The 52773-nt window shown below is 34.8% G+C and overlaps 6 protein-coding genes across 9 annotated transcripts; 3 read left to right on the forward strand and 3 right to left on the reverse strand.

The window, feature by feature from the left end:
* Positions 4479 to 10917, forward strand: LOC18590800 (kinesin-like protein KIN-5D). The gene is made up of 23 exons (XM_007016535.2): positions 4479 to 4635; positions 4995 to 5244; positions 5334 to 5463; positions 5667 to 5822; positions 5924 to 6403; positions 6589 to 6686; positions 6770 to 6926; positions 7088 to 7157; positions 7262 to 7338; positions 7443 to 7496; positions 7583 to 7663; positions 7762 to 7873; positions 8145 to 8231; positions 8316 to 8491; positions 8573 to 8734; positions 8818 to 8925; positions 9022 to 9180; positions 9265 to 9348; positions 9454 to 9659; positions 9779 to 9880; positions 9957 to 10066; positions 10154 to 10305; positions 10385 to 10917. Exons 2-23 carry the CDS (start codon positions 5072 to 5074, stop codon positions 10607 to 10609), a joined length of 3159 nt encoding a protein of 1052 aa, XP_007016597.2. The 5' UTR covers positions 4479 to 4635; positions 4995 to 5071; the 3' UTR covers positions 10610 to 10917.
* LOC18590801 lies at positions 9959 to 16519 on the reverse strand. Of its 4 annotated transcripts, none has more exons than XR_001929430.1 (4): positions 16236 to 16519; positions 11855 to 16114; positions 11310 to 11360; positions 9959 to 10050 (listed from the first exon to the last, which is right to left on the reverse strand). XR_001929430.1 is itself a non-coding variant. In XM_018127282.1 (4 exons), the coding sequence occupies exons 2-3, from the start codon at positions 16005 to 16007 to the stop codon at positions 11868 to 11870; spliced, it is 4053 nt and encodes a 1350-aa protein (XP_017982771.1). In that variant the 5' UTR covers positions 16008 to 16114; positions 16236 to 16519; the 3' UTR covers positions 11033 to 11360; positions 11855 to 11867. The 4 variants fall into 4 exon arrangements, 2 of the variants coding, with proteins under 2 accessions (XP_017982771.1, XP_017982770.1); XR_001929429.1 differs by having other exon boundaries at positions 9982 to 10074; XM_018127282.1 differs by lacking the exon at positions 9959 to 10050 and having other exon boundaries at positions 11033 to 11360; positions 11855 to 15028; positions 15116 to 16114.
* LOC18590802 (putative respiratory burst oxidase homolog protein H) lies at positions 18609 to 22858 on the forward strand. The gene is made up of 14 exons (XM_007016542.2): positions 18609 to 19230; positions 19331 to 19493; positions 19565 to 19613; positions 19705 to 19818; positions 19915 to 20721; positions 20822 to 20917; positions 21016 to 21131; positions 21237 to 21339; positions 21511 to 21620; positions 21713 to 21860; positions 21951 to 22091; positions 22175 to 22303; positions 22394 to 22472; positions 22565 to 22858. Exons 1-14 carry the CDS (start codon positions 18660 to 18662, stop codon positions 22672 to 22674), a joined length of 2736 nt encoding a protein of 911 aa, XP_007016604.2. The 5' UTR covers positions 18609 to 18659; the 3' UTR covers positions 22675 to 22858.
* Positions 28374 to 30001, reverse strand: LOC18590803 (WUSCHEL-related homeobox 3). The gene is made up of 2 exons (XM_007016543.2): positions 29459 to 30001; positions 28374 to 28911 (listed from the first exon to the last, which is right to left on the reverse strand). Exons 1-2 carry the CDS (start codon positions 29834 to 29836, stop codon positions 28537 to 28539), a joined length of 753 nt encoding a protein of 250 aa, XP_007016605.2. The 5' UTR covers positions 29837 to 30001; the 3' UTR covers positions 28374 to 28536.
* Positions 38696 to 39600, reverse strand: LOC18590804. Its single transcript, XM_007016544.2, has 2 exons — positions 39473 to 39600; positions 38696 to 39245 (listed from the first exon to the last, which is right to left on the reverse strand). Exons 1-2 carry the CDS (start codon positions 39566 to 39568, stop codon positions 38763 to 38765), a joined length of 579 nt encoding a protein of 192 aa, XP_007016606.2. The 5' UTR covers positions 39569 to 39600; the 3' UTR covers positions 38696 to 38762.
* On the forward strand, positions 42184 to 44782 carry LOC18590805 (laccase-17). The gene is made up of 6 exons (XM_007016545.2): positions 42184 to 42396; positions 42520 to 42671; positions 42758 to 43002; positions 43107 to 43235; positions 43331 to 44302; positions 44410 to 44782. Exons 1-6 carry the CDS (start codon positions 42280 to 42282, stop codon positions 44538 to 44540), a joined length of 1746 nt encoding a protein of 581 aa, XP_007016607.2. The 5' UTR covers positions 42184 to 42279; the 3' UTR covers positions 44541 to 44782.

Genomic DNA, 52773 nt, shown 5'->3' on the forward strand with positions numbered 1-52773 from the left:
CCAGCAGTACTTAGGAGTGTGATTGGTTTTCTTACAATGAGTACATAAAGAGAACTTCTCCTACTTCTTCCATTGCTTTCCTTCACCAGAATTGCTTCCTTTGCCCTTAATCTTCTTTGCACTCTCCTCTTTCACCTTCAAGCCTTTAGTCTTTGCAACCAAAGCATTTTCAAGGCTTTCATTCTTCCAGAGTGCTCTTCTCTACTCTAAAGCAAGCAAAGCACTCAACAGCTCATTAATAGTGATCTTGGTTAAATCCTTGGAGTCTTCCAGAGATGATATTTTTACTTCAAATCTCTTTGGAATACTCACCAGGATCTTATTCACGATTCGTTTATCACTGACCTCTTCTCCTAACTACCTAAGCTGATTCACAAGATTAATCAGCTTATCAGTATACTCCTAAATAGTCTCATCCTCTTTCATCTTCATTAACTCAAATTGTCTAGAAACATTCAATACTCTCATTGCTCTGGTTCTGTCACTGCCTTGATACTCCTCCTTTAAACTATCCCATACTAACTTTGGATCTTCATAATTCATGATCTTCGCAAAAATTACCTCTGAAACTGTCGATTGAAGGTAAATAAGAGCCTTATATCTCTTAGCCACCTCCTCACTGTGCTGTTTAATCTGAGCCAGTGTAGAATTGGCATGCCTTTATACTAGAACCTCTCCAGTCTCAACCACGTCCCAGAGATCAAATGCTTTAAGATACGATCTCATTTTAACCACCCCAAAAGGATAATTGACTCCAGAGAAAATTGGTGGAGCTGTGGCACCGAAGCCTACAGTAGCCATCTTCGATGTTGACAAAGCAGCAACAAGCAAAATCACAGGTCCCTCAAGAATTCAGCACTGATACCATGTAGAGAAACAGAGGATTGACTGAATAAGAAATACCAGAGAAACAGAGGACAGAGAGAATAAAGAAAAAGAAGAATTTTTTTTAATATTAAACTGTATTTAAGACATTTTATTTTCAACTCAACATTTATACAAAAATATTTGAATTCAAATCAAACTACCCTCAGCTAAGATGTAGCCTCAGGAATCACACAAAACAAACTTTCAGTTGACTCTTAACAAACTCAGCCGACCAACACAACGATCAAAACAAACATTTAAAAAAGATGAACAAAACAACAAGCTTACAAGTCGTTTAGAACCAAGAAACTAAAACGACATGAGAGCAAGTCGTACAGAAACATTAAAAACAAAACGATGCGTTTCACAATTCTTGGTTAATAATTGTGAAACGATGACACTTTGACTTTCTGTTTAAACTCTGCCAACTAGCCGTTGCTTCCTTCTCAGCTTCCAGCTGCTCCCTGCTACTCAACTTGCTTCAGCTTATTTCTTCAACCAGTTTCAGATCATTTTTCAACATAGTTTTGTCATTGCAATCAAGCTTTTGAAACAATGGTTATTTGGAAAATTAGGTGAGTTAGAAGTGATCTTCAGTGTTCTTGCACATGGAGGGGATCTGATATGAGAAGTCAAAGTATTGTATTCTACTCAGGCTCACTGGAGCAAAGCTTAGCTTAGCATTAGATTAGTGTTCTGTTCCAATTTTTTATTTTGAGCCATGGGTGTGTTGTAAAAAGGTTGAAATTCTAAACAAGATCCAGGGATCAATCAAATTCAACATCATTAATGGTAGTTCCCTCTCTTAGGAGATACTCTCTTAAATGTCAAGATTTTTGTTTGCAAACAACACTTGGGTATGCAAGTGGCACCTTCTCGTGACCTCTTTTAGGAAACAATGACATGAAATCGACACAAACTTCACAATCCAGACCTTGTTTCCTTTACAAGCTTTAAAAGGTGTAGGTGACATTATTGAGTTCAAGAAAAATGATAAAATAAGTGCTTATTCCTCCACTTGATTTATATTTTAATATCCCTATCTATCATATAAAATGTTCAAGTTTATGACTTTGATACTTAATTAGAATCAAGGTTTTAATAAAAATTATGAGCAATAAATATAAACGATTCATGCACTATTGATTTAATTATTTTTTGCATTTAAATGGCATGTCTTTTAAAAATTTAAATTTAAAAAATTACATTTCATCGGATGTGGAATGAAGTATTACAACCTCATCTATTCACATTTTCGACATCCTCGTCCAAAGCCGTACATCACAATCACAATAAAAATTCACTTTGAATGACTAAAATCTCACTAATATGATATGAAAACTTATATCTAGTTAACACATGCTCTGATATCAATTGTAACAACTTAAATTCAATTACCACTTATCCAATAACTTTTTAACGCTAAATCACAATCTTGAAAAACTTTAATATCATATCTATATTGAATTGACACATACTCTGATACCAATTATAACAACTGAAATTTAAGTACTACTGATTTAATAACATTTCGACTCTAAATCACATAACACTTATAATCCGTAATAGACTTAGACCTTTATATATCCCAAGAGAGATGAGATATCAAATAATCAAGATAATTTGTTTTCATTGCTTAGATATTAAATTATACTTCATTTTTCACTTATTTATCTCGAAATTTGGTTTAAATTCTCAAGTCTTTATTCAGTATTAATTTTGAATTTAACAATCTAAACTACTAATTATAATCTTAATTATATGACTTGATTAAGTGAGATCTTGAGGGTAATTTTAATTTTCTTTTCTTTTTTTTTTTATAAGAAGGGATTAGAAGGAACTTTGAAATGAAGAGCAGGAAAAGGCATAGAAGGCAGCAACGAGCATGTGCCTCCTCGCATCACTCTTTATCACGTGGGGCGTCTTTGCCACCACATATAAACCCCACTTTGTCTTCCCCTTTTCTTTCTTTACCTTTTGGTTGGTTTAATTTTCCTCTTTCTATCCCAATCCTTCTGACATTTTACCTAAATTACCACCTCCTCCTTTCATTCCCATAATTTAATTTTGTTGGTTAAGACTGAAAAAATTAATTAGAATTAATTAATTATTGTAGTTAAATGCTTGTTTGAGATCAAAGAGTTTGCTAGTGACACTTAACTTGCATTCTAACCATTGACCTTTTATCAGTAATTGTCCTAGTCTTCTTTTAATGGTGTTTGGTACATTATCCTTTCAATTTGTAGATTTTTCTTTTGCTTTCCTTTTCAAATATATTAAGTTGTCTATTTCAATTTCAGGTAGGTATATGTACATGTACATATACATCCACGTTTTTGTCTAAATTCAAGTATCCATTTCTTTTTTAAATAGATGATGAAAATATACCTTTTAATGGGATGCAAATTTTTTTTAAAATGTAATTATTACTGGACTCACGTTAAGTCGGGTAATTATGCATTGAATAAAATAAGTTAAACTATACAACATTGGAACATCCATAGATAAAACTAAAAAAAATAATATATTTGAAAAAAATACATTCATTTTTTAAATATTTATTGAAAAAATTAGTTAATTTTGGTGAATTTAGTTTTCAAATCCCTTTTTCAAAAAAGAGACAAAAGAAAGAATAGTGGGTTAAAATTGGGAGTCTTTATCATGTAAAATCAAGCCAACAAAATCATTAATTTATAGACCAAACAGACTCTAATAAATGCCAACTCCTCCATTAGCATTGATTGCTTGGTGCTTTCATGCATGGGAAAAAGGCATAACGGGTGAAATTTTGGTAGCAATTTTCATTCCTAAATTAGTTATCCAATATTCCAATTACGTAAAAAAAATAAAATAAAAAATCTTTTTAAAAATAATATTCATATACAATAAAATCCAACTCATTCTTTATTATTTTTCTATAAAATCACACCTATCTTTATTCAACTTTTCTTTATACATTTACAAGTATTAATGAGCCGTAACAAATACTATGCAATAAATAATTCTTATCTCTTTTTAAAATGTTGAGATTTAAAATTTAAATTTTGTTTCGTTTAATATGAAACAAAATTAGTTATTGAAATTTTAAAAAAAATTCATTATAAAAAAACAAAATAATTATTTCCCCACAACAAATAAATTTTATCATCATTAAGAAATTGGCAAAAATCTTGGATTGGGGCCCATTGGTTTCATTAGAGTGGCTCCCACCTCTCCTCATTAACAGGAAACTAGAACTAAATTGTCCCGTTTCGCACAAAATAGCTTTAAGTAATGACTACTTAACTTCCTTTCAAAATTTAAAAGCACTCCAGATTTAAGGAGGGGGTAATCTCGTAATATCTGGGAAAGTGAGAGGCGATTTACTAAGCTCAAATACCGTTTCTTTTTCAAATTTTTTCGAAATTGCCTTTTTATTCACACCCTTTTAGCCTTTCGTGCTTCCCATTATAACGGTCGGATGTTACGATGTACGGAGGTCTATTAACGCCGTTAACCTAACATCAATCCGAACCTCGTTGCCGTCCATACTTTTAAACGGCGTCAAATCTGAACGAAAAGCTTGAGGCTCCCTCTCATCTTTCTCACGCTCTCTCTCTCTCTTGTTTATTTTAAAATGAGGAATAGATAATCGTCGCGATTTGGATTTCATTAACTCTCTCTCTACACTCTAAAAAAGCTCAGGTGCTTCTTCTTCTTCTGCTTCTTCTCTCTCTAGAATCGTCGCCATTTGAATTTCCTTTCGACTCGCCGGCTTTGTTATTCACTGTAAGTTTTCACTGACGAATTTTCGTCGCCGATTCTCTTTGTCTAAAGTCTAAATCGGTTAATTCCGATCCGAATCTATACATAAATTTCAATCACATTTTTCTTCTTGATTTCTTATTTATTTCTTTTTTTAGTAAAATTTGTTCTTCTTCCAAATCTGTGTATAAAATTAACATTTTTGTTTTTCTTTCCATTCAAATTTTCTTTCTATTTTTAAAAATGATGATCTTGTGTAACTGAATAGCTGATTCATCAATGTCGAGTTAACTCACAGAGTTTTCAGCTTTTCCTCAGTCACCGAGTGTACAGAAACGTTTTTAGATTCATTAAACAAACGTACATGTATTTGAATCTTGCAGAATACTACTTCATTTTCACTGAATCCGAGTTGGCTCGGCGTGCTTTTGAATCGCAGAATCCTTAGAGGTTGTCTGCAATGGAATCTTCGCAGCAGCAAAGAAGAGGAGGAGGATTGGTATCGCTATCTCCAGCGCAAACGCCACGTTCAAGCGATAAATCGATGCGAGATCTGCGATCAGGCGATTCCAATTCAAGTTCCAAACATGATAAAGATAAAGGCGTCAACGTTCAGGTTATTTTACGTTGCAGGTCAGTCTTATCTTCTTCTTTTTATTTAGTTATTGAATTAAATGAATAAGATTAAAAATTATAACAAATTTGATTTTTTTTTTTTGTAGGCCGTTGAGCGAAGATGAAATGAGAATACATACGCCGGTGGTCATATCGTGTAATGAAAGCAGAAGAGAAGTTTGTGCTGTACAGAATATTGCTAACAAGCAAATTGATAGGACCTTTCTTTTTGACAAGGTTTCACCTTTTTTTTTCAATTATTAGTATTATTTCGTTTTGGTGGGTGGAGGTTTTTTTTTTATTATTATTAAAAAGGATTTGTTTGGTTCTTGATGTGGGGGGAGTCAAAAGCTGAAATTTTATTTGTTGGGTTCTAAAAGGTAAAGAAGGATTTGATAATATAAGTGACGATTTATAATGTTGGATGATTGATGTTTTAGGTCTTTGGTCAATCGTCTCAGCAAAAGGAGTTATTTGATCTAGCTGTGTCTCCAATTGTGAATGAAGTTCTTGAGGGTTATAATTGCACTATCTTTGCATATGGTCAGACGGGAACAGGAAAGACATACACAATGGAAGGAGGGGCAAGGAAAAAGGTTCACTTTTTCCTTCTGTTTTATACAATTTTAAAATTCATGTATGAATTTCTTTGTCTTTTGCTTGCTTTCAATTCTAAGTGAACTTTTGGTTTATGCAGAATGGGGAATTTCCAACCGATGCTGGTGTTATCCCAAGAGCTGTTAAACAGATTTTTGATATATTAGAAGCTCAGAATGCTGAATATAGTATGAAAGTTACATTTCTAGAGCTTTACAATGAGGAAATAACAGATCTTTTGGCACCGGAGGAAACTTCAAAATTCGTTGTTGATGATAAAACTAAGAAACCCATTGCTCTTATGGAAGATGGAAAAGGAGGTGTTTTTGTCAGGGGCTTGGAAGAAGAGATAGTAACAACTGCAAATGAAATTTACAAAATCTTGGAAAAAGGTTCTGCTAAAAGGCGTACTGCTGAGACTCTACTTAACAAACAAAGTAGTCGTTCTCATTCTATATTTTCTATTACAATCCACATTAAGGAGTGTACTCCAGAAGGGGAAGAGATGATTAAATGTGGAAAGCTAAATCTTGTTGACCTTGCTGGTTCTGAAAATATTTCACGTTCTGGTGCAAGAGAGGTATTGCATCACCACCCTGAGTGTATAATTTTCTTTAGCAAATGTTTGGGAAGACTGAGGAGTGGATGTCCTTGCTATGAGTCTTATGCAACAGTCAAATGAAAAAATTCTCTATGTTGATGCTGTCTATGTTAGGATATATGAAAGTTTTAAGGGTTGATCCCCATGTAAATGGACTCTTACAGGGCAGAGCGAGGGAAGCTGGAGAGATTAACAAAAGCTTGCTTACTCTTGGTCGTGTTATCAATGCACTTGTTGAGCACTCTGGTCATGTTCCATATAGGTATGAATTATCAGTAGCTGAAAATTTCTCATTAGCATCTTGTTTGTTTGGGATAAGATTGTATAATACATTTACAATTGCAGAGATAGCAAACTAACAAGGCTGTTGAGGGATTCCTTGGGGGGGAAAACAAAGACATGTATAATTGCCACAATATCTCCTTCCATCCATTGTCTGGAAGAAACACTCAGCACCCTAGATTATGCACATCGTGCCAAGAACATCAAGAACAAACCAGAGGTCAGTGGTTTAGTCATCACCATCACATTTTTTTAGCTTTTTGTTGCTAAATTCTTTCACATCATAAAGCTGAATTATTTCTCATTTCTCTTATATGTGAAGTTAAATTGTTTTTTCTTTTTGCAACATGCTGAAATAATTGAAATTTGTTAATATTTCAGATTAACCAGAAGATGATGAAATCTGCTTTAATAAAAGATTTATATTCTGAAATTGATCGGCTGAAGCAAGGTAGTTGACTACTTCCTAAATTTTTTGCCAAGAAAACTTAATTACCTCATCAATCAGTTCTTATATGTGATCCTTGTGAATTATCCTTTTTTATGTTTAATCAGAGGTGTATGCTGCAAGAGAAAAAAATGGAATTTATATTCCACGAGATCGCTATCTCAATGAAGAAGCTGAGAAGAAGGTTTGATGCTAACCATATAATTCAATGGTAGAATTTTTTATCCCAAGTTTCATGGTAGAATGAATATTATTAATATTTCTAATAAATATTAACTTTTACATCAGGCTATGACTGAAAAAATAGAGCGCATGGAACTTGAATCGGAATCTAAGGACAAGGTACATTTAATTGAAAACTACCGTTTTGTTCTTTGAGATGTAGGATTTAGGGGTCAAGTTAATTATTGTCTCTTACTTCTATGCAGCAAATTACTGAGCTTCAGGAACTGTACAATTCACAGCGGCTGTTGACTTCAGATTTAAGTGAGAAACTTGAAAAGACAGAGGTATTACAGTTTTTGGATGGTCAACTAACAAATGTCATATTAGCTCTTTTCTCGTCTAATGTTGTGACAGAATTGAACCCTCTCTTTCTTTTTTTCAGAAGAAGCTGGAGGAAACTGAACATGCATTGTTTGATCTCGAAGATAATCATAGACAAGCAAATGCAACAATTAAAGAGAAGGAATTTTTAATATCTAATCTCCTCAAATCTGGTAAGTTGAAAAATGCTTGGGCACACTTCTCTGGTCTGGGCTTTGTCTCCCCTTTCTTTTCCTTTTCCTTTTCCATTTTCTTCCTTTAGTGGTTGTTTTTTCACTTTTTCATCAGTTACAAGGTAAGGTCCTCATGACATACAATATATATATTTCTGATAATAAAAAATAAATGTAATAGCTTTCTGGCTTTACCTTTCTCTAGTTTGAACTGATGCCTGTTTATATATTATGTTTCTGACGATAAATATGCTCATTGCTATTTTTTCAGAGAAAGTACTTGTTGAGCGTGCTTTTGAACTCCGAGCAGAGCTTGAGAATGCTGCATCGGATGTCTCAGATTTGTTTGCCAAGATCGGTTAGTTTTCTTCAGAGTGCACTTTGTTTTAGCATGGTTTGTTCTCTACAAGTATGTTTCTTTTTAATGCTGTTTGGTTTTCAGAAAGGAAGGATAAAATTGAGGATGGAAATATAGCACTTATCCAGAAGTTCCAGTCCCAGTTGACGCAGCAGCTTGAAATTTTGCATAAGACTGTGGCAGCTTCTGTGACTCAACAAGAGCAGCAACTGAAAGACATGGAGGAAGATATGCAGTCCTTTGTATCAACAAAGTCAGAGGTATGGTTTCAATCATATTTAAACATATTCTGGGACTTGATTTGTATAGTCTCTAATATCTTGCCCTTTTTATAACTGAAGGCTACGGAAGAACTTCGTGGAAGGTTAGGGAAGTTGAAGAACACATATGGTTCGGGTATCAAAGCATTGGACAATATAGCCATAGAGCTTGATGGAAATTCCAAGTCAACTTTTGGTGATCTAAATTCTGAAGTTTCTAAGCACTCACATGACCTGGAAGAGGTAAGCAGTATTCAGATAGCTAGTTTTTAAGTGGACCTTCCTTATCTACTTCTTCTGCTTATGAAGTTATTTATATGGTTCAGCTTTTCAAAGGAATTGCTTCCGAGGCTGATGCATTACTTAATGACCTTCAAAGTAGTCTTTACAAGCAAGAGGAGAAGCTGACTACATTTGCACAGCAGCAGCGTGAGGTTTGTAATCTATTGCTTTATGTCTTGGCTAATCTGTAACTGTGAGGTGTTCAGGATTAGACTCACTTGTTACATAAATTTTTCTGTCATATACAGGCACATTTCAGGGCAGTGGACACTGCAAGGTCGATTTCTAAAATAACAGTGAATTTCTTTGAGACTTTAGACATGCATGCATCCAAGCTGACCAAAATAGTGGAAGAAGCACAAACAGTCAATGATAAGAACCTGTCTGAATTTGAAAAGAAGTTTGAGGTAGTTACTGTATTTAATTCAGATAGACTTGCTTTTATTAAAGCCTTTTACTGTTAAATTTAATGCATTCTATTACACATGTAGGAATGTGCTGCTAATGAAGAGAAGCAATTGTTACAAAAGGTGGCAGAGCTGCTTGCAGGTTCAAGTGCTAGGAAGAAAAAACTGGTACCAATTGCTTCTTATCTTGACATTCTTATGGGCTGTGTGTTCTTGATCTGTGCTTGATAACTGCTTTTGAGGAATAAATTCCTGTATTTCTTTTCCTTTTAGGTTCAGATGGCAGTCCATGATCTCCGGGAGAACACATCCAGCAAAACCAGTGAACTACAGAAAGAGATGTCTACCATGCAAGAGTCGACTTCCCTTGTTAAAACGGAATGGACAGTTCACATGGAGAACACAGAATCCCACTATTTTGAGGATACTTCTGCTGTAGAAAGTGGAAAGAAAGACATGGAAGAGGTTCTTCAGAACTGGTATGGGCTGTTTTCGTGATGATGATGCATAGAGGACATTTTTCCCAGGCATTAATTTTCTGCTTTCATTGGTGTTTTTTTAGTATGCACTGAACATTCTACAAAAATTATATGCACAGTTTGAAGAAAGCAAGAGTGAGTTCTCAGCAGTGGAGGAATGCTCAAGAATCCCTTCTAAGCCTAGAAAAGAGAAATGTTGATTCCGTGGATTCCATTGTTAGGTCAGCCGCTTCCTCAAAAGTATTTTAGAAATTTACAGCTCTATATTCACTGATATTCTTCTCTTTCTTCGATTAGGGGAGGGATGGAAGCCAACCAGATCCTCCGCGATCAATTTTCTTCCGCTGTGTCCACTGCTCTTGAAGATGTAGACACTGCAAACAACAGTTGCCTGACATCCATCGATCGTAAGTATCTAGATTAGAAAAATAAATTAATACCAGATATGCAGCATGAATTTCAAATAAACTGATCAACCAACCAAATGCTGGCAGACTCATTACAACTTGACCATGATGCATGTGGGAACATGAACTCGATGATTGTTCCCTGTTGTGAAGATTTGAGGGAATTGAAGGGTGGTCACTACCACAAGATTGTAGAAATTACAGAGAATGCAGGGAAATGTCTCGAGGAAGAATACATGGTAAGAACTTGTGATTATTATTATTATTATTATTATCTCATACATTTTGCATATTATAACCCTCTTTTAACTCTGGCAGGTGGACAAGCCGTCCTGTTCGACTCCAAGGAGGAGGCCATTCAACCTTCCCAGTGAGTCATCCATTGAGGAACTCAAAACTCCTCCATTCGAGGAATTATTGAAGTTGTTTTGGGAAGCAAAATCCGCAAAACTAGCGAATGGAGATGTAAAACATATTTTGGCAGCGTATGAAGCAGCCCAGTCCCTGAGAGACCCCCGAGTTCCTCTCACTGCTATTAACTAAAAGGCTGAACTGGAAGACGGAAGAAACAGATGACAAAAAGAAATGAGTATAGTTGGTAAGAAGAAAAGGTGTGTACAGAATCAGAAATACGTAAATGGGGCTGAACATGAACCTCTCTCGCCGCCTCCTGTCTTATATTCATTGATTGTTTGTTGAAAGAATTCCACTGCATGCATGCAGGAAGTCTCAAATTTATACTAGAAATAGATTTTCTTTTGTTATCCTTAAAATGATATTCTGTTGATATCTTGATTACTAGGATAAACCCAGAGGTAAATAATTTGCATACAAAATGCATTTCTCTCCTATTTCAGTTATCCAAGAATGTGTTGAAGTAAAATGAATCAAAATACCTAGTATTTCCGAAACCCTTGTACATAACAGATCTGCTCAAGTCAATCAAACATAAATAGAACGAAAACATCTAAAATCTTATGCACAGAAGGGCATAGGCATTTTATGGGGGCACGTGTTACAAAGACGAATGCTCGTGTTTTTATAAGCTCAGTGAACATATGGGAACTATACTTGGAAATTATAAAAATATGAAATCAAAAAATATTTATGGGATGCAGAATCATCAAGTTATCCACCTGTTCTAAAACACATTCTTGGGGGACCATTAGAAGATCACATTCTAACCTAACATTTTGTGCTAGACTCACTATACAAATGTAACCGTCCAACCTATAACACACACCTTGGATAGGGAAATGAGAACCCTGCCTTCCTACCCTAGGTGGACTTTAACCTGCAAAATAAATCAGTGCTTCACTTGGTCAGAAAACCACTCAGGTCAGTGGCAAAGTACACAAATACAAACATCTTCATCTCCTTTCTTTGAAGTTGCAATTTTAAAAAAAAGTATTAAAAAATTTTAAAATAAAAGAGTTTCAGGCTGAGTTAAATAATCCTTCCTTATATCTATAATTATGGTCATCTGCAAGCTTCATAGATTTTAAACAAAATGTCCTACTTCGATTTTGCCAACAAAAACAAGGCAGTATGTGTGACAGACACAACTTACCAAAACAAGATGCTAATAGCTTTCTAAGTGTCAACTAAATTCGTAATTACACATGTTCATAAAAAATTTACCAGAATCACAGAGGTGAAAATGGTGAGAACAATTAAAGTTATTGCTGTCTAAAGGATCATCAGGTTAAAGAGATTTATAAACTTGGCAACAGCTAACAAACAACAATCTGTACACCATAAATATTTCATAAAAATCTTGAAAACTACCTGAAATGTTTGATCATAATATGCTTGCCCTCAGGAGTCCAACTGCTCTTTCTCTCCCAAAAGTTTCATCATCAAAATCTTCATTAGTGGAATTTTCTTGACATAGCAATTTGCTCTCTTGCACAGGATTTAGGTCAAGAGGCTCCCACGTCATTGGATGACCCTGCTGAGTGTTACCTTGCTCAGACCCATGACTGGTGTCAGCATTATCCTCCCCATTTTGTCTATCATGACAGTCTGTCTCCATTTTTTTATCATCATCAACACATGACGGTTCAACATTGAGATCAGAGCCCAAATCAAATCCTGACTGATCCCCAGTCCCATGGAAAGCCACAGTTACAGCTCCTTGATCAGATTGCTCTGTGGGATCTTTTTTCTGCCTCTTCCACTTCTTAGTGGATGAAGTACCATCATCCTCAAAATCTTCTTCTTCTCTTTCTCTATGTAAATAAACCCACAATTTCCTCTCTCCATCGAATTGTACACAAGGATCACGTTCATAATGCAAACGGTCTAAGGCCCCGCTAACAACCTGGTTAACTTGTGCATCAGAAACATCTTCAACAATGTATTGAGAGTCTCTTATCAAAGTACAAACATCTGCACGGGTGCCAATACTTCCAGGCAATCTGGCAGCAGCATCTCTCACAAGACAAAGAATCGTAACATGTGGTGGCCGATCACGTTTCAGCATAAAATGGTCTCGAGCCTTTGAAGTTGGCTTACCTCCACACCTTCTCAAGGGAGCAACTATTGATTTTTTACCATCAGCAGCTGTGTAAGAGAAGGCCCTGTCAGGAATAGAATACCTAAGAAGCTCCTCCCTACGGAAATAAGCTCTCACTTCTTCAGAACTTGAGCTAATGGTGTTAAGGCTCTTCTGAGCTCTTAGGTCTCTGAACCTTTCTTTCTCATCTAAATTGACCTGCATCAGTTCCAGTGGTGGTGCAGGAAGACTCCCTATTTGTTGGAGAGTCTCTTGACCATTTTTTAGCCAATTAGCAAATGAATCAACCAATTTGACAAGCATTTTATGAGGGAGACCCCAGGCTTCAGGGGACGTCACCTCCTCAATAGTCTCATGATCATTTGAGCTATGTGTAACAGGACCAACCCAAGACCAACTTTTTGTGGACTTTTCATAGGCAACAAGTGCTTTCCAACCTTTTGCTCCCAAAGGTGCTGTTTTTGATGAGAAAATTTTCAGAACTCCCCTAACTAAATCTTGAAGTGGTTCTTGTGTCTCAAGGATACATGGATCTCCAGGATTCACTGTTACACGGTTAACAATCTCATGAACAGTAAGAGAAGGCACACTTGTTTGCACAGGATGGTCCAAATTATTAGTAACTGCATTGTCACGAGAGAGAACCCCATTCATACTACCTTCTTGCTTTCCACTCTGCTCCTCTCTAGGTTTACCAACCTCTAAGGAATCTTCTGGAAGTGGAGTAATCATTGCCATGCGAACAGCAGAAAGAAGATGTATAATTGAGAATGAGAAACCAGTATGAACTGTCGGGGTAATCAAAGTAAATGGCTTTTTCTGTGGTTTGGTTTCCATCTCAACATCTGTGGCTCCCATTTCTGCAGCATGCAGCTCAGAAACTTCCATATCTGAAGTACCAGCATCAACCTCCACTTTCCGTTTTCCCTTTTTCTTCAAGAAAGGAGAATCATCAGTTTGCTGCTGAAGGTTAGACTGCAGGTTACCATCTTCATCTGTTCTATCAACATCTGCCACATACTCCTTCCCTTTCCTCTTCTTTGTCACAGTGTTGCACCCTAGCAATGAAGCTTCAGAGTTTTCACGACGATCATAAGCTTCAATGCTCTGGCCTTTCTTCCTAGTTCTACCCAAGTTAATCTCTTCTACATGTGATAGTGTCACTGGTGAAGCATCCTCCTCATCAACAAGATAATTATTCAGATAATTTGACTGAGACATAGAATGATCATAGGCAACTTCACCTTTCTGCCTTTTCTCAGCAGGATAGGCCCTCGATGAGGACATGTGTAACCTATCACCAGGTTCCCCTCGTAACTGGCCGTTCTTGCGCAACTTGTAAACTTGTTTCCTATCAACCTCGTCCAAAACTCTTGAAGAAGAGTTATGCAAGGGACTACGTTCATGCATCTTACCCTTCTGTTTTCCTTTCAAATAGTAGCTTTCTACTCCTGGCACATGCACATTTTCCCCAATGCTCTTTCTGGAGAAGCGTGCGTTTCCATCAACAGCCCATGCATCCTCCATAGTATCTTTCTTCAAAGATTTGGTCTTTCTAGAATCTAGGCCAGACTTCAATGAGGACAACCTAGATCCTTCTATGACACCACTAGGGTATGCGAACTTGCTTCTCATTAAAGGATTGCTATCCTCGTCATCATCGAATTGCTCAGATGAATCAGATTCTGTTTCATCATTTTTAATGAACGCTCTACTACCTTTCGAAGCAGCCATAAGTGGTCCCCCATTTTGCACATAGTTCCCTCTGATCTTCTCCTGTGATTGTTTCATTCTACCATCTGAATGCAAGTATCGGTCATTCATCTGTGGTAAGGATGCTTTATATGATTTAAAACTGAGATCAGGAGACTCTCGGCCTGTTTTCCACTTCTTGCTCCTAATATTCCAATCATCAGATCTAACAGACAAATCCACAGAGATATCTTCTCCTTGGTTCTTATTTTGCCAAAACAGTTCAGCACGTTCTGATAAGTCAACTCGACTCCCTTTCGATGGCAGTGGTGGAGTTCGGCCTTTCATAGACTTTATCTGATCTCCAACTGCAAATTGCTGATGGTTTTCAGCATATTTGGACTTTTTGGCAAAATCATAGGATGCTCTCATGTTAGGCGGCTTTGTAGAATATACTTTTGCCTCTGACAACTGATTTACATTCCTTTTCCTACCATAGGCCTGCAAATCATTCTTTGAAGACAGAGGCAAAGCCATGAAACTATCACCAGCTAATTCTTCCCCTCTTAAAAGGTCATACTTCTTCCCTGCTCTCAATGAACCTGATTTATTAATGATGCTATCACGCACAGCATTTCGGTCTCGTTGAAAACCCATTCCAAACATTGGGTCTTCAGCATCATCATCTAACCTCATCCGATCCCTTGCCCTGAGTGCTGCCCCTGACTCATATTTTTGTCGAGGAAGAGTTCCTGCCAAACCATATAGCTCAGAATTCATATCTAAACCAGGGTAAAAGTGGCTGCCAAACTCTTTTGCAGAAGGTAATTTTGACCCACCTGTTTTCAGTATACCTTTCGGATTCTGCTTCCTGTACTTTGCTGGTTCCAAAGCCATCGGCTGTGCTCGTGAAATGAATTCTAAACTTGGATCAACCCCATAGCCAGAGTGACGACCCATTTTCTGCAAAGCTTTCCGCTCCTTAACCCTTTTTCTCCACGACCCATCATCCAAATCATCTCTTTCGGAAGATTCAGAATCCTCATCTTCCATTTTCTCATGCATCAAACTCTTTTGACTTCTCATAATATTCAAAACACGAAGCCGCTCCTCAATACTGTATCCCCTACAATTAAGCCAAGCATCCCTTATTTGACAAAGATTAACCACCATACCATTCTGATGCTTCCTCAAATGATGGTAATGCTGCCGCTTCTGAAAGAAATTCAAACCATCCCGATAAAGTGCAACCCTCGGCTCACAAAGCCCTCCTTTCAACATATCAAACAACATCTTAATGGGACTCCCAAAATGAAAATTATTACCCTTAAGAAGGTCATACAAAGTTCGCATAAATGTGTCCTGATCCATATCAGGCAAAAACTTAGAAAGGCTAAACCTTTCTTCATCACTTAAACACTCATTCCACACATCAAGAGATAAAATATCTTCCAATCCAGGAAGATCATATAACTCGAAAGGAACAGAGCAAGTCAAGTTCCCAACTTTGCAAAATTCAGCCCTGGTTTCACCTAATTCCAACAAATCAAAGTCATCTGAACCTGCCCCAGAATCAGCATCATCAAATTCATCATCATCATCAGAATCAACGGCGGGGCTTCTACGTTGAAGTTCATCCTCGTCACTCGACATAGTCGTCTCTCGACTACCCGGCGAAAACTCCGAATCAAATCGTGAAACTTTAAAGTTATTCTTCTCAATCGCCATCATAACATAAAACACCGAAAACAAACAAAATAAAATCTAATTCCTCAATTCTATCAAATTTTCAAAACACTATTTTCACCGTTTCCGAATAAAGCCAATTCATCAAAACCCTAACAGAAACAAACAAACGAAAAGAAATTGTCAAATTTTGAAATTACAAACGGCAGAATAACAACTACAATAAAATAAATCAGAACGAAATAAAATTGAAATTGAGAAGAAAAACAATACCTCATTCGAAGGAAAGAAGAATCTGCGTCGAAATTGAGAGAGTCGAGGAATTGAAGATTTGGAGATTTCTTCTTCTTCTTCTTCTTAATTTGAAAAAAAAAATACGGAGAGCGAAAAAAATAAGAAATTGGTTAAATCTGGGAAACCCTAAAGGGGATTAAATAAAATAGGAAGGAGATAGAGGGCAAGGGGAGGGAAGGGGATGAAGAAGACGGTGGTGACGTGGAAGGATGGGAGCCGTCGAATAGAGATTGGAGGAGAAAAGACCAAAAAGGGCAGAGGGGGGGGGGGGGGGGGCGCGGAGGTAGAGGAAAGAGAGAAAGAAAGAGAGTGGAAAGGAACTAAAGGGTTTGGTGAAAGAGAGAGAAAGGGGGTGACTCGACTCGACTCGACTCAGCGAGTTGAGTTCGTGCGAAAGAGAAAGAGAGCAAGGAAGCCAGACGAGCGATTTAGGAAGTTTCCGGCCGTTGGATCTGTCCCTCTTGAGGCGCTATTTCCCTCTTCGACGTCGTTCAATCCCCTTCTCTTTTTTCCCTTCATTTAAAGGTTTCCTTTTTGGAGTTGTACGGATGAACGTGGAGGCAGTCCAGTGAAACTGGAATGGTGGTAGTTAAACCGTTATTGTTATAAACATAAACATTTTTCCTTTAAAAAACCAAAAAGAAAAAAAAATCCATTTTTATATGATAATTAAACTGTTAACATGCTATTAGAATGCGTAATCTTACCATATCTATATTTATGTTTTAAAAAGACTATAAACTTAAATAATAAAAAAGCTCATGAATTATATGAATTTATGTAATTGAGCCCTACATTCTTACAATACTCAAAGAAGTCTTTATTTTTTATTTATATTTAATAAAAAAATTATATTTTTTTATTCTTATATCCACACAAACTTTTAATGTATAATGAAAAATTAATAGCTATTAGATCACATGTCAATTAATATTTTCTATCTACGTGAATTAATAACATGATTATATATCAATTGAGATAATCACGTCATATATCAAGCGATAAATGTGAATAAGAGAAAATGGAAACATAGTTCATCTCTATTAAGTTTACGTAAGTATAATGAATACGAAATTTTTGAGTACAGTATATTATAGAAACTTAATTATATACATTAATATAATTTAGGATTTTTTTTATTATTTAAGAATAGAGGTACAAAAAGTACCATTGACATAAATTTGTAATTCATAAGGGATAAGGAATTACTACTAACATATAGGACTATCAATTTATTTTTATAAAAGAAAAAAAAAAGAGAGAGAGAGAAACCCAACATATTATGGGACATGTTGAAAGAGAAATAACGAGGGCAAAAGAATATCATAGGACATGCTTTCCAACGTAAATGTCATGCAACGTGTCAACTCGTTCACTGATTCGAGAACAATGGAAACATTTGATTTATTGACCACAAATGTAGTCCGTACATGCTGATTCCATTTACATTACATCAACCAAAGTCAATGGAGAACAAAGGGCCTCTTTTTAACATGTAATTAAGTTAGGTATCGTTATAAAATCTTGATGGTATATAATCTCTCTTTGACAATTGACATTTGATCATTGAAATATAGCAATAATTACTTTTAGACCATATTTTGAATTATAAGATATAGGTCTAATATTTAAAAAAATTTTGAATAAAATTTTTATTATTTTATACATATCTTGAATCAAATTTTTATATATTTTTTTATTAAATAACCTCTCATGACTAACGATTGACAAACTATCGTTAATCAAAACAATATATTACTGATATGATATTGACGTAAAAAATAAAATTATCACATGATCACATAATTATATTATTATTTATTATAATATGTTAATATATTATGTTAATATTTAAAATATTTAATGTTGCAATGGACTACAACAAGCAACACGATAACTTACACAAACAGTAAATTTTCTGTTCTTCCCATGAATTGGGAAACCTGTGATTTTGTTCTTCATTTTTGGGTTTTCAAGTTTAGGAAATAAGTTATCATGTCCTACTTGGCAATAGTTGTTGAGTTGTTGGTTGTCCATGAAAATAGAAAGATAAGTAGAAAAAAAAAAACAGAAAGTAGCACAGTTTTTTAAAAACTAAGTTACACACCGGTTTCCGATTGGAGCTCTTCATTTATTGATTTATAGGGAAAGCAATAAAGAGCTTTCTCTGATTCTCATAGGCTTGGCTGCCTTGACAGGCTCTTAACAATTGCTATTTTCAGACAAAACGCACATAACTAACTGAATCTCAAATGTGTCTTCCCTCCTTTCAACTCAAGTTTGACCGTTTCTTTTCGTTTCCTTCTCTCAACCATCATCTCTCGATTCGTTCTTGTCACCATTGTCTTTGGGGTTTCGGTGATTTTCATTACAAGGTGAAGAAACGGAAGAAGACACAGAATTATGAGGGACAGGGGAACAAGGAATCTCTCAGGGGATGCAAGCGAAGACAATTCAAGGAAATGGATGCTTGAGAGCATTGAGATTGATGGAATGGCCGATGTTCCTCTAAATGCCCAGTCTGGGACATCCATCTCCACTTGTCCCAATGAAGCAGCCTTCACCAGGGACACAAGTACTTCCAACACTGCATCCCACTCCAGGAATCCGAGTACTTCCTCAGGGTTACCTCCGAATCCAGGCAGTTTAACCGGGTTGTCTCGGAATTCGAGCACTGCAGCCGGATTATCCAGGAATACGAGTATTTCCCCGGCGTTACCACGGAGTGCCTCCAGGGTGACATCCTTCAGGAGGCTTATAAGTACTGCTAGGAAGAGGTCAAATGGGGCTCCACCAAATATTCCTAGAGTGCAAAGAACTGCCTCTTCCGCTGCGAAAGGGATTCAGAGTCTACGTTTCCTTGACCGAACCGTCACTGGGAAGGAAATGGATGCTTGGAAATCAACGGAAAGGCGTTTCAACCAGTTTGCGGTTGATGGGAAGCTCCATAGAGATAAATTTGGTGTCTGCATTGGTAAAACTTACGCAACATTTGGATAAAGTTCTTCCTTGCTAAAAATATGCAATTCCTTTAAAAACAACGAAAGGATTAAACTTGATATGATGCCTTGTAGGAATGGGAGATTCCAAGGAATTTGCAGGGGGAGTATTTGATGCCTTAGCAAGGCGTAAAAAAATAAACCCAGACGATGGGATAACCAAGGAAGAGTTGCAATCATTCTGGCAAGATATGACTAATCAAGATCTTGATTCAAGGCTTCAGATTTTCTTTGATATGTAAGAAATCTATATGTCCCTATCTCCCTTAATGTGCTTACAAGCTGGAGATAACATTTTGGTTCTTCCAGGTGTGACAAGAATGGTGATGGTAAGCTGTCAGAGGAAGAGGTAAAGGAGGTGAGAACACGAATACTTGTGATTTATTCCTTATATTCTTCTTACTCTTTCCATGTCATAATTGGATTTCTCATAATTGTTATGCAAAAAGATTTTAGTGTTGAGTGCCTCCGCAAACAAGCTAGGGAAACTTAAACAGCAAGCCGCAGCATATGCATCTTTAATCATGGAAGAGCTTGACCCTGATCATTTGGGATATATAGAGGTCAGAAATTATCCATCGACAGCTCCTCCTTTTGTCCAATTTGAACACATTTACATAAGTAAGCTAGAATTCTTGTGAATTTTCTCTTTTCAACAGATATGGCAGTTGGAAATTCTACTAAGGGGAATGGTGACCTCTGATGAAGGCAGCAAGCTCAACAAGAAATCGCAGTCCCTGGCAAAAGCAATGATCCCTAAAAGATATAGAACTCCAATAAGCAAATACACATCCATGACCGTAGAATTTGTCCATGAAAACTGGAAGAGAATATGGGTTGTAGCACTTTTTGTAATCATAAACTTAATCCTCTTCTTTTGGAAGTACATCCAGTTCTACGGGTCAGCAACGTATCAAATCACAGGTTATTGTGTCTGCGTTGCCAAGGGTTCTGCTGAGGCTCTCAAGCTTGACATGGCTCTCATTCTCCTTCCAGTGTGTAGAAGAACTCTTACTAAGCTCAGATCAACATTTCTCCACAAAATAATCCCTTTTGATGACAATATAAATTTCCACAAGTTAATTGCACTAGCAATAGCCATTTGGACCAGTCTCCATACTTTTTTGCATCTTGCTTGTAATTATCCGAAAATATCTGGATACCCAACAGGAAAATTCATGGAACTTCTTGGGCCAGCCTTTGGTTACAAGCAACCAAGTTATGCAGACCTGGTGAACAATACAGTCGGCATTACTGGGGTACTTATGGTGATTCTAATGTTATTTTCGTTTACTCTGGCAACACACAATTTTAGAAGAAATATTGTCAAGTTACCATGGCCATTTACCATATTGGCCGGGTTCAATGCTTTCTGGTATGCACATCATTTGCTGACCTTGGTCTATGTCCAACTGATCTTGCATGGTTACTTCCTCATCTTCAAAAAGCCTTGGTACTGGAAGACGGTATGTGCCATTAAATAATTTCAAATCATTCTCGAAGAACATTAATCAATTCTCTATGAGTTACACAGAAAATTAATGGAACCCTCTCTGCCCGTTGCAGACTTGGATGTATCTCCTGATCCCAATGTTATTCTATGCAAGCGAGAGATTCCTTACCAGATTCCAGGAACACAAGCATAACGTGAATGTCATTAAGGTATGCATAGAACCCTCCTTTATTTCATCTCGTTTCCATTAATCTCCAAATCCAGGGTTATTATCAATCATATTTATTCTGCTCTTTGGACATTTCAGGCTGTTATATATACAGGAAATGTTCTAGCTCTATACGTGACCAAGCCTCCAGGATTCAAGTATAAAAGTGGAATGTATCTGTTCGTCAAGTGTCATGATATATCTAAATTTGAGTGGTAATATATCAGATATTTTTCTATCTTGTATTAGTCAGAAAATGTTATCCGATGTCTCGGAATTATCTATGTTCATACATGACTCGGTCTTTGATTTAATTACAGGCATCCCTTCTCCATCACTTCGGCACCAAAAGATGACTACTTGAGCGTCCACATACGAACACTGGGGGACTGGACTAGAGAACTGAAAGATAGATTTGAAAAGGTGATAAACATATAATCTTAATAAGGGCTGGAGCATCCCCATTAATTTGGCATTAATGTTACAGAAAATTAGAGGCACCTTGTGAAATCATGTCCCCCTTCTTAGTATTTTCCCCTCTAGATGTTCCTATTCTTGTTCTTTTTTCTGTCGATCTAAATCAAAGAAATGTAGGTTTGTGAACCACCAACTGTGGAAGCAAAAAGAGGCAATTTAATGAGAATGGAAACCAGAGCAACTAAAAAAACAGAATCAAGTACAGACTATGAACAGGAACAAACTATGTGAGTCAGTTGTTGGTTCACGTAGTTTTACAAGCTCTCTCAATTCATTGTTTTCTACCTGGTATAAAACACAGTTTTCACTTTCTTGGCAGATTTCCAAGTATCTTCATCAAGGGACCCTATGGAGCCCCAGCTCAAAACTATAAGAAGTATGACATTCTCTTGCTTATTGGTCTGGGAATTGGGGCAACCCCATTTATCAGCATCATAAAAGATCTGCTGAGCCGCATCAAGCCTGCTGTGAGTTTGGCAAACCAGATTCCAATCTGTTGACATCCTTACAAAATTGATGTTTAATTTTTAACATTAGATAGAATTTGACTAATACAGGATGGTTTGCAAATGGAGGGCGGTATGAAGCCTGGTAAGAAGTATCCTGAAAGGGCATATTTCTATTGGGTTACTAGGGAACAAAGCTCGTTCGAATGGTTTAAAGGTGTCATGGATGACATTGCAGAATATGACAAAAATGTGTGTTTCAACAGCTTCAAAACAAATCTCTACTTCACCATTTCTATTTCCCTGAATTAATTTATACCAATCAATTATTGCAGAAAATGATAGAAATGCACAACTACTTAACTAGTGTGTATGAAGAAGGCGATGCTCGGTCTGCCCTCATCGGCATGGTGCAGAAAATTCAACAGGCTAAGAATGGAGTTGATATTGTCTCAGAAAGCAGGGTAATTTTCTTCGCTTTCACTAGGCTTGAATGTGCAATAACAGGCTTCTTTCTTAAGCTTATTTTTCTAACGTGAAACCTTTTGACACAGATAACGACACACTTCGCAAGACCCAATTGGGGGAAAGTTTTCTCTCAACTGGCTAGTACTCATGAATCTTCTCGAATAGGTAAAAGCAACCAGAAGCTATAATTTTACTGCATGCCATTGAATTTTTTTGGTCCCCCTGCAATTTGATTATCTGCTGATGTATTGTTGCAGGTGTCTTCTACTGTGGAAGTGCTACACTTACCAAAGTATTAAAGAAGCTATGTCATGAATTTAGCCTAGAAACATCAACCAGATTCCACTTTCACAAGGAGAACTTTTAAAGTATATACTTAATAATCATGTAAACTACGCAAAATCTAGTGAAGAAACTTGTCATAGAGTGCTCATTATTGTCGTAACGTGCGGGTCCGGAAACCTGAACGCTAGACGTGGGCAAAAATTACATATCTTGAGAGTCACCACCAATCCTTTTTTTAGGTGTGATTGGCCACACTATTTTGTCCTACTCAACGAAATCTAAAATTAATTTTTGATCCATCGAAAAAACGATAAACTGGTCTACATATCTTTTAGATTTGGGTTTGGGAGTACGGTTACGCACGGGGAAGAATTAGTACCCTGTGACGCCCATTCCACAAACGATACTATTTAATCATATATTATCATAACCCATTAATTTTATTCTTATGTTTATTTAATTGTTATTTATTAAATTTATCTTTTATTCCATTAATCAAGTCAAAATATTTTACTGGTTTAGCGCACATATGATGCAATCGTGAAATGTATCGTATAAAATCAAGATAATGCCAAACGAAAACCTTTTATTTAGCGTACTTTCGAATCCGTCCATCATACTGGTAGGATCCGAGAGTATTCTCTCACCTAGAGAAATACCTTAGAAACTCGCCTTCGCAAGCTTACAAGGTAAATCCCATCATCGGGATAGTCGTTTGTGAGTAAAAAAACAGTTCTTTCATGAATGCAAATCCTAATACGGGTAAAAGCTTTTTATTAAAGATATTTTTTCGGACCATCCCATCATACTGGTGGAGTTCGGAGGTATCTTTTTACTTGGGGAGTTTATCGGTGAAACTCGCCTTCGCAAGCTTTCTCGGAAAGTCCCATCATCGGGATTTTGCTCATATACAGAATATGTCTATATGCCATGACATTTAACAATGTAACAATAATACGCGACCTACTCGTAAATTTGATGTTCGTTTCTTATTTAATACTTTTCTTTGAGCTTACTTATCATGAACAAAATATTTCACATTTATTTATTGTTTTTATAAAACCATTTCTATTTCGTCATATATTTATCATGTATGTATTTATTCATTTTACTATATAAAACTCCCTTAAAATCATATTCTTAAACCACATATATTTTTGTTATCCGTAATCATTGTTATTTATGCATGTGTATTCTATCCATTTTTGTATTATTATGATTAACAAATTTATTAATTTCTCATTTCTTTTACTTGTAGACTTTGATTAATTGGTGATTAAATATATTTAAGGTTTTCTTTACTATTTACTTAAAATTAGAAATATCGAAATTTCTAATCGGGACCCTCCCATCATACTAGTGGGGTCTTAATCAAAATTCCTAACCTAGGAAAATTTACTTGAAATTGCGACTTCTCACGTTCGATTGGACATCTCATCATCGGTATTGATTCCAAATCAAACATTATATTTTATACTTAATAATTTTTTATTTGGTCTTATTCTTTTATTTTACTTTACCTTTATTTATCTATTCATTGATTGATTTTTTTTTTACCAAACTTGGAATCTTTCTTAACGGTCCAAAATATATATTTTATTATTATTATTACCGTCATTTCTCTACATACATTATTATTATTATATATATATATATATATTTTACAAAAAAAACTAAACTTTCCTTCATAAAAATATATCTTTTTATTATTTTTTATTTATTTATCTAAATATATGTTCTTTATAACTATGCATTTTTACTTTTGCTTTGGTATTATTACTATTATTATTTTTTATTGATTTTTTTAGTTTGTTTTGACTCTCTAACACTAAAATAGATAATCATATTTTATAAATATTCTTCTCCTAGAAAAATAAATTCATTTTAATTAAGCAAGATAAGCTAGATCCAATATCAACTAAAATAAACCCAAACAAAAAAGGATAATTATACCTTACCAGGCTGAGATTAGGCCAAACCACAAGCTCGCAAGGAGCCCAAGATCGCAGCACCAAATCTGCTCCCTAAGCCCACTATATCAAGCCTGAAACGCACAGTTTGGTGCCTATAGAGCCACTCGAAACGGCGCCGTTTAGGCCTGGACCCTTTCAGTTTCCCCACTCCACTAAAACGGTGTCGTTTTGCTCTCTTCTGTCTAGTATAAAAGTTCATTTTTTTCTTTCCTCTTTATTTTCTTCTTTCCATTTTCTCTCTCTAACCCCAAATGCTCTCCCTTCTCTCTAGCCTCAACCGTAGCCCCCTTCTCCCTCTCTCACCGTTGCCGTCACTTCCACCGTTGTCTTCACCGCCGACCGGTGAAACTTCAGCTCCCCTCTCTCCCTTGAAGCCTTCTCTCCTTTCGATCGACGGATCTAGCCTAGATCCTCCCCTTTTGTGCCGCTGATCACCCAAAATCGGGCCTCTTCTCTCTCTCCTTTTCCCCCTTAACCGACGGCCCCAAGAAACACTCCTTTCCTAATCGGCGAAGCACCCAAGGCTTTCCCCCTTTATTGCCGACAGCAGCTACCTAAATTCTCCCTTCCAAGCTTCAACCGATAAACCCAAAAAAATCAAGATTTAATCCCAAAAACCCAGACCCAAAAAAGTCCCCCAAGACTCACTCATTTCTCTCATTTTCGTTTCTTTATTTTGCATATTTTTTTATTGTGGATTGTGGATTTAGATCTTTTGTTATTGTGGCTAGAGTAGTCTGCTGGTAGAGAATTAAGGTATTTTGGATTTGCAGGTCTCGATTGTGTGAGATTTTTTGTTGTTGATGGATCTAGTTTTTTTTTTGTTTTTGCAGGATTTGTGTTTTTTTTTTATCTGGCTTTTTCTCCTCTCTCAAAATCTACCCCTCGTCCGCCTTTTAAAAAAATTAGATTATTCAAAAATTTAAACAATCCAGAGGCGAAATCATGCTCTTCTGAGCATGATTTCACAATGGTCTGGCAAACAGAAAGAGTTGGTAGCCGGAGGTGATCACTCCTCTCCAAACCCGACTGCCTTTTAGGGGCATTCATGCCCTGTAATGATGGATTGGGGAAGGGGCTGAGCACACGCTCAGTCCCTTCCTGTTCATCCATTTTTTATTATTTTTTTATTTATTTCTTGTCTTTTTATTTTTTGTTTGTTTTTGTTTTTTTTATTATATTTTTTTATTACTTATTTTTATTTTTATTTGAAATAGGTGCTTACAGTTATCGAATAACATTCTTTGAGCTTTCAATTTTGCTAATGGCTGAAGAGCTCTTTGAGCATCTGTTAATTCCTTGTCTTCAAAAACTAAAAAAATCTATTGATCGTCCCCAAAATGTAAAGATATCTGACACGTGTTTGTGAGACTGACAATCCATACTACATTACAAGGTCGATAGGATCTTCATTGATTCGAAAGTTCACAGGACAACAATTAAGGGATTATCCAAGCCACAAATAAGACAATTCAATTCTTGATGCATGTATATAACATTGGATCATCTTCTAAATGCTTAAATCATACTGAATCTAGTTGGTAGGAAGATCGGGCCACGAGCACATAAGACAAGCATCTAACTTATATTCAATTGATAACAATTGAACTTCGACGTTAGTATTCAAAGAAACAAAAACATGAGCAAGAATATCTCAAATGAAAACTAAAACAAAACGAGTAAAAAAATTTGTGGGTGCTTAATTTTCTCTGCTACCCTCCTACCGACTTTTGAAGCAATTATATTTGATGGGGTAAGTAACATGTGTGGTTGGTTCGGTACATTGTAATGTAACTCATAGGAATCTTGTAGTAACCAATATGCAGGAAACTCTTAAATTTTATTGCAGAATCTGAGACGAACTGAACCCCAGCTGGTCCAAGGGTACTCCCAAGACAAAATACTAGCATGGTTGTGGGATTTGTGGGACAAAGTTTCTGAAGATTCGGCCATGGCTTACGACAGCAAATGATAAGAGTTAAAAAATGGGTTCATAGAGAGACCCAAATCCGGAGGGAAATTACTTCTAGCCTTACGTGAGGCCAGTGGGCAGTGACCGACCTGTAATGAAGGCCTACCAAAAACATCTCTCTCTCTCTCTCTCTCATTTCATTACATAAATTTGTTGTCTGATCGTACCATTAGAGGCTAGGAATTGGGCAAGCTATTCGATTCAGGCCCACCGTAACCAGTCCAGTACTGGCTCATGGATGTCTCTACACTTTCATTTGTTTTTTTCTCAAAGTAGTGAAAGATATAAAAGAACCACATACGCCCCAAATCCATAATTTTATTGGTTACTTGCCCATGCATTTTCATTTACAACTATTTTCTGAAGATTGTGGCGTTGGCTTCACTTTTTTGTACAAAAAATATTAAGGTGAGGAAGAAAAGAGGGGAAAAGGGGGGGGTATCTAGCAGCCCACAGGGGTTAGATTTTTAGCCTAAGATTTTAATGCAATGTTGGTAGGGTGTATGTCTTTTAAATTTTTGCTTCACCTTAATTGATATTATTACTGCATGCTGTTATTATTGCATGCTGCTTGCTTTCTTCTTCTATATATATATCTACACACTTAAATTATATCGGCTGGAGTTATACCTGTTGTCTCTAAAGTGGAAATATTCCATTAATTGCTATGCTTGCTTTGTTATTATTGTCTTGTCCACGATTGCCTTCTCTTTTGCTTTACATAGTCCTTTCTTGCCATTGATTGGGAAAATGTTTTCATTAAATAAATGTTGCATGTGTTTTACGTAATCACAATCATAAATAATTTACAATGTTGTCAGCCTTTCTTCTTTATCCCCTTATGGATAGAGGAGAAGGAGAGAGACAGAGACAGAGACAGAGGGAGGGAGGGAGCGAGGAGAGGAGAGGAGGGGTTGACATTCAGACCTTGACTCAAATTTAAAGGGCAAAAATTCAATGTCATGTTCTTCTGTTTTTTAAAACTAGTAAAGAATGTTCTCAAACACTCAAACTAAACTACCTGCGGGTACTTTTTATAGGAGTTTTGATCCTCATCTTTCTTTTAAATGTTTATAGTCTTTTGCTGGACTAGTCAACTTTATATTAATTTGTAATTTCTGTAGATTGTTTAGCAACCCCGAAATTTTAGGTATAATGAAGTATTAATTAACTTTTAAATTCATTTTTTTCATATTAATAAAAAATCGTACCCTTATCTACAGATGAATTTGAATTCCTCATCTTTGGGTGAGACATTCAATTAAAAAGTCATCTCTCTTAAATAGTAAGATGTTTCAAACTTTTTATATAATTATGTCAATAATTTCCAATAAGTTTGAACTTTTTTTTATCTGTGCTTAAGGTAATAAAGCCTAGTGGTCCTAATATATATTATAGTCTTTAAAGTTGGAAAATAATGTAGGCTTTGAATGTATTGAAGAATGAAGGGAAAAAAGAAGAAAGTTTCTGTGTTGGCAGTCCAAATTGAAGAGGTGGGATGACTCATGTTAAAAACTAAAACAGTATTTTCCTTGTTTTTTTATTTTCTGATGAAATTTTCTATTGTTGCATTGACTTGTCTGAGAGATCCAAAGACCAGTTTGGAAAAAAGCTGATTTCTACGTGACTAGATGTCCATCAAGTACTGGCGTTTGAGCTCCCGCTTATATGTATATGCCAGCTTTAAGAAACACAAAAGACAAAGCTGTAAAGATTTGAAAAAACAATGTAAACAACACCCTTTTCAAAGCCAATTCTAGAATTCTGATTTTGGAATTGGAGAAATACACAGTCTAGAATTGATAGGTTAAAAAAAAGAAAAAGTAGTAGTAATAGTAAGAGGGGAGCAGTAGCATTACTCCCTAGACAATTTAGATCTTTCTCATTCTAAGAGCCTAAAAATTACCACACATACACTGCAGAAACCCCAAGAAAACAAAAATTACAGCCAGATTTCAAACTAAAAAATAAAATTAAAAAAAAAATAAGTTACTACAACCTAGGCAGAGAGAGAGAGAGCCTGGGGTTTATTTTCTGGGGCGTTTAAGGGAAGGTTTAGGGGTATATCCGGTGTGGGGTTAGGAGTAGTAGTAGTAGTAGTAGTACTGATACAAGAAAGATGCTTGGAAGAGTTGCACTCTTCCTTGAGATTTGAGGCTGTGACTGGGAAAAGTTCAAGGGTTTTAAGGGGTGGCCTGATGGAAGTACTGTAGCATGGTGATGATAATGGGGAACCCAGATCAACCATCGTCAACCAATCACCGCCGTACATTCTCATCGTGGCCTTATCCATGTTTTCCACTCTTTCTGGAATGTCAAACTTCCACGTGTAGTTCATCACTTGCTTTGCCGCTGCATCCTCATGAACCCCTACCTGCTCCCAATGCAAGAAATTAAAACTGGCCGGAATAGTACATAGACAAGGATTCATTTTGATTATCCATCTGTTTACTTCATTTAAAAACTAATAGCAAATACGACAAATTTGATTTTATCTGTCATTACATTAAAATAATAAAATAACGAGCACCATGCATGCACACACACACACACTCGTGTGGATGATATTGAACGTTCGATATTAATATCTGTACATAAAATTAGGTTTGCTTTCTGTCAGAGGAAGAGAAAAAACCACAATGGCTGCATGTTAGGACATATTGATGTAATTCTAGATTTTGATTTATACTTTTTATGTACAATATCTTTCATCAGTTATGTTTTCTCATCATAAAACCGTTATAAAGCTTGTAAGAAAACCCTCCCATAAATTTCGGTTCTCATTCCTATGTTATTTCTTGTATATACTGCTAATACTGTAATCACAGGAAAGGTGAAGCATTGAATGCTACCATTGTTTTTGTGACGAAAAAACAGAATAAATCGATAATCTCTTTGACACTTTGTATTTTTTTTTTTACCTGAGGAAAAAGACTGGCTGAGTTAAAGTATGAAAGATGTTGAAAAGCAGGGGAGCCAGGAGAATCGAAGTAGTGAAGGAAGTGGTGGTTAGGATGGTTTTGTTGCAGCTGGTGATGATGATGCTGATGGTAAAGTTGTTGTTGTAGTTGTAGTTGCTTGGTAAGTTTCCTCCTGAGCTTTTGTCTGTCTCTTGCCTTGTGGTTTTGAAACCAATAGAAAACGTTCTTGCCTTCGATCTTGCCATAGAAAGAAAGGTGGGAAGTGATTTTTTGGATTTGAGAGGCATTTGGAGTTCTAATCCCACTTCTATACATCTCTTCTAAGATCATAAGTTGCTCTGGTGTTGGACACCACCTGGAGGAAGCAGCAGGAGACATTGAGAAAAAGAAACACACACACAAAGAGCTAGCTGTTTAGTCTTAGTCTTTCTTTTTGATTTAGTATACTGCAGACTGGCTACTCCTTTTGGCCTTTTGGGTTGAAAAAGGGTTTCAAGCAACACATATAAATAGATGGACAAAGGAGGAGAGAAGAGACAGAGAGAGAAAGAGAGCAATAACAGTATACAATGCAAAGGCAATGGTAGAGAAGTAAAGTAAGAGAGACAAAAAGGATGGAGAGAGAGGGGGACAGCAAAAGAGAGAGGGTTAATAGAGTCGAAAAAGTACAAGTGCAGCTTGTCATGCTGATGTTTCCCTGAGAGGGGCATTCAAGTGTTGGTTTCAGCATATGCACAGCTGAGAGAGAGAGAGAAGAGAGAGAGAATCTGGAAACCAAGGTGGTAGTGAATGAATGAGGGGAAACTTGAATGATTATGTCAATATCACCTTATTATTTCATTTACTTGGGGCTCAACAGAGATGAAGTAGGCACACCTAAGCGTGTTGGAGATAACTTTTAATGGTTTTGGTCGGAGACAACAGCAAGTAAATTTAGATACAGATACTGATAGCTTCTGGCTTTGCATACATGAGCATGAGCTACTTCAGCCCACCATGATTGCAGACCGACTTATTCTCGCCAAGTTCTCCCATTTGCATTATTTTGTTTGCACTCCTTCTTTAATTGGTTTCATAAATTATGTTATATTTTGACTTTTTTTTAGTAAAAACCTTCCATTCTACACATTTATTATTTAACAAATTAAAAATATTATTTGAAGAGAAAAACTAAAACTAAATTTGGGAGTAGAAGGGAGTAAATTTTGTCATCCTTGTAGTCTCTTTTCCATGTCTGTAAGTCCATGCATGTATCCCCTTTCATGTCTAGATACCCTAATATGCCTTCCTTCTGATGTATATGCAAGAAAGAATAAGTTAGAGAAGAAATGTGGACTTCTTTTTCTTTCATTGGTTTCTTCTCATTGCACCTAGCTATAGTTGGAATTTTTCATCTTGGGTGTATTTGAGGAAGTCTAAAGTAGTAGAGATGTGAACCCTAAATCTCCTATCTTAAAAGGAAAGCAAGTCTGGACTTTTTTTAGCTATAAATAAAAAAAATATTCCAACCATAAAACATAGCATATGAGAAATTTCAACTTGCTATTTCAGTATTGTTAAGTACAACATCTACCAATTGAATTTTTATTTATTACCCGCCATTTATTTTTGTACGATAATCGTTTATCTTTCTTTAAAAGATGAAATCTGTCCAAAATATTCGAATCCGAACTGTTTTACTATTGAAGTTTTTTATTTTATATATTTATATATATAAAAGTTGAATTAAAGAGACACTTAATATTGGGCTTACTTTATTGACTTTGGATTTTATATAAATTTGTATAGAACTTCTCTTGTACCTAAATTATGGACACCACAGTTAATACACGTGTTTACCTTATTGCAAGTAGGGTCTCTGCCTATAAAGACATAAATTGCGAGTGGGGTGTTGCTTCTAATAAAATGACGTCATCCAGAATATAAAGAATTTATAGCATGTCTCTTGTAACAATGGGCAATACCTTATACAAACTCCCACAAAATGCAGCACATTCTTTTGGAATAATAATAATAAAAAAAAAAGCCCTAGTCGTAAAGGAGGAATTGGAAAGCTAGGTAAATCTGATATGTCTTTATCACAGCAGTGATACTTTCCCAACCTTTTCCTTTGAAATTTCTCCACCGTCATCATCATGATTCATCAAGAATAATACTCGTGCATGTAGGTGGGTAGGCTTCTCAGCTTTTTTAGGACCATAACTCCATAAGACATGGCCAATGCCTCTTCATTTCATCATTTCCAGAACAAAAAAAAGGGAAAAGAAAAAGAAAAAGAAGAACTGTTTGCTTTCATATGAATGCATGGCCATATCTAACGATATTTCAGCTGTTTAAATCCTAAAACCACAAAAGAAAAGACCATTTGACATTCCATAAAAGATCTTGTCTCTGTCATTATTCATTCATATTTTCATCCCCTCCCCCTGGTTTCTTCTCTACTGTTACTTTTGTGCTTTTTTTTACTTAGAATGCTCCATCCATGCATTTACCCCACAGACCATATTTACTTACTCTCTCTTTCTCTCTCTCTCTCAAACCCACCAGGGTCTTGTCATCTGTGATTGGTGTTTTACTGCTCTAATATAGGTTTTTCCGTGACTGTTTGTCGAATCATTTTCCATTGGCATTCAGTTTTGATTGAGCACTTTCAGAAACTGTTTTGATGCTTTGAACATATAGTCTGACAGTAATAGCATCTACCCTTCCCCTCCCCCATTGATTAGGCCCCCTTTCTAACCGCGTTTAGCTGTAAGGTTTTTTCAAGCTGAATGTCATAGGTAGGGGTCTCTACTCTCAACTCTTTGTAACAGCTCAATCTCTTTCTCTCTCTCTCCAAATTAGTTTCACTGTATAGAAAACGTAAGCCCTGGACAAACCCATAAATGCATGAAGTCCAAAGGCTTGTCTTTTTGCCTTCGCATCACCTTCTCTCTGGCCACATTCCCATTAAATCTCAACCGTCCATTAATCTTTGTTCTCTATTTCACCCCTCCTACTCAAGAACAGCTACTTTTTCTTCCCATTTTATGTCCTTCAACGAAGGACATATAACATAACGAAGTGTAGGGCATGTAAAAAATTTATTGACTGATTAACGTGTAAAATTACCAAAGAAACAAAGCGAACACCAATTTATAAAAAGAACAGCTTTAGCACTGCCTCTGCAAATTTTTGTTTCTTATTGAAAACATCCCAAAGAAACCTTTCCTTCGAGTATTTGACTATGGTATTGTCAAAACCCAGTAACAGATTCCCACTGCATCAGAATTATCCTATTGTAGCCATATGATATATAATCTCAAGCAGTGACACAGCCAAGGTAATTTTGTATGGTCGCATCTAGTTTTTAATTTTTATTATTATATGTATAAAATTTAAAATGTATAAATTTACGTAATTATCGTTTAATCATCTCTCATACAAAATTCTAAATCTATCATTAAATATTTAAATTATTTCTAACTTATTTTTTCCTTTTTGACATGCTTGGACTTCTAAATTTGAGATTGCTAAAGCACATTCATAAAAATTACTACTGCTATCTTTGCCAGCTGCTATTGCAGAAAGAGTAAAATCTTCCATGAATTACAACTAGGACAAGGAATTCAAGGGAAAAAGATAAGTGGGTCTCAGGAGCTGAGAAAGTTGGTGAGTGTGAGTAAACTCTCAGGTACTTCCAAGCATGTCCCAGGTACATGAGATAAAACCAAATTTAAATATTGAGTTTGTAAATCAAAAGGGAACATTAACCCTCGGTTATCAACACTCCTCAATTTGATATTCAAATTGATTTGACAATTTTTATGTATTTAATCATTTTTTTATTTGAAATCGCATCTAATTAAGTGATATTTATGTTGAATTTTCAATCTCAAATCACTAGAAAATGAACCATTTGGACTCTTTGATTATTGAATAACCCCTAAGAAGAATTTTAATAGATATTTGTGGATAAAAATTGAGAAAATCTCACGCAAATGTAAGGCTAAAAAGTTTTTTCGAGACATAACTTTGTTTTCGTCATTAAACTTTATAAGATTAAACATGAGATTGAATAGTTTTTTCCTGTTTTTTTTTAATTTTATAATTCAAATTCAATATCTCAAACTTTAATCCTTCGAATATCTCTTCGAAGGAGTGATGGTGGTAAATAAAATCTTAGAAATCCTACCCCATCCTCTCCTCCTCCTCCTCCTCCTCCCACTCCCCCATAAATGAAAAACATAAGAAAGCCAAGGCCACGAAGCCTGGAGTGAAAGGTTCTTACACAAGAAAACTATACAGAAAACAAAGGATTCCACAAGCTGCTAACCCTAACTGTCTAGTCACATATCAGTACCATTCCAATATACAGAGAGAAGTAAATTTTGTCGAAAAGCTAAGGACAAATACGTCATACTACAGCTGATGTCGCATTAAATTATTTTAATATATATGGCAATTTAGATTGCTTTCGTCATGCATGAATGCCTGGAGATTGATTGGACGCCTCCTTGTGTCCCCCTGCAGTACATTTCCTCACTGTCCTTCATTATTCTTTTTCCATTTTTCTTTCAATGGCGTTATGCTACTACACCACCTCCTTCTTTATCATAAACCCATAACCATGAACGTCTCTCACTGTAAAGTAGCTGGGCCGCGACCCTTTTCTTCAAATTTTCAATTAGGGTATCCCTCTGCTATCTTTGATTGACCCCGCTAGCTCTTTTATCTTTATGCAAGCTGTATTTCATGTGATAAATATATATAACGACTGGATAAATATTACAAAAAAAAAATCCTATTGAAATAATGTTTGTCTCTATTAGATTTAGGCTCGCAAATATTGAATGGTATTTGAAAGTCCATGAACAGGGTGAAAATGAAAGGATACCGTAACCAAAAACATGATGTTATAGTCCAGAAACAAGGACTTCAATGTGTAACACGTTGTGTCTATTTTGTATAACAAATTAAGCATGCATGAGTTTTGAAAAATGTTCCAACCTTTTTCTCCTACTTTTGCCAAAAGTAATGAGTAGCTTCCATCTTTGCTTATGTGGCATCTGATCGGTACATGGTTACATCTTATTGTACGCGAAATAGGGTGCAAGAAAGCTCATTTTATTATGGAATATCGAGTCATTTTTTCCATAGTAAAAGAAAAAGCAGCATCAAGTTTGAGCATAAAAAGGCAGGGGCAAGGGAATGCCCCCCATTGCACGTGTTAACAATAACTGTAAAAACCATCTCGCGCGGCCCAAATATTCTGCAAATAATGGAGACTGCTTTGTCTACTTGCCCTTCCCGGCCGGCTGGCTTCCTTTGCATGTTCGGAAATCCATCACGATTCATAATGATTCCCGAGTGGGAGACTGCTGCTTGCACCAGCCTTACCAGGATTGTCGACCGAATCTCTATTTAATTTAAAGCAGCCAAAGGGAAAAGGTCTCCTTTAATCAGGAAGCGATCTTGTGGTAGATATCCCATCTTTATGAATGTTTATCATTCTGTGCTGCAACAGGACACTTAATAAATGTTTGTATATATATAGTTTGTATTTTTCTTTTGTTGAAGGTGAGTATATATAGTTTGTACTTACAAATACAAATACAATGCATATACATATGTATTTCCATTTACTGTTTCAATTACTATAACTTTGTTTCAATACATACCAAGATAACTTTCTCTAATTTTATTACATATATATATATATATCTATATCTATCATTAGATTTATCTCGTAATCCAAATTAAAAATTTTTAAAACAAGATCGTAAGTTCTAACTATATTCGGGTGTCAAACGTTACCGACTGAACTCACCCGTAACGGAAAACCGAAGACAAGCCCCCGCCCTCTCTCCCCCCGTTTGTTTCGGGGACATAAAAGAAAAACCAGTGCAGGGGGGCTGCGTTAAAGAAGATTGTGGGCCTTTTTCTCAGAAAGAAAAGGACATCATCGTCATCAACCGCATCAGCAATCTCTGGTTTGATCAGTTGCCATCAATTCCAAAAATATTTAGCATATGTTACAACCATGGTCTATGGAGGTATATACAGTGTAATGGGATATGAAAACTATGATTTTAGAATTTTTACCAATCAAATCCTAGGAAGGAAACACAACAATAAATAATTCCAACTCTATATATATATAGTTAAATTGATTTCCTAAATTTATTTCACAAAAAAAAAGAAATTAATTTAGTGAAAATTTTAGTTTTTTTCTGGCTACTAACAGGGATGAGGAATCTTCAGAAAATTAACTAGTAGCCAGTCATTATTGTCCTAGCACTGTTCCACTTATTGCCAGTTATTTTCCCCAATTTTTTTTTCACATTTTTTCTTATCCCAAGTAAAATAAATAATTTTTGGTCTTTTATTTAAGTTTAAAATCTTGGAATTAATTATGAGTTAAATCAGTATAAATAGATCTTAAATAGAATTGTGCATTTAATTTACCATCCACTGTTAGAAAACAAAAAAGAAAAAGGAAAGATGGGAAAAGTAGAAACTATTCACTTTATAAAAATAGTTAGTTTATCATAATTTACAGTAAAACGGTAATTGGTAATGTGGTAAAAAGAAATTGTACATTGTAGAGAGGATCCAAGACAAAGGAAGGAATTTGTTATTTATTCCCATTCAGAACTTTCACACTCTTTCCTCATATGTCACATCCATTTCTATTCCAAAATTAATTACTTTTTATTTCAGATTCATCATGGTACTTATTTTAACTTTTTAGAAATTAACTTTTACTTATTTTATATATAAATTTTAAAATTTTTTATTAATTGATTTTTCATAACTTTTAATATCAAAAAATTAAAAAAATCATAAAAAATAATTTCAAAACACCCGTTATAGGTGGACGCTTTCATTTAAAAAAATATAATGCACTTATCCTATATCAAGTAAAAGATAAAATGGATCGTAAGTATATAAACATGAATTTTTTTATCATTTATTAAATATATTGTTTAAATTAAAAACATGAGCTCGTTATTTATAAATTTATTTTTAAAGTTTAAGGTTATATACAAAGTTAAATTCAAATTTCGATTTGTAACATTTGATATTAAAATAAATTTAAATCTTCATTAATATAAAATTTTTATAAAAAAATATAAAAATCGAGATAAATTTAAACTATTGTTAAGATTCATACCTCCAGTAATATTATAAAAACAAACAAAATAGATTGATTAATTTAAAAGAAGCAAATTTAAAAATGCATGAAAAAAAAAAACCAAGTGGAGGGAGTGTGTCCAGCTGGCTAAAAGTGATTGGGCCACGTTAAAGAGATGGTAGTGATTAGTTAATAATCTGATATGACTACTGATAGATCGACATGGGGCTGATCTGTCCGTACACTTGTGGTTTACCATTAATTTTTTTTGCTTATCCCAATATTCATGGTTGTGGGTATAAATTTGCTACTTTTTTATTGCTCCTGTTTGTGATAAGATATCCATTGCCCCTTTTAATTTTACCATTTAATAATACATATATATATAATATAACAAGTAAAGCTGGCTATTACCATTTAAGGTATGACCGTATGACAGAAATCTATGTAATTTATTACTGCATCTGCCCCCCCTTTTTTTGTCAAATTTTCCTTTCTAAACTGTCTCAACAATAAAAGTTTTTATACTTTGCAGACACTTAATGTTTTATTTTTTAAATTAAAAATTTATTTTTTATATTAGACAATATTGAATATTTATATTATAAAAAATTTAAATTTAAATTTAAAATATATCAAAATTAAAAATTTTATTTTAATCTTTGTGAAAATAAAAAAAGATATTAAGAATTTATTTAACAATTGAGTTATCTTAGGTTCATAATCTTTTATCTATTGCTTTAATTATTTGCGGTATTGACAAATGTATTAGTGTATTTTTTTAATTATTTTTTTAAAAAGTTAATAATAATTAATCAAAACTTAATCTGTTGGTAGCTATTTTTTCATATTCAAAATGAAAAAAATGCATTAAATACATTTTTTTGGTGATTTTTTTTTGTTTTTGGTATAGTAACATTGTAAATAATATCCATGTGCAATTAATTACCAGTCTATTTTCTTTCTGAGTGCTTCTTTTAACAGAATGCAAGGTATCATTTTCCAAGTAAAGTGGCAGTGGCCTTGACAAAACAGGTGCTGCCCCCCCAGTTAGCTAGATCCTTTTAAAAGTAGCTTAAGCATGCCCCAAAAGGAAAAGCAGGCACTACTGAAGAACCTTCACCATCATCTGCAACAATCTTAAAATTTGTGATGGAAACAAATCAAAGTTATGATCGTATCTTTTCTATTCACAGTTTCTGATGAACTGAGTGGTTAATAGTAGTTCGTTAAGTAAAGGAAAAAGAAAGAAAAAGGGGAGGTACTGCTGCTTCGACTACTAGAACTTAACTTTGTCTACTGTACGTTGGCTAGAACAGGGCAGCTGCCTGAGTCTGACTTCCAGAGGCTCAGAAAACCCAAAAACCCTCTTTTTGTTTAATGGAGTTCGTTATACTGCATCTAGCAACAGCTTGCTTTTCCTTCTACCTCTTCTTTTTGGAAATATAACAGTGACCATTGTTTCTTTCTGTGTCTACTGCTGGGTGCTGCCCCCCTTTGATTATATTTCTGACATGTTTGTTGAATTGGAAAAGATCTTTGTTCTCTTTTTCTTCACAAGAAATTGAGCCGCTTTAAGGTCATTATCCGCGGATCATCAGATAGATACAATAAAGAAGAAGAAGAAGGAAGAGGAAAGGAGTAGTGTGTCATTAATGAAGATAACAGTGGCTTCACCAGCTTTTTTGGCCCGGTGATCAAGGCTTGTTTTCCAGTGCAAAAACAGTTAAAAGAGGGTTTTTAATGCTGTTCAAGCTGAATTATATTCCGTTAACAAAGCAAAACTTTGACATGGATGGAGCTTTCATGGCAGCATCTCACTTTCATCAACTTAATTATAAGGCTATTCAATTTGTCAGATAATAATTACGTTATCTGACTTTTTCCTAATGATTACATCATGTATTTGTTTGTCTAAATTAATAATTACCAGTGTAAACTTGTTATTAATTAAGTAATTAATAGTTAGATTAGATGCAAGCTGCCCATTATGAATCAGATTGAGAAACAAATACAATAAGGTTACTACCATTGTTTTTCTCTCAATTAATTATATATGGGTCTTGCAAAATACTAGTCCTGGAACATTTGATGCATAAAAACAATGGTGACATGACCTGTATCCAAGTACTCAAAAACAACAATTCTTATATATATATATATACACACACACACAGCCAAACTGATTTATGGCATCAACCTTTCAGCTGCTGGTTTCTTCGCAAGGACCTTCCTCTTGTGCTTGATCCCGAAGGGAGTGACCTCTTTATCACACAAATCAGAACCATGCCAAACATTCCGAGGCAGATATCTTCGAAAATAGAAGTATCTTGAGCTGAGATGAGACTCTTCCAATGACTCAACCTGTGCAAATCCTGGTCGCCAATCATCATTCCCGGATAGCTTGAGATACAGATAGCAAATTGGCGATTCCACGCATTGGCCTGTCACTTGAAACTCGTCTACCAAGCAAGCTTGGAAAGGTTTTGTGGGAATATCGTCAAGTACAGCAGGCTGCAATGGATCCAACTTCCTTACATGCTTGGAATTCAGGTGTTGAACTACAATGTCATTAGATTTTATATCACCAAATCTCAGGCTGACATAGTCTGATGTCTCGGCACCCTTGGTGCATGATGTTTGTATTGTGACTGTGTAGGTGCAGTTTCCCTGTAAAAAATATTTAAAAGCCATGTAGTCACTAATTAACCTGTATTCGAATGTTTAATTCAATGATTGATGAATGATTTTCACTTCAAAAGAACAAAAATCATATCTCCTCTTCCTCGGTATCAAAAAGAAAGAAAATTTCATAGACCCAAATTGGTTTTGCGAGCTATAAGATGGATAGACCTTATTGAACTATAACTAGAAAGCAATTATGCAAAGTTGATTACCTTCTTGTTCTGAGGGAGGTATGCACCTCCTGCAAGTAAAGCAAGTGAAAATAGGCAGCAGGCAATGATCAGTCCCCTGCGTTTCTTCATTTCCATTTTCTTCTTTCTTCCAAAGGCTTAAAGACAAGACTTTAACTTCTCATCAAGTGTTCTCTCGGATCTCTCTATGATATTTATAATGATGGGGTTATTCATTCTTTTCTTGACACACTCAAAAAGTTCATATTCCCTGCTTTGCATGCTCTAGGAAATGAACGGGGTTTTCCCTCACTTTTACTTATACCTCTTTGCTTTATCAGGGCTAGATTTGCTCTTTATTAGGGTAAAGCATATGTTTTAATTCCTAAATTAACATGGATTAAAGTGGATCAAATCCATAACTACTTTTCAGAGAACTGACAGCTTCAAACATTGTCGTGAAAATAAAACCCAACAAGGATTCTATGTTGGCATTTTTCAAAAAAAAAAAAAAATCTATGTTGGTGTTTTTGCCCTGAATCAATGTCGATTGAGTTTAATTAATTACTTGTGTTCAAGTTTATTACATGTGCCAAATAATAATTTGGGTCTTTCAATTTTCCTTTCTGTTTTTGTTACACTAATTATGTGGTTATAAAGACTATAATAACTTCTAATAAATGAACTATTGCTTTCTATTATGGTACAAAGGGACAAACAAAACATGATTAAGATGAGCTTTCAATGAGAAAACTACCTTAATGTTTACATCTTTCAGCAACAAAAGCCATGTAGCTCTGTCAAATTAGGCTAATTATTTTTAAACTAAATTGAGAAGTTTTCTTTATAATTTGGACAGAGCAAAAAATAACAGGGGAAGGCTTGTTTACTAATTCTTTGAACCCTGGAATCTGAATGCTCACAATGATACAAATTATTTTTATGACATTTTCCTTCGAATACGAGGGAAGAGTTAGGAAATACTGAATTATATGGGTTACAGGGCATTTCATGAATTTAAATATTAGTAATTATGAAAACCGAATTTGTTTTGAGATTCGAATTTAGAATTTGTTTTTGGGTATATTTGTACATTTTGTGATTTTTTTGGGTTTTTCTCTCTGGAGCATGAATGTAGGCAATAAGAACTGAATCATGATAAATAAATTAAGAAAAAGAGACGAAATATCAGAGTCCATAAGTTATAACATACACTGGCAAAAGTGCAAATGCCATATGATCAAAGTTGACATGAGTAGGGATAGATACATACCAGGGCATGGGGGCACTTGCCCCACGTTGAAATTTTTTTAATTTTGATATGTATTTTTTTTTCAAAAACAAGTGGCCTTTTATGTTTTTCTCCCAACTCCATCAAAATGAGACAGATGTCATGGGTTTATACTTATGAGAACAGACCAACACTCTAAAGATTGACCCATCAATAGCTAATAACCCATTAATTAAGCAACTTATAAAAGTGTGACCTATAAATCTAAGAGACAAAGACTATGAGGGCATGATCCAAAATAAGACAGAATATATAATAAAAACTACTAAAAAAAATGTTACATATATACTTTTTAACTTAAATTTTTTGTGTACATGAACTTGTTAGTTTTTCTAATTTTTGTCTCCAAGTAGTTTAATCCTAGATCCGTCCTTGGACATGAGATTAATAAATTAGGACAAAAAATACTTTGAAAACATTGAAAATTGATGTTAAGTGAGGAAAACTATGCATAGTTTAAGTCTATATAATGCGGAGGGGAGAGGGAAGCGGTTGGTACAACTACAATGAACATAGTCCTGTCAAATGAAAGGATCGACAGCCCCATTTCCTGCATTCTAATCAAGCTATCTCGGGTTTATATACCTTTGCAAATAAGCCTTTGTTGTTAGTTCGTTTGCTTGAACCAAAATTGCGGCAATTGAGGTTACCTTACTATTCATCCATGACCTGTTCTTCATGACAATGGAAAACGAACGGCACATACATCTAACTCTACATTGACTGTTTCTGATAGCAACTCTGGGATTTGCTTAATAAACAAGCATGAGTATCCAGATTACCATACATGTCAACAACATTGAGAGTTGATTATATGCTTAGTTTAATCCCATTAAGAGCCTGATGAGGTTGAAGTCATGATTGATAACAAACTTGCAGATATATTAGTCGGAATTCATGTATACTTTTTGTTTGTAAAATATCAGAAGTTGCTTTTGATATTGAAAAGTTGGTCACCAATTGGTAGCTGTTGTCGGTATCTTGACATTGAAAAATTGGGAAATCAATGATGATAAGTAGCCATATTCGGATTTACCTAGCCATATATGGATTTACCTACCAGGCCACTAGACCAAACATGCAGCAGAATTTCTTCTTGTTTGATTCTAAACATGGAAAAGTAACTTTTACTAACAGCAAGAAAAGCAGGGGAGTAACTCTGAAAAATCACAGCACCTTACATATAACAATGGAGGCTTTTAATTTTTCAGAAAGATAGACAAAGTTTGACTTGAAAAGAAAGGAGGTCAAAGAAACTATCTTTGACAGCACTCTAAAGTTGTTCTAACAACTGGTCATTTCAAAGTAGCTATTGAAGCAGAATTCAAGTTTGTTTTTTTTTTTTTTAATTTTTCTTTCTTTTTGTTTCACTCTAATCTTCAAACTGGTTAAACTATATCTTCTGATCAACCAAACCCCATTCCATCAGCATTATATATATGCTACTCCACTGGCTGTGATGACAACCTACTCAAATAACAATTGCAGGTTTTGCCATTAGGTTCCCTAGTTTTGTCTAACAGGTTAAAGAATAGAATAGAGGGAAAAGAACAGAAAAATGGGTGCTTCATTTCGTCCATCAACAGCACTTTTGGGGGCATTTCTGTCGTCATTTATGATCTTCTGTCTCTATCCCAAGCCTGTACTTGGGATCACCCGGCACTACAAGTTTAATGTATGCGTCACTATGACGGTGCTCATAAATTCAGTCTAATATTACAGCAATTATGAAATTTATTGTCCTCTGACTTTATATTTTCTCTGATATACATTAACTCTGTTCGAATATGAGTTGTAGATCAAGTTGCAAAATGTTACCCGTCTGTGCCACATCAAGAGCATTGTGTCAGTAAATGGAAGATTTCCGGGACCTCGCATTGTAGCAAGGGAGGGTGATCAGCTTCTGATAAAAGTGGTCAACCACGTGCCAAACAATATCTCCATTCATTGGTATGAATCACTAGTAGATATATCCACGGCTCAGAATTAAAAGCCATCATCTGAATTACCTGTTTTTGGTTTCTTCGATGTTATAGGCATGGCATTCGACAGCTTCGATCCGGATGGGCTGATGGACCAGCATATGTGACTCAGTGCCCCATACAAACTGGCCAGAGCTATGTGTACAACTACACCATTTCAGGCCAAAGGGGCACTCTCTTTTGGCATGCTCATATATCATGGTTGAGAGCAACTGTCTATGGTCCACTGATCATTCTTCCTAAGCTTGGGGTGCCGTACCCATTTGCCAAGCCCTACAAGGAAGTTGCCGTCATCTTTGGTAAATAATTATGAATCAGCCGACTGAGAAATCTACATTTTTTTCTAAAGTTCCGCATTACGTCTCCTTTTGCAAACGTAAGGCATTATAAAACTAATTTGCAGGAGAGTGGTTTAATGCCGACCCTGAGGCAATTATTAACCAGGCCCTCCAGACAGGTGGAGGCCCAAATGTCTCTGATGCTTACACCATAAATGGACTTCCAGGACCATTATACAACTGCTCTGCCAAAGGTATTGAAATGTTTTAATGTGATGTCGTCACCATGGATTACATACATATATTCTAAAGATATTTAATTCAATGCTGAACTACTGGATTTTGATAGATACATTCAAGCTGAAGGTGAAGCTTGGCAAGACATACCTTCTCCGAGTAATTAATGCTGCTCTCAACGATGAGCTCTTCTTCAGCATAGCTAACCATACTCTTACGGTTGTTGAAGCTGATGCTGTTTATGTTAAACCTTTTAATACTGAAACAATTCTCATCGCCCCTGGCCAGACCACAAATGTGCTTCTTAAGACCAAACCCAGATATCCAAATGCCACATATTTCATGACTGCTAGACCATATGTGACAGGGCAAGCCACCTTTGATAACTCAACTGTTGCTGGCATTTTAGAATACGAATTACCGCCCAATGGCTTTCATTCCAGCATCTCCATCAAGGAACTCTCTTTGTTTAAATCAATTCTACCTGCTCTGAATGACACTTCCTTCGCTACAAACTTCGCGAGTAAACTCCGTAGCTTAGCTAGTGCACGGTTCCCTGCCAATGTACCCCAAAAGGTTGACAAGCAGTTTTTCTTCACAATCGGTCTGGGAACTAGCCCATGTCAGCACAACCAAACCTGCCAGGGACCTAATGGAACCATGTTTGCAGCTTCAGTGAATAATGTTTCGTTTGCAATGCCAACCACAGCATTACTCCAGGCTCATTTCTTTGGTCAATCAAACGGTGTTTATACCACGGATTTTCCAAGTGATCCAACAATTCCATTTAACTATACAGGAACTCCAACTAATAACACTATGGTGACCAACGGGACAAAGCTAGTAGTGCTTCCTTTTAACACTAGCGTAGAACTAATCATGCAAGACACAAGCATACTTGGAGCTGAGAGCCACCCTCTTCACTTGCATGGCTTCAATTTCTTTGTTGTTGGCCAAGGTTTTGGGAATTTTGATCCCAATAAGGACCCCAAAAACTTCAACCTCGTTGACCCTATTGAAAGGAACACTGTTGGTGTACCATCAGGAGGTTGGGTGGCAATTCGTTTTCTAGCAGACAATCCAGGTACATAAGGATGCATTAAACAAAAAGAAATTTTAATTTTATAATCCTGCATATTGCTTGCTTGCTTCGAGTTGATGACCGTGACCAAAACAACCACATGATTTCAGGAGTATGGTTCATGCATTGCCACCTGGAGGTGCACACAAGCTGGGGTTTGAAGATGGCTTGGATTGTGTTAGATGGAAAGCTTCCAAATCAAAAGCTGCTGCCTCCACCAGCAGATCTTCCCAAGTGTTGATAATTTGACTCTCTACCACTTTAGTTCACGTCACTCCAACCAGGGGAAATGTCCTGAAGATTTTTAACTCTTTATTATTATTTTTTGGGCCATTCTTTTCAGTAATTATTTCATTGATCCATGTGATGTTAAGAGATGAAAAGTTGAGGATTTTTTTTTGTTTGTTTTTGTAACATTGAGGTCTGAACAGATATCAATGTAAGAACTCCCAATACTCTATGAGATAATGAAATTTCTGTTGCTCTTTGGTTTTAAAGCTTTACTTCTTCAATTTTTACCACCAGAACGGGTCCAAACGGGACCACTTGCATGAGATACTTGGACTTTCTGTGCTTAATTTTGACACCTAGTTTGGGTAGCTGTTGGCCCATGCCCCTGGTTAGCTTTTTGTGGCGCAGTTCCAAACCCAAATTGGGCTTAAATAAATAATATTATTTTTCCATAAAACGATAATAGTTATCGTTTGTTAGCCGTGGAAACATATTTTTTGTTTTTGCAATTAATAATATTTACAATTAATAGAGATATATTTTTTGTTTTTGCCTTGTGCTGCTTCACTTTGAATAGCCTGGCTTGAGTATTATAAGCTGCCATTAGCCCAACAATTAGTACCGAAGCTGATTTAAGGGTCTTGAAGGGTCTGTGAGTAAGTAAAAAAATTCTATCAATTTTCAATTTTTGATAGACTATGGATTAGGAATAATTTAGAAATGATGTTTAGGTGTAATGAATTACAACTCTTTGTAATTCCTTCGGCAATTCATATTCATTTCATGAATTTTATTGTATAAGTCAACATCAATATGTAATTGTTAATAGATAAAGCAAACTTCTATTAGGTTAAATGCACAAATCGTTACAATGTATCTATACTCTCAATCTGATTGACTTGCAGGACATACATCTACGGTACTATATTCTGATACTTCATTTGGAGTAATCTTAGTTGAGTACTGTGAGTTACCATTAAACCCATAGAGAATTTCAAACAAATGTAAAACTTAATTCTAAGTATTGCCAATATCTATGGTTCTAATTGCAAATATTTTCATAAAAATTTTCAATCCATTAGCATTAAATCTAAATTCCCAAGAGCATACAACCTTGATTAAACATGTCCAATATAAATAACGAAAGAGGCAGTGACAAAGACAGAGAGCCAGGAGAGTAGTTATCCTGCATTCCAATCAAGCTATTGTCATGTATTATCATTTTATAAGTAAGCTTTTTGTCTGTTGATTTCCTTGCTTGAGGCCAAGTTGCGTCAATTGAGGTCTCCCTTTCATTCATCTATGACCTACAGCCAACTCTAACAATGATTCATCTGTAAAAAATAAAATGGGAAACAAACTGCTCCTTCAGCCAACTCTAAAAATGACTGCTTGATGGAAATTCTGTGAACTGCTTCATCATGAAGCATAATAGTCAATGATTTGACAGTTAACTTCAAGGAATTACAGATCAGTTTGGCCTAATAAAGCATGAGCTAACTAGAATTAAGCATAGAGTCACTCTTCCAGACTTTGACCCTTTTCCACGCGACCTTGGTTCAAGCATTACTCACGTTTCCAAGACTCAAAGAGTGAAGGATACACTTGAGATTTACCAGGAAAGAGTTTCTCACCATCATATAAAAACTGCTATATATCAGAAGTTAGCTTTTGATCTGTGAAAAGTTGGTTTTGATTAGCAATTTTCACCAATGGTGGGGTTGCTCCATGATGTTTTCGCTACTGCCATGAATGAAAATCAATAATGAAACGCAGCCGCAAAGATGTCAATATCCTAGTGCCAAATATAATAACAGTAATTTCTTCTTCAGTTGGCACCAGCATTGATTCGGTTTTGCCAAAAGCAAGTTAGGAAAGCATGGAAGAAGCGCAAAGTCACGTCTACCATGGGAACCATATGAAATAACATATCTAAATATTGGATTATCTATTTATGCACAATGCCAAGTTTTGACTTGAAGAGAAGAGAAAGTAGACCAAAGAAATTGATTATCTTTGACAGCACTCTAACGTTGTTCTAACAACTAGCCATATCAAAGTAGCTATCGAAACTGTATTCAAATTGTTTTCTCATCTTTAAACCAAACTCCAATCTCGTACTCCTATATATACATTCTCAACTCTGATGAATATACGTATTCGAGCAGTAGTTGCAGCTTCGAATTCTCTCAGATTTCTCTAAAGAAAAAAAAAAAGAGATAATAGGATAGCTGCTTCTCATAAATCAACAGCATTTGTGGGTGTCTTTCTCTTCACATTTGTCACTTTGTGTCTCATTCCAGAGCCTGCAGTTGGGATCACCAGGCACTACAAGTTCGATGCATGTGTCATTCACCAACATGCCATTGTTGCCTAAATCATTGAACAGCCAAAAAGAGAAAAGGGAAATGCTTCTTTCGTTTTTTTTCACAAGAACCATGTAATTAATCTGTTAAAAATATTTTGTAGATAAAGTTGCAAAATATCTTGTAGATAAAGTTTTGACTTGAACTAGAGGAATGGCACTACACAAAACTTGACTTTTTTTGATGAAAAAATTTTCGTTAGAAAATCAGTCGGAAATAGTTTTGGTGAAAAAAAATTAATTCCACCAAATGTTTCAACGGAATTTTTTACGAATTTCTAATAGAAATTTTCAACGGAATAATTTCTTTTGAAAATCCATCGGAAATTGTTTTGGGAAAAAAAATTAATTCTACCAAAATTTCTAATGGAACTTTCGACTGAAATCCGTCCGAAAGTTTTGGGACCCTAACTTTTCAACGGAATATTCTGTGATAATTCCGTTGGTATTATTATTTTGTTAAAATTTTAATTCTAAATATATTAATAATTATTTTAAAATTTATTAATGCTTTACATTAAGAAAATTAAATATATACATAGTGAGTTTGGTGGCTTTAAATATTTATATATGTTTTCCTTTGGTTATTATTTTTTGTATATTTTGAAAACTTATAATAGAACCACAAATATTATATAACAGTTCCAAATTCAGTAATGTTTTTTATAAAATGTTTATAAAAATAACATAATAAATATTTTAATTTTATAAAAAGATATTATAAAATCTAATATATAATTAAATAAAAAATAATAATACTTTAGGGTCTAATACTATAGCTAATATAAATTAAGAAGACTATTACATATATAGTAAACTTATTAATATATAATATGTTTAAAATATATTAGTTTATTATATGTATNTAATTTTAATTTTATGTTATTCCTTTTGATTTGGTTATTATTTATTAGTTTTTATATTTTTTTGTAGGATTAAAAGTAATTGGGCTTAATTTTGGAAAGTAAGGTGTTGAAAGACCTAGAATCTGCTTGCATATGCTTCAGTATTTTGGCCATATCTCGAGTTACAAAACTCCAAATAATGCGATTCTTACACCATGGGAAAGATAAGAGACACAGCTACAACTTTGTAATTTTAATTTTATGTTATTCCTTTTGATTTGGTTATTATTTATTAGTTTTTATATTTTTTTGTAGGATTAAAAGTAATTGGGCTTAATTTTGGAAAGTAAGGTGTTGAAAGACCTAGAATCTGCTTGCATATGCTTCAGTATTTTGGCCATATCTCGAGTTACAAAACTCCAAATAATGCGATTCTTACACCATGGGAAAGATAAGAGACACAGCTACAACTTTGTAATTTTAATTTTATGTTATTCCTTTTGATTTGGTTATTATTTATTAGTTTTTATATTTTTTTGTAGGATTAAAAGTAATTGGGCTTAATTTTGGAAAGTAAGGTGTTGAAAGACCTAGAATCTGCTTGCATATGCTTCAGTATTTTGGCCATATCTCGAGTTACAAAACTCCAAATAATGCGATTCTTACACCATGGGAAAGATAAGAGACACAGCTACAACTTTGTAATTTTAATTTTATGTTATTCCTTTTGATTTGGTTATTATTTATTAGTTTTTATATTTTTTTGTAGGATTAAAAGTAATTGGGCTTAATTTTGGAAAGTAAGGTGTTGAAAGACCTAGAATCTGCTTGCATATGCTTCAGTATTTTGGCCATATCTCGAGTTACAAAACTCCAAATAATGCGATTCTTACACCATGGGAAAGATAAGAGACACAGCTACAACTTTGTAATTTTAATTTTATGTTATTCCTTTTGATTTGGTTATTATTTATTAGTTTTTATATTTTTTTGTAGGATTAAAAGTAATTGGGCTTAATTTTGGAAAGTAAGGTGTTGAAAGACCTAGAATCTGCTTGCATATGCTTCAGTATTTTGGCCATATCTCGAGTTACAAAACTCCAAATAATGCGATTCTTACACCATGGGAAAGATAAGAGACACAGCTACAACTTTGTAATTTTAATTTTATGTTATTCCTTTTGATTTGGTTATTATTTATTAGTTTTTATATTTTTTTGTAGGATTAAAAGTAATTGGGCTTAATTTTGGAAAGTAAGGTGTTGAAAGACCTAGAATCTGCTTGCATATGCTTCAGTATTTTGGCCATATCTCGAGTTACAAAACTCCAAATAATGCGATTCTTACACCATGGGAAAGATAAGAGACACAGCTACAACTTTGTAATTTTAATTTTATGTTATTCCTTTTGATTTGGTTATTATTTATTAGTTTTTATATTTTTTTGTAGGATTAAAAGTAATTGGGCTTAATTTTGGAAAGTAAGGTGTTGAAAGACCTAGAATCTGCTTGCATATGCTTCAGTATTTTGGCCATATCTCGAGTTACAAAACTCCAAATAATGCGATTCTTACACCATGGGAAAGATAAGAGACACAGCTACAACTTTTATGGAGATCATTTTGCCCAGTTCTGCTTCGAAGATAGAGAAAATTGTATAAAAAAAATTGGACGTACTGTGTCAGGGATGAAAATTTGTAAAGGTGGACAATTGATTTTTGGGCCTTTCATTACACTTTGAAGCCCAATTAAACCCCACGTCAGCTTAAGGAACTTTAGGTTAAGCTTATTAGTATAAATAGAATATGTTTAATAATATTAGGAGCACAGAACTTTTGAAAAATTTAAAAAGTTAAAAGTTGAGGCTGAAACTTGGAGTTCAAGACGGCAATTATTGTTTTGTTTTCTTTTGTGACTTTTATTTTTCTTGTTACTTTCAATGGTTGAATTTATTATAATGTTATTTGTTTTTGCAATCATGAGTGGCTAATTTTTTTTTCTAGGATTGCAATTGAACTCATATGTAATTTAGATTTTTAATCTCTTTCTTATCTTTAATGGGATTTGAATTGTTTATTCCAATTGTTTTTAATGCTTTTTAATTGCCTGATCACCAATTAAATTGATTTAGGAACCTAAACAAAGTTGGGAAAGGGAGTTTAGTGTAGACTAAAATTGGGATAGCATATGATTATATCAATTGATTTGCGTATAGGATAGAGATATACCTGTAGGTCATATGTAGCCAAATTAGAGCTTGAACTTAATGAGTCTGTTTTAATTTCAATTCATATAGGGATATAGTGTTTTGGTTAAAATAGATATTTTTATAAGATGAGTCGAGAGACCCTTATAAATAATTTAGGACTCAGGTTAGCAATTCAACTCATTGAAATAAGTTAAGGAATAGAGGTAAGATTTAGATGAAGTGTGAGGGATATTGTAATCCTAGACTTGTTTGATTTGATTTTTACCCAATTATATTATTGTTTTGATTTTTCTTTTTAGTATAAATTTTGGTTAATTAGTTTTAGTTAATTAATTTAGTTACTCTAATTGGATTGTTTGAATAAGATTAAATTGTTATAATTTTAGTACTTAGTAAAATTTTAAATCAATTATCTGAGAGATCGATACTCTGCTTGCTAATATACTGTTTATTCGATATGTATACTTATGTAATGAAATTTTAACTGACACTTAATAATTTTATAATAAAGTTATTACCTTAGTTTTTATAACATATATATTATTTACAATTAGTTATTAATTATACAAAATTTGTAATTATATATAACATTATAACATTATGCTTTACATTGATCATATATTCTTATTAGGTAATTCTAATACTACTTTGAGTATGTCATCCTTTGCGATTAATTTCATATTATAATTTTAATAATTGAAATCATGGGTATTTATAAATATATAACTATATATATAAGTTATACAATAATAATAATAATTGATGTACTAATATTGATTAATATAATTTTTTAAGAAGAATGATAGTAAACTAATCAATTAATAATATACTTGAAGTATATTAATTAGTTTGTTATACGTACATATACAAATCATAATCATAGTAATTTAAATTTAACTATATATATTTATAAACCTATATTAATATGAAATTACAGGTGATATATATTTTAAATGATATAACTTAATGTTAATATTAATATATGATAGTAAATATCTTCCGTATTAATATATTATAATTATTAAAGTTATATATAGTAATGTTTAGTGTCACGACTTGGAACTCCCATCGGGCCCGTGACAACCGCCATGACGTCCCGATAGGCACTTATTACCCCGAATGTCGATCGGAACCCCGCAAGGCTTAGCATTAGCTTCCGCATCTCCCTGGTGAGCGAAGTTATTAAATCTCGCATTTCAAGAAATCATAAGTCGTTTTCAATTCAAAATAATAAAATACTATTTTCTGGCTCACAAAGGCATTTTTATCGTTTTTCTTCGAAAATACAGAAACCCGTCAAAAACATGGTGTAAAAGCTAAATATGTTCATACATACTTTAAATCAGATAACTAAAGTACAAAATTACTTTTACAATGACACGTGAGTCCCCAACTAACCAAGAAGGTGTAAGGCTACGAACTCTTACTTTCTAGGACGCAACTCCGAGATTAATTCTCGTCTTAATCAACTATCAACAAACTATCCTGAGCCTGAAAGAAATGGATAGAAAGAGGGGTGAGATTACATAATCCCAGTGAGTAAACAATTACCATCAAAAGCATCTAAAACCGAGTAGATAGAGACAATATAAAAACGTTATATTTCAATAATGTTCATAACGCAAAATTCGTTTCAATCTATACCAAACAATTTCTTTTCATCAGAATTTCCCTGGCTTATGAGTTTCTTAAACTTGGCCCCTGCCAGAATCATTCTCGTGAGTACTTTCGTCAAGGTATCCTACTGAGACAGCCAAGGCTGTTAAAAAGTCACATACCTATAAATATGTTTTTGCATCTGACACACAGTCGTTCCTTGGCATTGGCTGAGTCTCACTCTCACGTGGTGGTCCGAACATGAGGTGCACTCAAATCTTATCTTAGGAGATACTTCATCCAAGATCTCCCCCCGGAGGTAAATATATAATTGGGTTATCGTGCCCCTCTCATAAGCAATCCATGGAAACCCCAACCACTGCAGTGACCGTTTAATATACCACCAGATCCATAAAATTTTCAATAGCATAATATGACGAATAAAATTTAATCTAGTCTACCGAAACCAATCCAAAACTGTTCATATATTTTATGCCAACCCTAAAAATTTGGCCATCATGCTACCATAGTGTCATAAGCCACAGTTTTCATAACATATAAAATCATAAATTCAACACAGTCTCCATATACTCAATTTTCTCAGAATAATATTTGATTTCAAAACCAATATAAATCTCATTTTTATTTAAAAATATTTTAATTGGAAAACATAATATTTTATAATTTAACTCACCATTCAATAAAAAGCATCAAACAAGTATAATTACTCTAGATATTTAAGACGATAAATTGTCCACTCACAGTTCTAGGAGTCGATGTACTCCATATCCCAATCTTCAAGTACAATGTCTGTACTTTTATAAGTGTAATTTACTCACTACCTATCCATAATATACAATACATAATTCGCCACATTAATGCTTGACCATTATAAAATCAATTCAGGCTCGGTGTATATGCATGATATGATATGCAACTTATCCGACTACCACTTAAATACGGTGCTGACCTAATTCGGCCTATTCCCGATTAATGACAATTGTGTCCGATTTGGCTCCAAATTACTCCATTTCATTTCTAATACCTCAATTCACCAAACATTATTCAAATAGCATCAATTTCAGCATCAAAACCTTCCCATTTCTTCATGAAAAAATTCGGCCATTACAGTGCACTAACAACGTGATTTTTTATACTTAATTTTCTCACCATTATTCATCATTTTCTAAGCCATTTCTCTTGAAATAATAACAATCCATCACCCACA

Source organism: Theobroma cacao, chromosome 9, assembly GCF_000208745.1.
Source record: "Theobroma cacao cultivar B97-61/B2 chromosome 9, Criollo_cocoa_genome_V2, whole genome shotgun sequence".
Classification (NCBI taxonomy): Eukaryota; Viridiplantae; Streptophyta; class Magnoliopsida; order Malvales; family Malvaceae; genus Theobroma; species Theobroma cacao.

Coding starts and splice junctions, on each gene's coding strand:
- LOC18590804 (XM_007016544.2), bottom strand. CDS start 39,568: ATGGAAATGAAGAAACGCAGGGGACTGATCATTGCCTGCTGCCTATTT. Junction 39,246..39,472: donor ACCTCCCTCAGAACAAGAAG/GTAATCAACTTT, acceptor TATTTTTTACAG/GGAAACTGCACCTACACAGT.
- LOC18590803 (XM_007016543.2), bottom strand. CDS start 29,836: ATGTCTCCTGCTGCTTCCTCCAGGTGGTGTCCAACACCAGAGCAACTT. Junction 28,912..29,458: donor CAGCCAGTCTTTTTCCTCAG/GTAAAAAAAAAA, acceptor CATTGGGAGCAG/GTAGGGGTTCATGAGGATGC.
- LOC18590802 (XM_007016542.2), top strand. CDS start 18,660: ATGAGGGACAGGGGAACAAGGAATCTCTCAGGGGATGCAAGCGAAGAC. Junction 20,918..21,015: donor ATAACGTGAATGTCATTAAG/GTATGCATAGAA, acceptor TGGACATTTCAG/GCTGTTATATATACAGGAAA. Junction 21,132..21,236: donor GATATATCTAAATTTGAGTG/GTAATATATCAG, acceptor ATTTAATTACAG/GCATCCCTTCTCCATCACTT.
- LOC18590805 (XM_007016545.2), top strand. CDS start 42,280: ATGGGTGCTTCATTTCGTCCATCAACAGCACTTTTGGGGGCATTTCTG. Junction 42,672..42,757: donor AACAATATCTCCATTCATTG/GTATGAATCACT, acceptor TCGATGTTATAG/GCATGGCATTCGACAGCTTC. Junction 43,003..43,106: donor GGAAGTTGCCGTCATCTTTG/GTAAATAATTAT, acceptor ACTAATTTGCAG/GAGAGTGGTTTAATGCCGAC.
- LOC18590800 (XM_007016535.2), top strand. CDS start 5,072: ATGGAATCTTCGCAGCAGCAAAGAAGAGGAGGAGGATTGGTATCGCTA. Junction 8,492..8,572: donor TTGTATCAACAAAGTCAGAG/GTATGGTTTCAA, acceptor TTATAACTGAAG/GCTACGGAAGAACTTCGTGG. Junction 8,735..8,817: donor ACTCACATGACCTGGAAGAG/GTAAGCAGTATT, acceptor TATATGGTTCAG/CTTTTCAAAGGAATTGCTTC.
- LOC18590801 (XM_018127281.1), bottom strand. CDS start 16,007: ATGATGGCGATTGAGAAGAATAACTTTAAAGTTTCACGATTTGATTCG.